The sequence below is a fragment of the Eubalaena glacialis genome, chromosome 10 (assembly GCF_028564815.1).
Source record: "Eubalaena glacialis isolate mEubGla1 chromosome 10, mEubGla1.1.hap2.+ XY, whole genome shotgun sequence".
Classification (NCBI taxonomy): Eukaryota; Metazoa; Chordata; class Mammalia; order Artiodactyla; family Balaenidae; genus Eubalaena; species Eubalaena glacialis.
This window is the reverse complement of record NC_083725.1, coordinates 91,151,321-91,223,409: the sequence shown is the minus strand read 5'-3', so window position 1 is coordinate 91,223,409 and position 72,089 is coordinate 91,151,321. Positions and strand designations below refer to the sequence as shown.

General features: G+C 42.1%; 1 protein-coding gene across 1 annotated transcript; it reads left to right on the top strand.

Moving 5' to 3' along the window:
- Positions 1-50,787: 50,787 nt before the first annotated feature.
- On the top strand, positions 50,788-63,203 carry BDNF (brain derived neurotrophic factor). Its single transcript, XM_061203179.1, is given in 3 exon segments — positions 50,788-50,887; positions 50,890-51,011; positions 62,436-63,203. Coding segments are annotated over 3 exon segments (990 nt in total).
- Positions 63,204-72,089: the final 8,886 nt, after the last annotated feature.

Genomic DNA, 72,089 nt, shown 5'->3' with positions numbered 1-72,089 from the left:
CAAGCCCTGGTCTGGGAAGACCCCACATGCCGCGGAGCAACTAAGCTCGTGAGCCACAACTACTGAGCTTGTGCTCTAGAGCCCACGAGCCACAACTACTGAGCCCTCATGCCACAACTATTGGAGCCCGTGCACCTAGAGCCTGTGCTCTGCAACAAGAGAAGTCACCACAATGAGAAGTCCGCACACCACAACGAAGAGTAGCCCCCGCTCGCTGCAACCAGAGAAAGCCCGCGCGCAGCAACAAAGACCCAACGCAGCCAAAAATAAATCAATCAATCAATAAATTTATTTTTAAAAAAGAGAGAGTGACCACCTAGAGGGGTGGGATAGAGAGGGTGGGAGGGAGACACAAGAAGGAGGAGGTATGGGGATATATATATATATATATATGTATAGCTGATTCACTTTGTTATAAAGCAGAAACTAACACACCATTGTAAAGCAATTATACTCCAATAACGATGTTAAAAAAAAAAGAGAGAGAGAGATAATAGCATCATATATTTCCAAGGAGAAGATAGGGAGAACTGCCTCCTTCTCCCACCTGATTACCTGAACTACTGACCATTCACAGCGGCTCGAGATCACTTAAAGCAGTGGACCTAGAGCAATTCCCCCCACGTGGGTTGTCTTATTGAAAAGACAGAGGACTAGAGTTCTGAGTTAACTCATTGCATGACTAATATTTTCCGAATAGTTCATTGGGGAATTTTCAAAGTTTCTGTTAAGTGTATATATTCCAGTACCAAATAGACAAAACTGCATGATTATCAACTCAATGAGTTCTATGTTCCCCTGCTACAAAATGATGGGGGGACTTCCCTGGTGGTGCAGTGGTTGAGAATCTGCCTGTCAATGCAGGGGACACGGGTTTGAGCCCTGGTCTGGGAAGATCCCACATGCCGCGGAGCAACTAAGCCCGTGCGCCAAAACTACAGAGCCTGGACTCTAGAGCCTGTGAGCCACAACTACTGAAGCCCACGCGCCTAGAGCCCTGCTCCGCAACAAGAGAAGCTACCGCAATGAGAAGCCCTCGCACCGCAACGAAGATCAGCCCCCACTTACCCTGCAACTAGAGAAAGCCCGTGTGCAGCAACGAAGGCCCAACACAGCCAAAAATAAATAAATGAATGAATGAATGAATTAATTAATTAATTGAAATGATGGGACTGACCAGAGTGGCTTGCAAGTACTTCCATCTCTGAACTTCAAGGATCAGATGAAGATGTTAGGATCTCATATGCAAAGTCCTGGACAATGCTTTTCTATCAACTGAAAAAGAGAATGTTTTCCAGGATTGATGCAAAAAAAAAAAAAAAAAAAAAAAGTAACTTAGAGGAAGAGCCCTGCATATTGTAATTGATTATTTACATTTTTTGCTGAACTTATGGAACCATTTGGGGATGAAGAGGAAGCAGAAATATGTTACAGAAGCAAAGTCCTTGAGCCTGGGGAGTGTTAGTAAAGTTCGTCATGTGCTATGAGTGCAGGGCTTCTATAGGATTAATCAATGCCCGTTTGAAAATGTTCTCAATGAAGAAAGAGATAAGATGCCTCCTTGCCGCCTCATTTTGTATCTCTCACTTATTTCCTGATCTAAATCCAGTGTTTACCACTCCTTTTGTGACTAGTGGAATTTTGCCAATAGGAACACTGCTAACTGAAGGCCTTTAGAAAAGCTAGAGCCATTCTTCTGGCCTTCATTCCGTGCCAGAATCTTTCTACTCTTGTTTCCATAAGGTACTCTTGTCGCATCCTATTACTTCCACTAGTTTCAGAATGATATCACCTCAGTGAGGTACCATCTTTCCTCTCCTTACAAAAGAAAACAGACCTAGTTTCTTTAACCTTTCAGCAGAAGCAAATTCCCCAAATCCCTCTGTCATTCTGGTTGCCTTCTGCTATGCCTTCTCTAGTTCCAAAATATCCTATTTATAGAAAGAAACCCAGAATGAGCTCAGGACTCATAATATGACCTAACCAATCCTCTTTACATGACTAGAATAATTTTCTCTGACTCCTTTTCAGTTTTGCAATGTGCCCAATATATTCCAAGCTCATTCTCTTTTCTTTTATTCCAATACATATGAAATGACAAACATTCAAACTATGGCAGTGTTACTGATGAGAGGTTGATGCCCATTGTATTCAGGAACTTTCTGGAATTAATGGGTTGAAAAGTAAGCTAGAGTTTGTGATTCGTGTAACATTAGGGTGAAAGGAACAGGTCTCTTCCTTGAATTATTTTTTGTTATTTGGCATTCACTTCAGTTAATAAAGAGATTAGCTAGTTTTCAATAAAGCCATAATGCAGACAATACCATAGGCTGAAGCAGCATTTGCGAAGAACAGTCCAACCTGGGAATTTGTTAAAAATGCCAAATCTTGGTCCCCACCCTAGACTCAGAATCCACTTTTAACAAACTGCCCAGGAGATTCATGTGCACGTTAATTATGAGAAGCATGGTTTTGCACCTGTGAAAGTTTCCCTCCAGATGTTCTAGGCAGATTTGATCTGAAACATACCTTGTTAGGCCCTATCACAATATAGACACTTTTACTAGTTTTCCCTTGCCTTTCCATGATCCCAAGTTATGTGACACCCTGGGGATTTGCTTTCTCTTTTTATTCACTTTGTAATATGATCTTACATTTAGCTCAGTATATTTTGCTCACAAGCCCTGACCTGACATGTTCTTGACCTGTCTTAATCCCCTATCAACTTTTCGTATTAACAACATCACTTCTCTACTTGCCGCCCAGACTTCCTTTTATTCATTTCTTGTCTGTAAGATGGGTTAGACAGAGTCATTCAGTTCTTCCTCAATATTCCACGTGGTCTTGCTTCAGCCTCATTATAGGGTTGTCTGGTTTCCCTGAAATTGAGTTAAGTCATATCCAGATCTTCTGTCTCATGCTATTTGTCAGAATCAGGAATGCACAGAGGTTATTGCAACTAAATCATAACTTTTCGAAGCCTTTCTCTTGCTTGCTTCTTTTTGATGCTCTGATTGTTTCCTTTCTAACTAAACTAGGTTTGTAGATGGAAGATTCCTTGAGTTCTTTTTAGATATGAGCTCAACACCAGGTTCTTGGCAATTGTTGCCTATTCTTGTTTTCAGAAAGCTTTCCAATTTGTGCATCGTGATTCTTTGCTTCTCCTTCTATTGCCTGTGGAGAACCATTATAGATCAGGAAGTGACTAAGAGAGCCAATCTTTCTTCCTACCTGGTCAGAATCACTTCTTATATCATAAGCAGAACTCTTTTGCTACCTGTTTTTTTTTTTTTTTTTTCCTAAGCCTCCAAGACAGCAATTTTGTCACCCTCTGAAGCCTTTCTGTGAACACTTTTCTTCATTGATTATAACAACTGATCCTTAGCTCGGAGAAGGTAACTGTTGACCTCTTGGCAATAATCAAGCATGTGCTCTTCAACTGTATCCTCTTCACCTGACTCAGTGACTCTTCATAGATTAGATCTTGGGTCTATTAGACTCTGAGATTCTTTAGGGTAGGGAATTCTTAATATATGTTTCATCGACCTCTATCAAAGTGTCTGGCATAGAGCAAGTACTGAAGGGGAAGGAGAGGAAATAAAAGTAAGGGGGAAGGAAGGAAATAATCTATCCAACACAAGGTGAGATGGAGAGCTTGGCAGTTAAGTACAAACAAATAGATTTGGGGAAAAAAGTTGGGAGGAAAGAATGAGGTACTATCTCATCCATTCTGCCTTGATATGGGGGAGGGAGTACCCAAACCATTCTTTTCAATGTGACTTGCTGAATTTCCTTTTAGAAATTAAGAGAGAGGAGACTGTCTCAAGAGATATTCCAAGCATCTGTTAGTTCCCTAAACAAAAGGAGTCCTTTTTCATTTCTGATTTTGTAGACTCCTGTTTTGTTTCCTCTCTCCCATTAATTCTGAGACTCTTGACACATCTACTTAATGATATTTTTGTGCCTCCTAGTCTTGATAAGCCCCTTCTTATTAATTTTTGTACCCTTGTTCATAAAGGTACAGGCAGAGGATAAACTTTATGACTATGGCTTTGGTAGAAAACTGCATGTGAACATCAAACAATTCACCAATAAAGAACAGTACTGGTGGTTTGAAAGCCAAAATCCTTCCTTCTAGGTTGTATTAATACACTTTGCTTTAAATTTGGCTACATTGTTACATGGTAATCTTTAAGGAACAAGCTTTGTTTACTGTTCAGTTTGAAATGTTCTTACCATTACTAAAAATGAATGGGGTCAGATGAACCTAGACAGGTGTGATATTCATATCATAGCTGACTAGGTTCTTGTGGAGAAAATGAGATGGCCTCCGGAATAAGTGCTCCTGAGATTAAAACTGTGGCAGGTCCAGTGCTTGGCATCTATCTTAACAAATTAAATGACTGCAACCTTCGCTTATATTAGAAACTGGATTTCTGCAGATGGAAAAAAAGAAAATATGTACGTGAGTGGATGGAGATTAAAAGCTGGAAAGCTGATAACAAACCAAGAGAAGAGAATTCTTCTTCAGATCACTGAGAAATCAAGAGAGGAAAATATATGTATGTCAGACACCATCTCTTCACTCCTCTCCTCAACTCTCTATAGCAACTCTCGTTATATGACAACTCTTGTCCCTCATCTTGGTCCGTGAGTTGTAGGTTTTAGTAATGATTCCAAGAAAGAAGAACAGTGGTCAAAAATATTCCTTGGGAAATATTTTCAGCACAATCACGTATTGTCTAAATCATTTCAAACTAATCAATTGTTCATGTTTTGAATCCCCAGGCACCCGAGCTAACAATTTAGGGTATCCCACTATAAAACATGACATTAATTTTCAGAATAAGGATCCATCAGAGAGGTAACTAATAGTCTCTATACAGACCACAACTACTGAGGAAAAAGTCATATAAATATATCACATAGATGACGGTGGGGGGTAATTACGTCCATAGAGTAATCATCTCCCTGTGTTATTTCAAGATTTCAGATCTGTACTGGAGACACTGAATACTTAATTACAGCATTATGAATTGCATTCTCAGGAAACCAGTTTTGTCCACAAAACCTGTACCCCAAGACCTCTGAGGATGGTATGTGCCAGCTGTTCCAGTCTTAGGGCAGCATCTGCTGGCTAATTCATGGATCGACAAAAAGTGGCAATTTGTGGACAATCTGAGCAGTCCTTTTAGTTGGAGGGAACTGTTGTGTTGGTGACTGTGGAGGTGTCTGTCATCCTTTTATGATGACCTATCTCAGGTCTCTAGGAGCCTGGCAAGTCTAGAAGTGTCCCTAATGAGGTCTGATAAGCATTTGAATACATGTATCTTGGCTGGAGCCTAGGATAAGCTAGGTTGTCTCTGGAAACATCTGTAGAGCGATATCAACTCAACACTGGACTTACAGTAATGATAACCCAGTACCAATGGAGATTCCAATGAACAGAAGTCCATATACAGAATTAGGAAGTAAAGCCTGTTTCCCATAAGGAAGGCATTTCTGGAATAGGAGGGGGAGGGGAGCAGGACCTTGAAGCAGCCACTAAATGCCAATATTCTCTTGCTTCTAATCATCCTATCGTGTAACTGAGGTTTATACACCTAAGGAAGCACGATTGTCATTCAGATACAGCACTTTTGATCGGCATAAAGAAACTGGAAATTGGAAAGGGCTGGATGGTCTGAAACTTAAGAGCTGTCCACCATCTTCTGCAGCATCTCTCTGCCTCATCCCTGCAGTCAGTAGCGCCGCGGCCAAGGCCTGTGACGCCGTTGGTGGGCTCCCCTTCGTGGGAACTCTGGGTGGAGAGTAAAATCTTGGTGTTGGTGCCAAAACGACGAAACCTGAAATGCGTCTGGGGACTTTCCAGGGCACTTGCGCTCCTCAGAGCGATCGGCATCTCCATAACAACTGGTTTACATTCGTCTTCCGTTCCTCTGCTCGGCTGTGGAGGCGCCGGGTGGGGGTAGGCAAAGGGCGGCTTCAGTGGAAAGCTACTTTGGGTTAGCGCCTCCCGAGGCTGGGGGGACGTTGCCAACGACCGGGTTGTACAGCTCGTTGCCTGCGATTTCTCGAGCTCTCCCCAGGTCTCCAGCAGGGAGCGGCGCCCCTCTCCCACCTCTCCCTCCTTTACCTTTATTTTACACACGGGGGACGAGGGAGGTGCGGGTGAGGGGGTGGGGAGGTGGTTTGTTGTCTTGCGCTTTTTTCTTCTCCTTGAAGTTCATTCTATCCCTTCCAAGTTACTTTCCGCCAACACGTGACCTCTCCACCTCCCAGCCTGCGCAGCCACTGGTGGGGAAGCGCGGGTGCTCACCGCGGGGCTTCCTGGGAGAGCCCCCTCCCGCGGCTCTCCATCCCAGCCCCCGCTCCTCCGGCGCACGGCTCTGCTTCCCCGTCGCGCTCACCCGGGCACCCTGGTGGCCCGGGAGCCCCCGGATGATGCGGAAGCGGCTCAGGGGAAGAAGCAACGAGCGGACGCGGAGCGCCGAGCCGCTGCAGAGGCACCCCTCCCTGCCTTTGCCCGCGGCTCCACACTCCGCGGCGCGCCATGCCGACCTAGCTGCGCACCGGGGCTGTTAACTCACATTTGAGAAGCCATAACCCATTAGAGCAAACGCAGTCATAACTTCATTCAACTCGGCCGCCCGAGAGCTCGGTTTACATAGGTTCCTGTGGGCAACTAGTGGCTCGCCCGAGTGCCTCTCGCCTAGTCATCAGTCCCTAAGAGGGAAAGGGAAAGTTGCCGGGCTGATGCGCGCTTCGACGCAAGTAGTTGTTCCCAAGGACAAGTCACTCATCCACACCCCCTCCCCGTCTACCCCCCATCGCCCCCCACACACATTTGATCATCACTCAAGACCTCATCAGCTGGTGACCCTTAGTCATGGGGGAAGGGGGAGGGGCACGAACTTTTCTAAGAAGTTTCCTTTTTACCAAGGGAGTCACAGGGTGTTGGTCACGTAAACAGCACGGATAGTCGTCGTCGTTGCCGCCCCCCCCCCTCACCCCCTCCCCCTGCGCTTTTCTGGTATTATTATTAAAGCGGTAGCCTGCTGGCTCTGACAAGCAACAAGTTCCCCAGCGGTCTTCCCGCCCTAGCCTGACTAAGCGAAGGTTTTTCTTACCTGGCGACAGGGAAATCTCCCGAGTCGAGCTCAGCTTTGCCAGAGCCCCAGGTGTGACCTGAGCAGTGGGCAAGTGTGCAGGCTGGGTTATTTTTATGAGGGTACCCTGAAACTCCCCGGGAACTTTCTGTGCCAGGACCCAGTGACCGGCGGTTGGAAGGCAGCCCCAGGAACCACCGCTATATAGCAGGGCACTTGGGCAGTCATTGGTAACCTCGCTCATTCATTAGAATCACGTTAAGAACTCAAAAGGAAACGTGTCTCTGGGAGTGAGGGCGTTTGCGTAAATCTATAGGTTTTTCAACATCGATGACAGTTGCTTTGTCTTCTGTAGTCGCCAAGGTGGTTGACAGTTTAAGCTTGCGGATATTGCAAAGGGTTATTAGATTCATAAGTCACACCAAGTGGTGGGCGATCCACTGAGCAAAGCCGAACTTCTCACATGATGACTTCAAACAAGACACATTACCTTCCAGCATCTGTTGGGGAGACGGGATTTTAAGACACTTGAGTCTCCAGGACAGCAAAGGCACGATGGTGAGTAGCAATAAACCCTGCATTATAATTGAAAAATCTTGACATGTTGCTTAACAACGGGCATATCACAGCTCTTCCTAGCACTTCACACGCCAAAGAATAGCAGCTACTCAGGGCAGGAGAATCGGGTTTTTACACAGTGCAACTTTAATTGGAATCATTTGAGATTTAACACGGCAATGTGGAACTGCGTGGAACAAACTTGGAGTTGGGTGTGTGTGTGTGTGTGTGTGTGTTATATTGGCTGTTCAAGGCTGATGCTTCTCTCCCAGCCTTCTTGCATTCCATTCTCTGCCTCTATGTGTGTGGTGTATGAGCATATTCTATGATTTATATGTGGGCATGTAATTGACATTCGCAAGGAGGTTAAGTTCCATCTAAAAACAATCATGCTATTAGAGCTTGGGGTTAGGGGGTGGAGTAGGGGTAAGGATGGGATAGAGACTGGGAGTTTGGGTGCAGATGGGGGTGGGGTTGGTGGGAGAGAAATAAGTCAGAAGGGCATATCACCGGTAATGAAATGGGTAAGCCTCTCATAGAAGAAAGGGGTCTCATCAACATGTGATCAACTATTAACAGGATGGCTTTGGCAAAGCCATCTGCACGTGACAAAACGTAAGGAAGTGGAAGAAACCGTCTAGAGCAATATCAAATATCACTTAATTAGAGATTTTTTATCCTTTTCCTCCCGCTGCGCCGGGTGTGTAATCCGGGAGATACGAGCCCATTCAGCACCTTGGACAGAGCCAACGGATTTGTCCTAGGTGGTGGTACCCCAGGTAGCCGTCTCGGCCCCGCAGTAAGCCGGCCCTGTGTCGCCCTTAAGAAGCGTCTTTTCGGAGGTTCGGCTCACACTGAATCGGGGCTGGCGAGAGAGTCAGATTTTGGAGCGGAGCGTTTGGAAAGCGAGCCCCAGTTTGGTCCCCTCGTTGAGCTCGCTGAAGTTGGCTTCCTAGCGGTGTAGGCTGGAATAGACTCTTGGCAAGCTCCGGGTTGGTATACTGGGTTAACTTTGGGAAATGCAAGTGTTTATCTCCAGGATCTAGCCACCGGGGTGGTGTAAGCCGCAAAGAAGGTAAGCACCGGGGCGGGGACCCCCTGCAACCCCAAATTTTGAGCTATTTTGATACTCGATCTTCCCGAGAGGACGCGCGGTGGAGGGGAGGAAGTAGAAGGAGAGTGTGAGAGGGGGGTTGTTTCCTGGTATTTGCCCAGTTTGAATTGCCCTAGGTGAGAGCCTTGGGGTAAAGCGAGAAGGGGGGTGGGGAAGCTCAGTTTTCCTGCGGATATATTGAGTTTAGTTAACTTGGACCTGCAAATGTCTGATTCAAATGTAAGATTTCTCTCTCTTTTTCTCCCCTTCATCTGCTTCTTTTCCGTTTTCTTTGCCAGGGTGTGTGTGTGTGTGTGTGTGTGTACAGTAGGTTCATTACTAATTATGAAGCTTTTACACAACATTCGATTTCCTAAATTTTGACTTTGTACCATTTAGAATTAGGCGGTGGAGGTGGTGTGCGGTGAGGAAAGAGGAGGTGGAGGTTGGGGAGAGGGTAGGAGGTAACGCCAAATCTCCAACACAAAATGAATCAAGGTAATTTCAGCTCTTCTAGGCAAAGGATTCATTCTCTCTGTATCCCTCCCTCCCTCTCTCTCCCCCTCCCTCCTTCCCGCCCCCACCTCCTTCCACCCCGCCCCCTCCTCCTGCCTCCGTCCCTTCCTTATTCTCTCTTCCCCACCGTCGCCCTCGCGCCTGGCTGGATGTTTCTTTCTGGTTGTTTTATTTTTTTTTTTTCTTTCTTTCTTTCTTTCTTTTTTTTTTCCCCTCTCCCCGTCTTTCCTCCCTCCCTATGAGTTTCGGGTGCTGGCTTAGAGGGCTCCCGCTTTCTCAGGGGAAGGGGAGCCGCCGAGACCGAGCTCCGCTCCCCCGCCAGGCTGGATGCCTCTCTGAGCCCAGGTCCGAGTCAGTCGGGGTAACTAGGGAAAAGGGGGCCTCTACTTGGGAGGAGAAGGTCCTTTACGGGCCGAAGAGCCAGGGAGCGGGCCGGGGGAGGGGGCCTGGGCGGCTGGAGGACGTGGAGGAGAACACTCGTAGCCCCGCGCGGCGGCTGGACCGAGCCACCAATCAGCTGGGCGCACAGACCGCCCAGCCACCGCGAGGTTGCTCCCGGAGGCGCGTGTGGAGGGCGGCCGGCTCGCCGCCGGGCCGCCGCCGCAGCCGCCCGGGTGGGCCGGGGGGCGGGGGTGATCGAAGCTGCTCAGAGCCTCCCAGCCTTCCGTTCCACCTCCCCGCCTCCGCCCCGGGGGGACAGCGAGCGGGCGGAGCGCGCGGCAGCGTTGTCCTGCCTCTCCACTGGGAGTCCAGGGACTTGCGCACCCCTGCGCGGGGGCCACGGTCCTCTCCACACTCCTACAACCCTCAACCCACCCCCTTCCCGGGCCCTTTGTTCCGGCCTCCCGGCCAAGCCCCGTGGTAGTCTTCGCCCCAGGGCTTGAGCGTTCTGGACTCCTCCTTCCTGGATCAGCCCTTCTTAATTAAGAGGCAAGGCTTGGATGGGGGTAGGGGGGAGCATAGGGGGAAAACCTATTTCCGAAACTCACTTGACTGTTCTAGCGAACGAAAAAAGAAAGAATTCCAACTCTGCTCAGGTGAAAAGGATGGATTCATAGGCAATGCGAGGATATTGTGGAGATTTAGAAGGAAAAAAATAAAAACCAGGCACTAGGATCAGATGACGGTGATAGGCTGCTCGGCACACAAAGGGAGCGCTGGGCAGGGTTTACGGAGCAAGGCTGCAGCGAATGGGGCACAGATTGTTCCGAGATCCAGTCATTTTCTCAGTCAGATCTACGCGCAGGGAGGGGAGGGGAGGGCCTGGGAGGGGAGCGAGGCGGGAGGGGCTGGGCTTGGGGGCGGGGGGATTTCTGATCAGTCTGATGCAATTCCAAGCGTGCTGCAAAGGAACTCCAAGGAGTCCGCATCACCATCGCCACCCACCCTTCCCAGATGGTGCTGTTTTAAATACGGATCTGCAGGGCTGAACGCAGAACTAGGAGATTTATTGCAAAATCCCGAGAAGGTGGGGGGAACGGGGAATGGAGGGGCAGAATTTAAAGGTGCAACGCCTCCTTTTCCCCAAATCAAGCGGCAGCCGGTCGGCATTTTTTTTTTTTTTTTTTTTTTTTCCCCTGTCTGCCTGTCTCTGGATTCACCAAGGAAGAGGTGTAAATATTGTGACATTTTGAGGCGGTTTGATGGATGAGAAAAAAATCATCTGTCACTCTAAATCGCAGAGTTCCCTCTCTCCTCGAGATGCCTTGCTAGCGAATACCCGCTGCTGCCTAATACAGCTGCTAGGGCTTTAAATGAATGCACCGTTAAGGGAATATTATCCTTTTAGTCGACATGCCAATTTATCTTGACAGTCGAATGGAGAAAATTGTAGATTTCGAGTCTTCGGGAGACAAGGAGGGAAAATGCTTAACTAACTCTTGTAACCTCGAGATCTTTAACAACTTAAACAAACCTCAAAAGTGTCACGTCATCCTCTGTCACACGCGCACCTATACACATCCTTGACTTGTAGATGAAATGGTTTCGCCTGAAGTGTCGTAAGAATGAGTATCACTTTAAGAATAGTGCACCTGATATTCACTGTTTATGTGTATTTACATAGAGCCCTTCAGCGCGAAGGCAAGAAATTTCAACTGTCCTGTTTGAAACCAGACAGAAGATTAGCAGGTGTTAAAGAGGAGAGGGGAAGAAAGAGGAGGGGGATATTTTTAACCTTAAAAAAATGAACAGTAACCTAGCCTACTTTTGTACCCCCTAGTCTTGCATATTAATATTTGTGTGTGTGAGATTTTAGCTTGGTCTAGCTCCCCCAATGGACTATATCAGTATTGATTCAGATGAAAATATATTCATTTTGCCTGTAGCTTTTTCAGTGTCACTGATAGTAAGACCTACAACACAGCAATTTTTGGAGGATAGAAGAGAATGTTTGAAAGAGCCTTGCAAACTGGGAAGAAGACACTCCATAAGAGGGAGGTATCACTATGTCATTCTCTGCATACAGCATTTTCATTTGATTGAACCAGAATGCTAGTTATTTTTAAATATCGTCTAATTTATATGGTAAGGCAGTAAATGGGATTTTAAAAGCAAGCTTCTTGTTGGTTTACAAAATCTTATTTGTAAAATTGCCAATGTAAATTGGAAAGAATACCTTTAAAAGATCTAAAACCAAAATACATATGCTTCTTCGTTCACTTACCAGACTCTTTCCCTATCGAATCTGTAATCTATATTCTTAATAAGAGGAGAAGCTAGTGATTTTAGTTTCTTTCCTTTTCCTGGCCTGTCCTCTAGGGGAAGCTTAGTAAGAAACAACATTCCATTATCAGGCAATGTGAGAGGCAAGGCCTGGATGACCACAAAATAGATAATCAGCCACAAAAACCAACAAAGAGAAATGAGGGGAAAAAAAAGAAAAATCAGCATTGAGGCATGATTTACAAAGGATTTTATTTCTGATTCTGTGATTTGGGGATGAGGCTCCAGTTGCTCAAATAACATTCATTTGATCAAACTGCTTACAAAATGTCAGTTAAAATGATGTCTAACTGAACATACTTTTTATTGCATATACTCCTATCAAAGGCCGGTAAAGCTAATCCTTGCCTTTAATTAAGAAAAACTAATCTAACCATTTAAATGACTCTAGTGAATATGAACTGATAGAATCTGATTTTAAGATTCTGTTTAAAACTAAATTTGTTCTGAAAAGCACTGACTTGCCAGAAAAATATCTATTTTTGTAGCTTTCTTTTCACTCTATGGATAATTTAATGAGTTGCCTATTTTAATTTTACAACTGCTACCTCAGAAGTATCTCAAATTATCTTTCTTTGGCTGGTGTCTTTCTCTGCTGATCTGCTCCTGCTCTGTGTGTGTGTGTGTGTGTGTGTATGTGTGTGTATGTGTGTATAGGCATGTTTATCTCTGTGTGTTTCTAGTGAATTTAACAAGCGGTGAGTCTCTTTAATTTACATGCCATAATCCATGTAAAGAACAGTGTGTGGCATTTAATAAATAAAATAAACATTAACATTTAGTGAGAGCTTACCATTATTGAATCCTACGGAAATGGGGAGGGAGGGTGTTGCCTTTAAGGGGAGAAAGATTAAATTCTTAAACAATAAAACGAAAAATTTCTCTCCTCTTTGGCCAGTGAGTGACCATAATCTCAAAAATATTAAAATCTTCTTTTACTTTGGAAGTTAAAGCTACTGCTTTAACCAGTGTATCTTGAGAAAGATACACATGGTCCCTAAAGACTAATATGCCGAAACACCAGCGTGCAGAGATCAAAATGTCAAATTTTTATCCCTGCCTCCATTGTCATTTGGCAATCTTTGGAGCATTCGTTCTGAGTTTTTTTAAAGTTCAGATGGGCTTTTCCCCTTTTTCCTAACATTCTAAAGGAGTCCTATGAAGAATTCTGTATAATGCAGACTTTATTTGTATTTCCTAGTAATAATACTTTATATACACATAGTGCTCTGAAAGTTCTTCACAGATTTCCTTATCTGATCTCCTCAGCCGGGAGGGTAGGGTAGGAATTATCAATCACCTTTCGCAGATGAGGAAACTCAGGTTCAGAGTTTCCCAAGACCACATTGCCAGTAAGAGGTGAAGACTGACTCAGAATCTTTCTTCAAATTTCAAGGAGAATATTTTCAGCTCTCCAGATCATGCTGCCTCAAACCCTACTCAGGCATCTGAGGGGACTGTAGGCATTATTTCTTCCCGTTTTGATTTCTTTAATTTAAAAGAAAAAAAAGTTATCTACAAATAGTTCCCACAAGTCTGTAGTCCTAATGAAAAGTTTTTACCAGTCTATGCCCTTCTCTTCCTAAGCCATTCTTTCACTCTCCCATAATCGGAGGCTCAAAGAAGGCAGGGATCTTCCTAGGGTTGACATACCATCTAAGGTATAGTCACTAATTCCCCAAAAAACCAACACAGAAAATAGGAAGAGCCAAAGGCAAAAAGAATTTTTACTTGTGAACTGTAGAATCTGGGGCCTGGGAAATTTCTCAGGGATCACTTAGCCCAGCCCCTATCTGATGCATGAATTCATGTTGGTTTGTTTTCTTCTAACCCTCTGGAATTTCATCCCAGTCTTTTTTTTTTTTTTTTCCAATATCTTTATTGGAGTGTAATTGCTTTACACTGCTGTGTCAGTTTCTGCTATACAACAAATTGCATCAGCTATATTCATCCCAGTCTTAGATGCCTGGGATCTTGTTTATCTTGGTAGATATTCTGATACTTATGGGGATCATGAGCTTGACAGGCCATTTTCCATTTGCCCAAGAGGTATACTTTCTATAGAGACTCTAATATTCATAATTTTATCCTGTAAGCATTAATTGACAATCTACTACGTGCCAGGAACTGTGCTGAAGTCTGGAGATTCAGCAATGTGTAAGACTAGAAGGTACTTATCTTGGTGGAACTTACAGCTTAGAGACCTGACTTGTCCTTTAATTTGCTCTGTTCCCTAGAAGAAGACAGACTTCTGGTTCTTACCTTTTTCAGGAGAACTCAGTGAAACAGATTAAATGTCTGAGTTCAAGCTTTGCTGCCAACTAATTGTCAGTAGCTGGAAAAATCAATTAGTCCCCTTTGATCCATATTTCCTCACACATAAAACAAGGAGGATAGTCTTAGGATCAACTCTAAATTCCATTTTAGCTCCAAGTTTGAGTGATATGATAGATAACTTATTTCTTGGGCTTAAGTCACCCTAACCTTTGATGATTTACAATTTGGGGTGCCACCAATTTTTAACTTGTTTGTTAAGAAGTACATTATGAAAAATCAAAGCAACTTATTTGAACCCAGCACAGAAAGGATCCAGATATTGAACCAATCATTTTCTGAGAAAAGATGACTTGGAAAGTTTTAATTTGAACAATGATCTCAAACTTCTACAGATTACTTTTTAAAGGGATTGGATGATGAGAGACTCACTATCAAATTAAATGCTTATTTTCTTTGGACAGGCAGAAGTTCTCATTTTTCAGGTCACTTCCTTTTAAAATCAAAGATATTGCACCCTGAAATTGTCTGGGCCTCATGACTAATGCATTATATACACATGATAATAGATAATTAGATGGACCAACCAGGAGAAACATGAAAGGGAGCTGGTAGCCCAAGGATTGCAGAAGGTGTGTGGGCATCTTGACATCCAGGAAATGCTATAGATTTGTCCTTAGCTAACTCAGCCTGGTGGAGATAATTAAGAAAAATGTGGATGTAGAAAGGCTACACTCCTTGGGATTGGCTAGACTGCTGCAGTAGTTCAAAAACAATTGGCACAGCTGCCCACACTGGACATGATTGCCCTTTGAGGAGGCAGCTATTGACTTTTATAAAGATGCCATATTTAAAATAACTTCGGATGCACTCGGGATGACATACATCATTCTTGAATTCCATTTTAGACAAATGGCAAAATATATTTCAAAGTATTAATTTAAAAATAAAAAACTTTAAAGTCGAGTTTCTAAAAATCAGCAGTTTAGCAGTGTGTGACCTCCGAATTTAACAGTTCAGTCTGAAGCTAGAAGAAACCTGTGGTCTGTGTGAGGCATTTTGACCATTTATGAACATTTTCTGGATCCCCCCAGGAGGTCGAAAGTACTTTGCCAATGTTTTCAACCTCTGAGTGAATGTTAAATGCACTCAAAAACCTTCTCACACTGGGAAAGGGAAACCCAATCAATTGCGCGAAACAGCAGAAGGAAATGCTCTGAGATCTTTGTGCCCAGAGTGCGTGCTATGATGTAATGGAATCCAGGATTCCTTCAGAATATGCTAAATCCCATACCCATCAGCACCAGAAGGAGTTGGAACTGATTTGTCTTACCTCCATCTTCAAGGAAAATAGCAACGACCTACTATCTCTAGGTAATAAGGTGACTGTGGGGAAAAAATAGCTAAGTTGGGTGATTGTAAAAAGGCTCCATAAATATCTAAAGCCTTTGGGATAGGACATTACAGGGCAAGTGAATAGAAAAAAGAGAGGGAACGTGAAAAAAATTGAGCAGAGAAATAAAAAGGGAAACCAAAATAGGGTTAGTATCATATGGGGGCTCTTGAATAGACGTGTCCACTCCGAGAGTATTCTTCAAGGCCATTTGTCTACTGAGCCTGATCTCTACCATCCATACTCATGATTGTTCTGGTTAAGTTGGTAGGAAACAATGATTTCTTCTGCTTTTACCTTCCTCCTCCAGTAAGGGCTTCTGTCTCCCCCAGCAACTTCCACAACCAATGTTTAAGAATGGCCTTGTTATTGTCTCTCCTTGGCATATGTTGGATTAACATGGGCTTGGTAACCACTTCTGTGCTGTGGACTCCACTCTTTTGGCAGTCTGGTCAAGCCTATAAACCCTTCTCAGAATAATGTTTCTAAATGAATAAGACTTAAAAGCATATTATTACAAAGGAAGCCAATTACCTTGAAATATAGTTTTAAAAATATTTAAAAAGTAGATTGTGTGATACAGTAATATATGTGCTTTCTTAAGGCACTAAATAAGCTCTAACAGCAAGGTGAATACTATAATTTTGCAGTAGTGATAAGCATCAATGTATTTCAAGATATCTGTAGCAACGGACATGTGATATGAATGTGACTGTGATTTCTATCGGTGACAAAGTCTGCAAATACTACTGTGTAGCATTTCCCAAACATATTTGACAATAGAACACTTGGAGAAGGGGGCACTGATTAACATGGCATAGATTCAGAAATGTTAGTTTAGTCTCTCTCTGCCTTTCAGTATGAGCCATTGAGTTTTCCATCCTGGCATTTGGAGAAAACTTTTAAAATTCACTTTTGCCATTTGACAAGTTGCCAAGTAGATAAAGAACCAACTGATGAGATGGCTAAGGTGTAGTAGACATGTTTCTATTGGCTGAGCTTGCTATTACTCCGAAGTTTATCCTCAGTACCACACGGGCTACCCCACTACCCTAGAATCCATCGCTCCACTGAAAAAGAGAAAAAGTCCAGACTCTGTTCATTAACTCAGTGAGCATTACCTCAGATACCTGGTGTGACTTCACTAACCTCAACAAGTTATAAAGACTTCATTTCTGTCATTACTATACTATGGGAAAGTATATGCAAATTATGATGGGATGGGATAACATTCATTTTGCATTTATCCAGGGCTAAGTTGTCTGCTTTGCATTTGACACTTATTATTTCACCCTCAAAGCAACTCTCTGAGATAGATTATATTCTAATTGTATAAATAAGGAAACTGGAGCTCAGAGAGTTTATTTACCCCAAATTATACAGCGAATCTTAAATGGAAAAGCTAAAATTCAAACCTAATTTTCTCTGGTTCCAAAGTCCATTATAAAACCACACTTCCCTATCTAATAGCTACCACCCAGATTTGATTTGGGTTCCCCATTATCAGGTTTGCACATACATTTTGTTAAGAGATCTTCAACACAACCCTTTGAGATGGCTGAGAATTTCAAAATCAGTGGCCACAAATGCTGATTTAGAATTATATTGAATCTTTTCTAACTAATGAAAAACTTTCAAACCACTAATTGTCACCTATCAATTTTGAAGGGCCATTTTCACAATCATAATGTGGAAAGAGTGATATTAAAGTGTTTGGGGAAGATCAGATAAATTAATAATCAAATCAAACTTTACTGAGTTCACTGTGGTGAGCATTCTACATTTCCATAGTTAACTGAATCCCTACAACGATCTTTCTAGGCAGAGATTATTAGTATTCCTATTTTAAAGATAAGGAAACTGAGGCATCAGTTAATTCATTAACTATCCTAAATTAGCAGAGCCAATAAGTGGCAAAGCTTGACTAAACCCAGGTCCAAGCCCTTTCTTTTAATCAGTAAACTAATCTGTAAGTCCCTATGCAATCTTAGCTGTTCTTATTATAATTATTGTCATGTTTAAAACACTAGCAAGAGAGAGAATTGTCCAGAAATAAGTATATAGTCACTGAAGAGAAAGATTACTATCTGGAACTCTTCACCTGCACGTTCTTCCTTCCACTGACTTTAGTTTATTAACCCCATGGATGATGTCTGACTCCTTTCTTAACTTGTTTAGGGCAGTTCCAAGTTGGTTGACTTCTGAGAGTTATTGAGTAAGAAATGTTATAAATTGTTTAGATTAGGAGTTAGTGTGTTTAGAAGCCTTTTCATAAATTTGCCTTTTCAAACTGTTACTGGCTATAGCACTGCAGATGCTGTGATGAGGAACGCCCTCTCCAAAAACACAGTGGATGACAAACCTCCAAAGCTAACATGTTGTTTACAGAGATGGAAAAGAAGAGGATGGGCAAGCACAATCCTAAACGTAATTACAAGGCTTACAGTCCCTGCTGGGGACTAAAATGTTTATTGGCTATCCTTGTGCAATTTAATGTTCTTCCTCCCAACGCCCTACTCCAAACTTGGAACTTCTCTGGAAATAGCATCTCATTTGGGAGAATGCCAAGTATTTGTGTCTGGGTCCTTTGCATCTTTGCACCGACTCAGAACTCAGAATAGCAGCTCTAGAAACTAAGGCGGGGGATAGTCTGGGTAAGGGAGTTATACATCTACTTGCGCATATTCCTAATAAATTTCTTCCATCTTCCTCCTGGAAAACAACTCTTAGAAAGATGTGGTTTTAAATGAGAGATTGGCTGCATACTGGTAGTCCAAGATAGTACAAGTCAGTGGTCTCTGCAGAGCTGCTAAAGTCATATAAGGAATCAAGGATGTGGAGGTCAGTGGGAAGATCTCATCCCGCCGCCATCCTGATCTATGCAAGGAAGGATGGCCTGAACTCACAATGCAGTTGATATGTCCCAGAGCTCAGAAACCAGCCCAGGGGGAAAGGATGATCTTAAAGGACATTTTGGTGTATGAAAAAGTCTACCTAAAACCTCATCAGAGATAACTATGTAATATATAGAAGAGTATGAATCCTTACCTTGGCTCAAGGCTCTTAACTTTAGGGGAAATAATTTCATGAGTTCCAAGTTTAGTTTACCAAATGATATACAGTTCCTGCAAGCAGTCCAAATTTAGATAGAAAAAAAGCTTTAAAGACGATCTAGTTCACAGGTTTCCCTAGGACACTGAAATCACCTGAATCATTCGTTCCTTTGAGCTAAGGTCTGAATGTGCTGCTAGGCTTGACAACCACAGCTTATAGCACACTGCCCTGGTTTCATTGATCAGGCAACTGAGGTGTACAGTAGTTAAGATTGCTCCACTTATTCAACAAATATTTCTGTGAAACTGATAGTATTGATGTGAACAATCTTGGGCTAGTGAAGTGATTTGCACAGGTCACACGGCCAGAGTGATAGTTTAAACTAGAACCCCAATTCTCTTGACTACTGAGGGCCTTACAATCATATCATGTGACAATGACATTTCTTCTATCTCCCAATAATCAAAACATAAGAAAACAATGGGGCTTCCCTGGTGGCGCAGTGGTTAAGAATCCACCTGCCAGTGCAGGGGACATGGGTTCGAGCCCTGGTCCGGGAAGATCCCACATACCGCGGAGCAACTAAGCCCGTGCGCCACAACTACTGAGCCTGTGCTCTAGAGCCCAGGAGTCACAACTACTGAGCCCACGTGCTGCATCTACTGAAGCCCGTGCACTCTAGAACCCATGCTCCGCAACAAGAGAAGCCACCACAATGAGAAGCCTGCGCACTGCAAGGAAGAGTAGCCCCTGCTCGCTGCAACTCGAGAAAGCCCGCACGCAGAAACAAAGACCCACCACAGCCAAAAAAATAATAAATAAAAATTTTAAAAAAAGAAAACAATGAATAGTCTGTGCAAGATTTTAATTATCTTGATTTTCAAAGTAAAGCTTTTTTGTATATAACTTAGATTAATTTCTTAAATATAAACATACTTAACAAAATGTTAATAGCATTCCAATATGACATTAATTTCAAATTGGTAGCACAAAACTAATTATAGTATTTTAAATTTCTTCAACACTCCACAGTTAATTTACAATTATTGAGATGCTAAGACAAGATGAATTGAAACCTCAAGTTTTCATTCATTCCTATATTATTCCCAGTGTTTTCAGTTGGTTCTAGATTTTTATCTGAGATTTCACAACAGCTTTATTTATTATTCTTGTAGCTTCCTCCCCTCTCACCCTAGGAAAACAAAAAATTGATTTATTTTTCTTAAAACAATCAAGAAATAAGGAAGAAATTCTAAAATTTCTTAAAATCCCTTGTCTTAAAACTGTTAGGAAATGTTTACTAATTTAAACTTTAGATTTTTTAACTCATGTCATTTTCCAAAGAAACTCTTTAAGACTGTTCCTTTGTTCTTCATATGACATCTATACATATAATTCTGCTTTTGAGATTAATTTCTATTATTAAATACTATTCTGAAGTTGTACTCTTGTCAATTCATTGAAGGGTAAATTAGACATTTTATAAGCTCTTCCTAGGAATGGAGGGCAAAATCATATCAATAAATAACAATCTGACTTATCAAAAACACAGTAACAAAAAGTAAAATTAGAAAAAATGTTAGTCAAGCAAATAGTCAAGAATATGTCAAACTTTGACATATTTTTTTGAGATAAATTGGCATCATTTAGGTTAGCATGATCCTTTTTTATGGAATTCAGCTTATTTTTACTCACTTTAATTAGTTTTTGTGTGCAGATAAAATGGAAGGAAATGGAAATTTGGCTTGCAAAGTAGTTCTAAGATGATCTACATCCACAATCTGGTTGTAATACCATAAAAATATGTTTATTATGTGAGAATGGTAATTCAAGTTAGCATTCAGTATAGACATAAAGCAATGAGCAATGCAAGTTAACTTCAGTTATTTATCCTGGGAATTTTTTTTTTTTTTGCTAAAAAGACCAGAATATATGATAGCATTGGCTCATTCTTCCCAAATCCTCCTGGAAAACATGTCTATGAAATATAAGCTCCTCAATGCTAAACATTTTACTGCATTTGGGAGAAGCATAAAATTTGGTAAGAAAGGAAGTGTTGGGTCTTCATTCTTCTAAATTAGTATGGAGCCTGTCTTAAGGAAAGCTGACCGTGGGCTGAATTTGCATCCCAGAAATATATTTAATTTGTATTACGGACTCAAAATCTGACTTCCAAAATTGGATATCTAGCCCTATTTTCCCCCACCTCACACACATCAGCCTCTCTCCCAGGTCATGACTACTGTCCAAGCAGAGAAAAATGAATTTCCCTGAGTACATATGTAACAATAACTAAAATGAAAATTAATTAATTAATCGGTCTTGGGATTTAAATGTGTGGCTCTGCTTTCCCCCATTCGTTTCCCATTCTACCACATCTCTCTGCCCTCACGTTTTACGAATTATTATATTTGTCTTATCCATCTGTATCAACATCACCCTTCCTTAGGTTCAACTAGATTTTGCACTTCTTGTTACCCTTCTTGGTAGACTAAGGTTTCAGAAGTTCCTACTTAACAACAAACACTCTTAGTAATCTTTGGTCACAGAGTCCCTTGACAGTTTCTCAAAATGATATTATGAAGGGGAAGTAAATGTTCCCTTTTTCTACTCAGTTTCTTTTTAGAGTGTTGATTTCATTCCATGTCTGGCTTAATTTCTTCTTGGGATTGCTGGATTGATTTTGCAGTTACCATTGAATTCCTTCAACATGCCCTAAACAGACAACTGTTGAGTAGTAGGAATGATATTTCTGCCGATCCAATGCTCTTCAGCCGGGCTATCAAGAATTAGAAGGCCCAAAATATTTGGTCACATTGGATTGTGAAATCATAATTGAGATATACCTGACAAGTGAAATCATCAGTTAAACTTGATTCTAGGAATCACGTAGGTTAACATGATTCTCTTTTATGGACTTCAACTTAGTTATACTGTATTCTATTTAGGTTTTGAATGCAGACAAAATGAAAAGAAATAGTTCAATTTAGGAGAAAGTTCAAACTTCAAAAGTCATGTAGTGTTGTGTAGACCTTACCTTCTGAGAGAAATTACTTGAGAAGATGAAAGCACTATCCTAATTTATCAGGTAAATGTGCACAACTTGGGACATTAAGTGGAGAACAGAAAAATTACTTGTTCTTAAACAATTTTGTTGAGAAGTAAAAACAAAATGTCTTATTAAAGATCTGTTTCTTTTGAAAAATGCTTCATCTGAAAACTAAGGATAGAATATATAGCTTTGACATAAGGGCTCATCTTTTATGAAACAATCACTTCTGTCTCCAAGTTGCAAGGGAAGGATTTGTCATTCTGATTGAATCTTCCCTTTAGTTTTTCCCAACAGCTGTGTTCAGATAATTCATGACTCCAGTGTTTCCTGAGCCCTGGATAATTTCACAGACATGTCTAATACGGGCCTCCATATTTTCAGAAGAATATGGAGATCTTGGAGGAGATCCAGGGTGGACCAAGGGACATGATTAATGGATTGGAAGTTGGAGTTTATGAAGAAAGTTTGTGAGATCTGATTTCTCGCTACGAGAAAAGGCTGAGGGGTCACTTAATAGCATAAGAAGGTTAGGAGGCAGCTGTTCTCCATCTTCACTAAGGTTGGATGAAATGAAATAAAATATAAATTGCAACAAGAACAAAAATGTGTTACAAGTGGGAACTTCCAAGCACTAGAATGGCTGGATTCTTAGGTCCTCAGAAGAAGGATGTGTCGTCTATTTCCCTGGTCTGTGGTGATAGGCCTATGAGTAGTGAGGAAGATGAGGTAATCTCATAAGATCCCTTCTGGATCTATCTTTTTATAAGTCTACCTAATCATATTTAGAAAAATTATTTTCCTGAACTATGTCTCATTTTCTCCCTACCACTACCTCCACCCCTGATCCCTTATCCTTTGTCTGCCTTCTGTAAAACACTGCTAACCAAAGATGGCTAGGGCACTGATCAACCATGGGGGGCCCTCCCCAGCTTCTAGCTGCCCCTCCAGCTTTTTTTTTTTAAATTAGTTAATTATTTATTTATTTTATTTTTGGCTGCGTTGGGTCTTAATTGAGGCACACGGGATCTACGTTGAGGCACACAGGATCTTTCATTGTGGCATGCCGGCTTCTCTCTAGTTGTGGCATGCAGGTTTTCTCTCTCTAGTTGTGACACGCGAGCTTCAGGGTGCATGGGCTCTGTAGTTGTGACGTGTGGGTTCCAGAGCTCATGGGCTCTGTAGTTTGCGGCACATGGGCTCTCTAGCTGAGGTGCGCAAGCTCAGTAGTTGTGGCACGGGGGCTTAGTTGCCCCACGGCATGTGGGATCTTAGTTCCCTGACCAGGGATCGAACCCATGTCCCCTGCATTGGAAGGCAGATTCTTTACCACTGGACCACCAGGGAAGTCCCTGTCCCTCCAGCTTTGGGAACAAGTTTCTTGTTCATCATTGCTACCCCTTGGCCACTAAGGTCATGCTGATGGTCATCCTTCTATACACTAAACCCATGACAAGGGAAAACAAAACCAAACAAAGCATAATTTCCTACTTTTAACTAACTCACAAGTGGCCCAATGGATTAAAAGACAAACATTATGTCTAGAATTTGAGCAGCTAAAGGGCTGAAATGTGTTTTACTCATCTGCCTGGATTCTAGTCCGTAGAGCATTGGCTGTCAGTAGGTGCTCAGCAAGTTTTTATCAACTGAATGAACGGAACTAAGAAGTGAAGGTAGTTAACTGAAGTTGAGAAAGGTGAAGAGTGTTAGAGGTTTCCAAATGATTCCACATGTGAGACAAATCTAAAGCCTAATCCTTGCTGCCACATGTGTGCCATTGAGGACTTTATTCCCACCAGGCCTGGGCTATCCAGAGGACTTGGACAAGGCATCACAAGCTGCTTGGGTCCTTTCTCCAAAGAAAATTCACCATAGGCACTGTGTAGATTCAGAATCATGGAAAAATAGGCCAAATTCTTAGTGTGATTTTTAAAACATGACTTTAGGAAGTTCAGTAATTATTTTTTTCTAAATTACCTTTTTGCATATGTTGCTAACTTTCTCCATGAAGAATACAAAATTTAGCAGTAGGAAATCTCTCACCCTAATCATCACACAGCCTAAATAGTTGGTTCTGAAAAATAGAATCTGCTCCTTACAATCTGATTCAATGTCCTGAAACCCTTTGGTTTAAACTTGCTAAATCTCCTGGCTCTTCTCCCAGCAAAACCAGCAAAGAGTCAGCTACCATTGTCAGTTCTTTTGTCCTAAGCCCTCAATCACATCCCTTCTGACTATGCTTACAGAAACATTATAACAAGTAAACCAATTTATTCCTCACCCTTATTTTTTAAATGTTCTCAGGGAAAATCTGGTAACTCGGAGGGCTACAAGTTGATGACTCTCATATGTCTGGGAGTTAGTTGTTTCATAATGGTTTTTATGCTGTTTTTTTTTTTTTTTTTTTGATCCAACTAAATATTATTCCCAGATGGGATCAGTTTTTGACCTTCTTGTGCTACTCTCCTAATCTTGGCCCTTCTAACATTTTCTTACTATGGTTCCTTTCTTTGGTTTGCCGCTAATGGCCATGCCTGGTTACATAATTCCTGTAACAGGTGTTAACCAATTCGGACACATTTGAGTATGGCACACAGCTATTCTTATGGTTTATGAAAAGCTTACAGACAAGAAGTACACCTCATATTAAGGTACCATCTAATGAATTGGGATTTTATTCCTCCCTTAAGATTTTTCTCAGGATGGGCCTTACTCAATAATTTGGAGGATTGTGAGTGACAGTTTGGCATTAGATTGGGGCTTTGAAATCATGAATTTGACGTCTTTGCCACTCTGCTCAGCAGGAGAGTTTTCTGTTTACCTATTATTTTCCCTATGCTAATTACTCCAATTTTCAGTCTTTGAGGTCCATTCATTTGATTCTGAACACCTTTTTTTTTTTTTTTGCAAGGAAGACTGAAGGCAGGAGTAACTAGGAAACTTAAGTAAACATAATTAAACATAAAATGCTTATAGTGATAGTAGAATTGACCTCAGCCAATTAAAATTATTAATAGAAAAAATATGTCAATGTCAAATCTGAGCTTACTGCCTCTGTTCCTACTTGGGTAATGAGGATTAGTTCACATTTCCTGACAAGAATAGATGGGAATTTCTCCCTGACCTTTGTCCTTCTAGAACATTGTGTTAGGATAGTATTAGACCATAACCAAAAATAAACAGGGATTTTGACTAATTCAAAATTAATTTTGTAAGTGAAATAGGGAGCATTTTCTTTTTTCTAATTTTATTTATTTATGGCTGTGTTGGGTCTTCGTTTCTGTGCGAGGGCTTTCTCTAGTTGTGGCAAGCGGGGGCCACTCTTCATCGCGGTGCGCGGGCCTCTCACTATCGCGGCCTCTCTTGTTGCGGAGCACAGGCTCCAGACTCGCAGGCTCAGTAATTGTGGCTCACGGGCCCAGTTGCTCCGTGGCATGTGGGATCTTCCCAGACCAGGGCTCGAACTCGTGTCCCCTGCATTGGCAGGCAGATTCTCAACCACTGCGCCACCAGGGAAGCCCCAGGGAGCATTTTCTTTTCAAGCAGTGAAGTTTTTCCTCCTTTTGGTAATTGAGGAAATATTCAGATCACAAACTTGGAATCTTTGCTCCTAACACAGCAATCATGTCAGAGACCAATCTTTAAGAAGAGTCAGAAATACGTGCTCTATATTTTCAGCATCACCTGTGATCACAATAGGAAAATGATTTTGTAAAAAGTTTGATCTTAGACCTCTAACGCTATCTCTACATGCTACCTGAATTAAACAAATAAGAAAATTATCCAGAATTCCATTCAAGACACTGGTACAACTTTAGTTTACCTTGGTGTCGTTTTTAAATGTAAGATGTATTTTTAAGGCAAATAGGCAAGGGTTTAAGTATGGGCTTTTATTGTTTTGGTAACACCATAATCACAAATCAGAAAGTTTGGAAATGCTCAGAAGTGTCCAGAGGTCTGATTCATTAGAGGGTTTATCTGAATTGGCATTTGATCTTCTTTTATTTCTAAATATTCCTGACATTTCTGATTCGTCTGTCTTTTCCTCAGTAAAACTGCACCACACACTGGAAAGTAAAGATATATCCATCTGTATAACATCAAGGGAGAGTAGGAGTAAGAAGACTGGCCATAGATACAGTCAGAGTCTCAGAAATAAGGACACTCCTTCCTTCAGCAGAAATGCTGACGTGGCGACGTGAATTTAGCATATAGATTTGCCATAACTTCTCACTCAGCAGCACTGAGAATCCTAAGATTCTTGATATCTAAGATTCTTGGTATTTTTCAGGAAGGAACTAAATACCTAAGATTCTTGGTATTTTTCAGGAAGGAACTAAATTACAAATGAGCTTTAAAACCTGGGGAAATAATTCATTTTCAAGCAAATTTAAAGTTGGAAAGTAAGCACTGGTTTGACGTTAGCATAAAATTATTAAAAAAAAAATCTTAGGGTAGGGCTCCTCCAGTACTTTATGAATCAGTGCAAGTTTTGTTTTTTTAAATTTATAATCTAGCCTCTCAAATTGTTTTGCCATATTAAAAGAAATTGTGTCTGCATTCAGCCTACACCCCTGGGAATCAATTCAGAGGTTCTTTGAGGTGGCCAGGCTGGGCTTCTTGGCCTCTGTCCTTCATTGCTTCCAACTAGCCAGTCTATTTCACTTACATTAAATATTCCACAATATACTTCACCATCTGTGCTGTAGGGTAGTTTGTATTGGTCATGTATACCCTCAAGTTGATAGAGGTGCAAAGCTAAATGTGTGACACTCTAAGAATATGCATGTATTTGAATAATTTGACTATTCAGTCCAACAGTTTGCAAAGAGGCTCTGAAAGATCACACATCCTGATAACACTTCTAAGAAACAGACAGCTTCCCTTTATTGGGGGTGGAGAGAGGCAGGGATATTTCTAGCTAGAGTTCCTGATTTATTAAAGTCTTATCTCTGGCATTTAACTGTGTGAACTTGGGCAAATTATTTTGTGGCACTGAGCCTCAGGTTTTCATTTATAAAATAGGAATAATAATTTCTGTGACTGGTCTTTAGGAGCTCTAAAACAGCTAATATAAGTGCACTCATTTTTTTAACTGTAAACCCTTAGGTAAACTGAACTGAGTGTATAATGATATTATACACTCAGTTCAACAGCACATTCTTGATAACCACAGGAGGGTCCAGGAAAGGAAACTGTTTATAAATCTTTCCCTTTCCCCAAATTAATGTTGGACTGTTTAGAGAAATTTTTAAAGCAGTGAGTCTTAGCAATTATTAGGTCAAACCCCTTTGAGATTACAGAAAAAATGCACATACACATAAAACTGCCTACCAAATTTGGGGGGAATGGGAGATTGCTATGACACTCATTTATGCATCTCTTAAGAAAGAGTGTTTCTCAAAGTGTAACCTCAGATTTTCTGCTTTCCAATCGCTAGAGTTGCTTGTTAAAATGCTAATTTCTGGACGCTGCCCCAAGCTTACTAAATCACAATTTCAGGAGGAGAAATCTGCATTTTAATAGGCAACCCAGGTGGTTTTTTAATGCTCGGAGGAGGTCCAAGGACTCCAAGTTAAATGCTGGGGTCTTGTTCCGTTCCTTATTCTAAATTTCAAGGTCTGTCCTAGTGCTTACGAATCGGTCGAACTAATGGGAAGAAAATTCAGCTTTAAAGCAGGAACCTAGGTAGACGGTTGAAAACGTTCGTCCAACGGCAAAATGAAAATGGTCCTCTGGACCCTAGCCACTTAAATTCTCTCCAAGGGTCTCGGCTACCTGCAACTAAGAATCCTAAAGACTGCTCTTCTGCTGCGGGGGGAGGGGCGCGAGGTGAGGATTAATTGAGCCAACTGCCCACCCCCTAGACACACACACACACACACACACACACACACACACGCACACACACGTTAAAACAGAGGCTTTTTATTTATCTTTGCTGCCCAGGTTCTTTATTAAAAGGGTTGTTTTATGTGTGTAAGTTTGCTAGGGAGGGACGTGAAAACATCTGCAGAACCATGCAACGCCCTTTAACGGAACCCTTCTAATAAAAGATGTATCATTTTAAATGCGCTGAATTTTGATTCTGGTAATTCGTGCACTAGAGTGTCTATTTCGAGGCAGCGGAGGTATCATATGACAGCGCACGTCAAGGCACCGTGGAGCCCTCTCGTGGACTCCCACCCACTTTCCCATTCACCCGGAGAGTGCTGCTCGCGCAGCCGCTCCCCCAGGCGAGCTAGCATGAAATCTCCCTGCGTCTGCCGAGATCAAATGGAGCTCTTCGCTCAGGGGGTGCGAGTATTACCTCCGCCATGCAATTTCCACTATCAATAATTTAACTTATTTGCTGCAGAACAGAAGGAGTACATATCGGGCACCAAAGACTCCCCCCCTACCACTTCTTTTTAACCAAAGGGAACGTGAAAAAAGAATAGAGTCTGGGAGTTTCGGGGCCGAAGTCTTCCCCAGAGCAGCTGCCTTGATGTTTACTTTGACAAGTAGTGACTAATAAGGTGGGTTTCTTTTCTTTCTCTTGCCGTTTTTCTCTGGTCGGCTAGAAAGCGTGTGGCTTGAGTGAGGTCTGTCATTGCCTCGGCTTCCTGGCTGGAGCAAGTAACTTGGTGTAACGTTATCTGGGGGCGTTCATTAATAAAAAATGCCGTTATTATCTTGATTGAATTCCTATTAGGCAAACTCCGGAGAGGTCAGTGCACGAACTCTGTTTAAGCCGCGGCGTGTTTAAGGTAGCGGAGTAAACCAGTAGCCCCCATGCTCCATGCGATTTCATTGTGTGCTAGCGTTTTCAAGCTCCGTCGTGCGGGAAGGTGCGGGAAGGTGTGTCCATGGCCCGGGAAACGCACGCCCTCTCCCACAGAACTTGGGTGCCGGGATGGGGCGGAGGGAGTTGCGGAGGAGAGAAGCAAGACCCTGGGGGCTCCGGATTCGCGCTCGCTAGCTCCCGCCCCGGCGCGCACAGCCTGGGTTTACGCGGAGGGCGCGGGACGCGGGGTTCCCCGGGGCAGGGGCTAGGTCGCCTCTCAGAGCCGCGGGCGTGGCGCGCGCGTCCTGTTGAGTCGCCCCAGGGACGGGCGCGGGGCTTGCGGGGCCACGTCGCGGGCCCCCAGCGACTGGAGGAACGGGGCGCGCGGGCTCGGGGAGCTCCGGAAGCTCGGGGAGTCCCGGGGGCCGAGCGGGGGCGAGGGAAAGGCGCGGCGTCTCCTTTAAGCGGCCGCCCCGCACGGGTCTCGGTGGCGCGGGCGAGCTCGGAGGGGGGAGGGCGGGGGGCGGCGCCGTTTGACCAATCGAAGCTCAACCGAAGAGCTAAATAATGTCTGACCCGAGCTCGAGGCGCAGGCTGGAGCTCTGGGTCCCCGTCGCCGCCGCGCCGGGGCGCACCCGCCCGCTCGCCGTCCCGCGCACCTCGTCGCGCCGCGGGCTCCGGGGCGGGGCCGAGGAACCGGCCCGGCGCGCCCCCCACCTCCTCGTTGCGAAGCTTTGATGAGACGCTTGAACTGCAGCTGCCACCCGCTGCTGTGGGGTCGGCGGCGAGCGGCACCGCGACGGGGACCGGGGCTGGGCGCAGGGGCCAGGAGCGGGCCAACGATGTGACTCTGCCGCCGGGGACCCGTGAGCTTTGTGTGAACCCCGAGGTAGGCGAGCATCGGGCGTGGGTCTTGGCGCGGGAGCCGCCGGTCCGCCGGCGAAAGTTGGCTTGGGGGCGGGGGGGGGCCGAAGTTATGGGAAGAGGCCAGAACTCCTCCTTTCCTCCCTTGCACGAGTCCCGAGAAGGGGGGACTTTGAGTTGCTCCTGCGGAGCTTTCTCCTCCCACCCCACGATCCAGAGGGGCAGCCCGGACCCCCGAGGGAGAGGGACGCCGGGAAGCCCTGAAGTGGGGAAGAGAAAGCCAAGAGGAGACGCAGAGCTGCGCCATGGGAGAAGACGGCGTCCCGGGGTCCCCCGAAACCCTTCCCCAGCAGAGGAGAGGTCGTGAGAGCGATTTAGGGCGCCAGCTGTCGGGGGCCCCGACTGAGGTGACGGGCTTGGGGCTGAGATAGGAATCTTTCCCATGGGCTGGGCGGTCCCCGCGCAGATTTCGGGGGGCCCCTTGCTCCCTTAGCCCGCATCCCCGTCCGGGGCTCCAGCCGGGCTGCACACTCACCTGCTCCCCAAGAGTTGAGATCAAAGCGGACTTATCCAGGTCCAGTACCAGTTTATCTCGGGAAACTTGATACACTGCTGCAGCTCGGACGTGAAAGGGGCTGCGGGACTCCGGGGCTAGTTGTGCCCACACCTCTCTCCATCCCGTGCCCCTCCCTTGAGGCACCTTCCAGGAAGTAAAAAGTTTTGACTTTCGGGGGCTGGGAGGGATGTGTGTGTGTATTGGGGGGGACAGGTTGTGACTCAGGTAGGTCTCTGGGGATGCAAAGCCGGGAAGAGGAAATGGGTGAGTGAGCCGTGCCTAGAAAGAAATAGCTGAGGGTTGGAGGCTTTTTGCTCGACGGGCAGAGAAGGGGAATTGCAGACCGGTGGCACCCCTAGGGAAGAGAAGCCTTGGGGCTGCTGGGGTGAGCTAGAGTCACTGTCGGAGGATGCTGTGTTTGTGTGTTGCGGGTGGAGCGGGGCGGAGGGACTCGGTTGGAGGGGCCCGAAGGAGGTGGGGGGGGTGGGGAGAAAGGCGCTAGGGAAGGTAGAGGGTGCCCTCTGCCGGCCAAGCTGCCCCGAGCAGCTGCTGGGGGTGGGGAAGTGGTAAGAGACGGCTTTGCGGAATCCCTCCAGTAGCTGGTAGGAGGGACTTGTTGAATGACGCTTCTGACTCCCGACTCGGATGAATTTCGACTCGTCGCGTCTCTTTGGCTCCAATGCAAAAAGTATTCCTTGAGCTGGGGGAGCTTTGACAGGCTACGGTTAGCGGTGTGTTAGGGATTCCTGGATCTCATTTTAGTGTCCTTCAGGGATCTTAACGCTTACTTCTCTGCGTCAGCAGTAAACAGCGAACGTTTTCTGACAAGAATGCAGGAATGTTCGTGGCCAGAAACAAAGAAAAGCATATTTCTGAGTGTTTATTAATTCTAGTACAGTTATCTTTTAAAACAAAGCCATATGTAATTGGGAACGTTGATTTTTCACTGCATATAAGACTGCATATTGATTTTTAATAGGATATAATGTTATTAAATGAGACCTTCAAATTGGCTTGACTTTTGGGAAAATACCCCTTCTCCTTTAATTTTATCCAAAAAAAAAATCTATATTATATATGTTCGTTATAAAGTCAGAGGCTTAAAGGTATATTTAAAAGTATATTTGTATATACTTATATTTTTTGCATTTTAATTTATTGAGGTATAATTACAGATTTAATTCATCTAAACATGGGACCCCTCGATGTTTACATTATTTTTAGGTTGAAGGTTTCTGAGATTATGGCATGTAGCACTTAAAATTATATTATGAGTAATAGATCACAAAGTTTAGACCCTGGGAACCACACCCCTTTAAAACAGTCTCTAACTCCTGTTCCTTGATTTTGCAAATACCTTGCTTAAGATTCTTCTTTTCTAAGTTTACTGCTGGACTTACAGCGGAGGTAAGAGAAAGGAAAGAGACACTTGTTGAAATGTAACCATACCTTTACTGGAATTTAAAACACATTGGTCACCCTTACTGGAATTCCAGGGCCATAAAGTCGTTGTCTTTTTTTTTTTTCTTCCACTTTATTTTGCAAAATGTGATAAATGTTGGTAAATATAGACCGGTACTAAGTATTATGACAGGAGAAGCACTATGTAGAGCTATTTTAAGTCATTACAGAACGTTTTCTATTTATGAATGATATAAGCAGAAAGAAATGATTTCCAGATAAACAAGACTTACGTACATGTTTTGAAGCATTAGAACATTGCAGACACACTTAGACATCACATTTTTTAAAAAGGAAAATAACAGAGTAATTTTTCACATACCTTTGGAGCCTTTCATTGCCTATTCAGAGCTGAATTAGTAACTGGAAATCTTGTTTATTTTAAGATGATATTTAAGGTCTTTTGAGATTTATAGCAGGTCAACATTTGAATATCCAGAAAATAAAGCATTTAGGAAGTCTGTTTTAGGATGTCTTTTCAATAAGTGTAACTTTTACTTGCAAACAGAAGGAACTAAGAAAGTGATCATTTGCCTAAATTGCAATGATCTCCTCAAATGATTCATTTATACTATGTAAGTTAAGTGCCTAGATCTCAAAATGGCCACAGAGGGGTGGGAAGGTGCTGGTATATTGCTGGTTCATTTTGATTCACCAGGAGAGAGGGAAGTCCTGTAAATAATGCAAATTTCTAAAATCCTGGCTCAAAGTCCTTGAGTTTCCTGTTTAATAGGGGCACCATTAGAATGTAAGTTATTCTCTTCTTCCTGGAATGGTTAGGAGTCCCAGCTTTTCAGTAGTCAAAAGGCAGATGATTGATAATCTCATTTCTTTTCAACATAAATAGCTCTGGTTTGTAACTTAAACACACACAGTAAGCTGAGCACACCCACTTGATAGTACAGCAAAGAGCTTGTTTATGTTTTTGTACATTTGTCTTTAGAACCTTCTGTAAATATCCAACACCTCTGCCACCCCCCAACCCGGGTCACACACATCCATCCACAGCCCCTACATGCGGGTAGTGAATTTGGGGAATGTAACAGCCAGTAGCTTTGGGTCTCAACCATAGACTTAATCTTCTACTGAGCTTCAAGAATATTGAAGATGTACACAGTGGAAAGGTCATATACTAGTAGTTGATTAACATTTTAGGTTTTGGAGGTTAGTCCCAGAGTAGACAAAAGAACGATTTTAGACTGCTTGAATGAAAACAGCATGGAGAAGTATTGAATATATGAAAGCTCAACTCTGAATACCTTTTAAAATGAGAAGCACTGCTATTTCAGATGTCCCTAATACTGAATTTAATGGTTGAAACATAATTTTCAACTTTCATCTCCCTGTGTAGAAGATTTGTTTGTGTGAGGCGGCTAGCCTAGCCTAGCCCAGAGCATGTGACTATATCCCTTTAATAGCGTAATTGCTAACTTGTCTCAACTTGTTGTCAAACAATTGTTAGGGAGCACTCAGTTTCCACTAATTGCAAAATTGCTGCTTAACTGAAGGACTCTCAACCGTCTAGTGCAGCCTTTCAGCCACCGGCAGCCTCTGTCATCTCAAGCTGTGAATTGCATTTTAATAGAGGAACAGAGGAGAGAATTCCGGGGAATTCTAGGTTTAAAACAGCTGGCTGTTGTTCAATGGAGGAGGAAGTCATTTGAACGTTAAGTTGCATTGTGATAGATTTTCTTTGTTAGGGTGAATAACATGCCCAGATGGGCATTCAAAAAGTGAATGAGTGAACTTCGTGGTTACACTCTGCATCCATTTACTCTGTTTAGGATGGAGTAATGTCAAACAATAATTGATGTTGGCAAATGAAATCCGTATGTCATTTGTATGTGGGGTTTAACCCTAGGAAACAGAGGAAGGCATTGGTATTTTTTTTTAAATTAATTAATTTATTTATTGGCTGTGTTGGGTCTTTGTTTCTGTGCGAGGGCTTTCTGTAGTTGTGGCAAGCGGGGGCCACTCTTAATCGCGGTGCGTGGGCCTCTCACTATCGCGGCCTCTCTTGCGGAGCACAGGCTCCAGACGTGCAGGCTCAGTAGTTGTGGCTCACGGGCCTAGTTGCTCCGGGGCATGTGGGATCTTCCCAGACCAGGGCTTGAACCCGTGTCCCCTGCATTGGCAGGCAGATTCTCAACCACTGCGCCACCAGGTAAACCCGGCATTGGTATTTTTAAGCTTAGACAAGTGTCCTCAAAGTCTCCTTAAACTTCCACTTAAGGCATAGAATTACTTAATCCTAAATCATTTTATACCTTAAATGCATCTCTGACTTTCCAGAATACTTATACTAAAGCCTTAGAAAAGTCATGGACCCATTTTTAAATATATGGAATCATTATTGATGATAGACACGAAATAATGGAGCTCACTAATATATGGACTTTGGAAAACTTTTTGGGGTGAGGGAGTGGTAAATGGGCATGTTTTCGAAGTGAACTGGAAGGTATTCTTATTTCTGTAAGAAAAACATGAATAAGAAGTATTTAAATAAAAGTACTCAAATTCATGTACAAACTCTGGGACACTTATACTCTTTTTTTTTTTTTTAATTTATTTATTTATTTTTGGCTGTGTTGGGTCTTCGTTTCTGTGCGAGGGCTTTCTCTAATTGCGGCAAGCGGGGGGCCACTCTTCATCGCGGTGCGCGGGCCTCTCACTATCGCGGCCTCTCTTGTTGCGGGGCACAGGCTCCAGACGCGCAGGCTCAGTAGTTGTGGCACACGGGCCCAGTTGCTCCGCGGCATGTGGGATCTTCCCAGACCAGGGCTCGAACCCGTGTTCCCTGCATTGGCAGGCAGATTCTCAACCACTGCGCCACCAAGGAAGCCCGACACTTATACTCTTGGTGAAACAAATCTGACCCAATAATACTGGATGCTAAGAAGTGACTCATTGCCTTGATATCTCATCTATACGTTGCCTAAAGTTTGAGCATGGTTCCATTAGATGAATTGGGGGCTGGGTGTAGGTCAGGAGAGTGACAGGGGGAAGCAAAGTCAATTCACAAGGTTCAGTGACAGCCATAATAAAATAAAAGTTTATTTCCACAGAGCCCAGAGAATAACGAATGTTATGCAGTTTTCCCCAGAGGTTCACTTGAAAGAACTTTTCATTGGTTGTCACGGTAGTAATGTCTTGATTTTGAAAGCTCACAGAACCTAGTAGCTCTTAAATGTGCTTTCATCTTGGTTCCTTTGGTCTGACTGAAGCCTTATGACGACCCTCTGTGTTTTTGACATGCCCCTGCATTTTAAAGGGATGAGGCAGGCAAAGGAAGATTCTTTAAATCTAACACAGCATAACTAGGAAATGTGTAAAATCATATGGTAGAAAAATCACTTAACTTCAAGTGGCTTATTAAAATCAAACTAGAAGGCAATCTTTCATTTAATTACAACTAGTATGTATAAAATTAAGATTTGTGTGATGGAAATGGCAAAAATAAACGGACAGTTTCAAGGAATTTAAGCAACTCATCAAAAGTTGAAGTAATAGCGCCACCTAGAGAACAAAATCACCAGCTTTACCAGCCAAACAGCTTATTTGCCATATGAGCCATTTTCTAAGGCTACAGTTACTAGGATTGCCTTGCCACCCTATTCGGATTTGGTGAGTGTATGTGCGGGGGGGCAGGGAGGGGATGGCTTAGGATGCACTTGGGATTGTAGATGAGATTTTAAAACAGGCAGATCCATACCCATACCTCAATACCTACACTAAGTCCTTTTAACATTTTAATATTAGCCAAATGTAGAATAACCTGCCGGGAATAAGGGCTGGCCTCCTTTTTAACATTTATTATTTTCAAGGATATATGCTGAAGCATTGAGTACAAAGGTTCTGATTTTATTTACTTGCTAAAGGCAATACATTGCCCTTTCTGAGATATAATAACACCAAATAAATAGAGTAGAGAGACCTTAACAATGTCTTTGATCTGTGCTCTCATTTTAACTTTAATGATTTGAGAAGAATTAAGAGTAAAATAAAGGATCATGTATGTGGCAAGACTTTAAACACCAAAAAAGTAAGGGGCGGGGAAAGGACAAGGAGAAGGCAATTTTAAGAGTTGCCTCAACCTTAGAATAAATAAAGATGTACATCTGAGCCAGCACCAAAACCGGTAATGGAGCCAGGAGCCAATAATTACAAATTAGCTTAAAATTCTTTGATGACAAAATCTGCATTTCATTCATTTTTGCATGCTTCCACAATAGTATCCAAAATGATGCTGGTAGCAGAAGAGACACTTAGGCAAATATTGTTGAATGAACAAATAGATTGATTAATAGTTGCCTCAGATTCTGACTAGCAATGTGGGCAGTGAAGAAACTTTATAATTATAGAAAAATGTCTATTTGTTTTGCTGGCAGAGAGGCAGAAATTAGAAGAAATAAATGTAATAATATTTTTGTTTTTCTAGTATGTATTATAACTGTCCTTTAGTTGGCTTAATTCTAAAATTTCTTATGTACAATTTGGCTCACTCGCAAAGTTGTCACGTTTGGAACATATGAAATGTTAAAGCTGATTTAGACAGTAGCAACTATAAAGCTACTCGTGGATTTTCATTTAAATGTTTTCAGTTTTGGGGTACTGGTGGCCATGCCAGTCATTGTGCTTCAGGGAATGGAAAACGGTGTATGTTAAGTTTGTTCCAATTTCTGGTAAGCAGTTAACCAAAGAAAGTCATTATATTGTCTGTGTCATGCATAGAAGCAATCAGGTGCAGAAAACTTTACTTTTCAGGAAAAAAATTACTAAAAAAACAAGCTATATATCTATAGCTTATGCATATATAGAGAGAGATGGGGGTGGGGTGGGAGAGGGAGAGAGAGAGAGAGAAGGAAACTCCTTGAATAAAATTTTTGCCACATGGGATTTAGTCTAATCGCTCTTGGTTTGGAGCTGTTACCATCAGCATTTGCTGCCTTTTCTGATACTTGCTTTCTGCTTTTGAAAACAACCTGTGCTCAAATCGAAACAAGTTTTTCTATCTTTTCACGTGTTCATCTGTTTCTTGAATCATGGGGAGTGTTTTTAAACACAGATAAATTTCTTTTACATCATGCAGAATCTGAAGGCCGAGAAATTTGCTTCATGCTGCGGGCAGAGATGTTTGGTGGAGTCCCAGGCCACATTCCTAGACCAGACTGGTGAAGGTGTTCTCTCTTACGCAACATGGGGAAAGCACATCCAGCATTCACACACTGGCTGATAATGTATCTGAAGTCACAGATGATGGGCTTGTCACTTTGAAACATAAAGCCAGCAGACATTCTGTTGGATGATAGAACCTGGATCATTTACATTTACTTAAATGTAAAATACTGTGGTTAGGTTAAAAGTCAACTGTATAAATAGAGAGAATACGGAGTTGGGACAAGGTTTTGGGAGCTGACTTAGACTGTACAAAGGAAACTCAGATGTTTTAAATAACTGCAGGTTCAATGGGAGCCAGTGGTGTGTGTGTGTTGGTGTGCAGTGGGGGGCTTTGGACGAAGCTATTGCAGTTTTGGTCTGTACTAGTAGAAGCCTAACACGGAAATGGAGAAACTAATAATTTCCCCCCATTTCTAAAGTAGACTATGTATGGAATGTCTTCAGTTTAAGGAACTGAAATAGGTTGCTTTAGGTACAGCATTGACAAATTGGTGTATATTGAGATCATTGTGATCATCATGCATAGGAAGTTGGAAACCATTGGCAAGTGAGGAATGGCTGAGGGAACTTGGAATGGGTGGCTGGGGAACAAGAAAACTTAGGCTGGAATGGTGAATGTATTCTTTCTCCCTTAGGTAGTCTACATCACATGATGGTAGGTACCTGGAAGGCTGGGTTAAGAAGAATTCTGGAGCTGTCCAGGCTCAATGAGAAAGAATGTTCTGACTGTTTCTGCCCGCCATGGCTGGGGGATTAGAGTGGCAGCACGTGTGACATGTTTTTGACGTCCTAATTTAGAGGACAGTCTTCACGAGTGTAAAGAACTGGCACATGGAGGAGGGAGAGGGTTTTTTTTATGTTGCCCCAGAGAGCAGATCTAGGACCAGTGATATAATTTGGGCACTGTACGTAGTATCTAGAAGAACTTTCAGTTCCATTTAATTAAGCAAATATTGCAGGCTCACTGCATACAAAGCACTGTGTTGAGGGAATTATGATCTAACAAAGAAAAAAAGAAGCTTCTTTGGAATATGATCAGTTTCCTGTTACAGATGTTTAAGCAGAGGCTGAAACCCATTCAGAAAGGACAGCTATTAACATGGGAGGTCAGAGTTAGGTATATTCTGAAGTACCTTTGTACTCCTAAGTTTTTCAAATATATTGATCATATCATAAGTATGCTACTTATTTTGAGTTCATATACAATCCTAATGACGATCATATATTTCTGTCTTTGGATCCTCTACCTGAGATAGGGGCCGTATCATGAATTGAGCATCAGAAATCCTTCCCATTTCTTTGCAAAGTGCTGGGCTTTTACTTTTTTCATGCTTACAAAAGTAATTATTTTTCCTTTGGATCAGACAGAATGGAATGTTTAAAAAAAGAGTCCTGATCAGATTCACATGCCCAAATTGCTTAAGAAATTAGCTTTTGACATTAGATTTTTTAGAGAGTTCAGCAACTGAACTGAAAAAAACCCCTCAACATTCACCTTCCCCTTCTGGGAACTGCGGAATCCTCAGCTTTCCAAAGAGTTTCTTTTTTTAAATGTAAACTGTCAAAGCAGTGGACCCCTCCCCTTCAGGCTTCAACGTGGATGGAGTTAACTTTTTTTTATATAACTTAGTTTGCTCTTCTGTAGATCAGTTGGAGATTAACCAACATGGAGATGTCATTAAAATGCAAGTTTAGACCCTAGGTTGCGTGGCCCACTCCTAGTACTCATGAATATTTATTCTTCATGGTCTCTCATACTGCTTTCAAATATTCATATTGTCAGTCATCAAAGCAAGCACTTTACTGTTTACATCCCCTTTAGAGCATCACGTATTTTATATATAGCTCATGTTGCAGCATGTATGTTTTCTCCTGTTTCAAAGCTTTTCTTTAAAAAAAAGTAAAAGTATTACACGCAGGGAATGATTCTTTTATTTATTAATTCATCAAGTGTTAATTGAGTGCCCAGTGGGTGCCAGGCACTGGGCTAGATGGATCCATCCATCTTCAGGTGCCCCTTGATAAGGAACTCCATTGATTCTGCCAGGTAAGTCTTCCATTACCTCTTCATATACTCACTTCAAAAGAGTATTTTAAAAATCTATTGAACAAATTCTCTGAGTCATTTCAGAACTTCCTGCCCATCCTGTATTTTCAGTTATGGATTGTAATATTTTGGAAGAATTTATGTCACTTTTAAGAGATCTTTTTTTATATATATAACAATCAGGTATCATTTTATGTTCAAATTAAGGCAACAAAAATGCTTGTTAGTGTCGTAAACATTTTGCTATTATTGAGGATATTTCAAGAGGAACTCTTTTTTTAAAATTAATTAATTTTATTTATTTATTTATTTATTTTTGGCTGCGTTGGGTCTTCGTTGCTGCGCGCGGGCTTTCTCTAGTTGTGGCGAGCGGGGGCTACTCTTTGTTGTGGTGCGCGGGCTTCTCATTGCGGTGGCTTCTCTTGTTGCAGAGCACGGGCTCTAGGCGCGTGGGCTTCAGTAGTTGTGGCTTGCGGGCTCTAGAGTGCAGGCTCAGTAGTTGCGGCACACGGGCTTAGTTGCTCCGCGGCATGTGGGATCTTCCCGGACCAGGGCTTGAACCCATGTCCCCTGCATTGGCAGGTGGATTCTTAACCACTGCGCCACCAGGGAAGCCCTCGAGGAACTCTTGTAATGATGCTGGTAGAAGCCACAGTAGAAGGAGAACTTCTGGACTAAAGATGCTGTTCATTTCCACTGATGCTATGATGGATTTTTTCCGTACTTACAAGGACATGTTTGGGCCTTTTAGTATTCAGGAATGTGTCTTTTATTTGGCAGTATTTATAAACCCTGTGTGTTTCCCCCCTAAAGAAACTAAAAATGTGAAAATGCTTCCATTTACTAGAAGCTGGTTTCATGATTATGCTGAGTAAGAAAAAGAAGGAAAAATCAATGTAGTAAATACTATATTGCCTTTAAACGTTAGTCAATAACATGCTTAAATGGTAATTTTTTTTAAGAGTTTCTTAAAACCACTTTTCAATCCATTGGGTGGTCTCCTTTCACTGTGAAGTCAGGAGGTGTTTTTGCTCAAATACATGGAATAAATAAGAATCCGTATGTAGTGTTTGTGGATCATGTAAATATGTGGAACTAGAGCACAGTTTGGCACCATCAACTCAGAAATGTTTAGCTTCTTGATATACTGAACAAGGAAGCAAATTTTCACATATTCTCTTGTGAATCTCAAAAAAAAAAAAAAATCACAGGATCAGGAAGTGGTCATAGATCCCATTTTCCTTCTAATACCGAACCTATAGCCACGTTTCTAACCTTCTCCTTCACTCCTGAGCAGGGCAATCAGAATAAACCATAAATCCATAAATAAAAAAAGAATAAGCCATAAATAAATAGTGCCAGGACTATTCCATTCATTCTTTGTTCTTTGAGACAAAATCAGAGGGTTAGACACAGGTCCTCTAACCTCCAAATTAGTGGTATAAATGTAAATAAGTACATTGCAGGATTTTTTTTTTTTTTTCCTGTAATACAATCTTACTTAAAACCCCAATGTGTAAAACAAAAATAAGCAGGGCTGAGTTAGCTGAACTGCAGGTGGGAACATCAGCGTCCTGTCTCCTTGACCTCGATTTAGCCCCTTGCAAGAAGCCTCTTGACACTCTTGTCTGCAAAACCCAGTTGGAAAAACTGTTGTTCTAGAGAAAAATCAATAAGTAGAAATCCCAAAGTCTTAAATCTTCCTTCCTTCTTCATGAAAATGACTGTCCTCCTGCCCATTCCTGTGGCCATTCTCTTGCATCTAGAGTTGTGTTCATCCCCTTGTTTAAATTATTCACAGATGGTAACTTGGTAACATAGATACAGGTATGTGAAATTTTCCCCACTGCATAATTTTTAGAAATAACCATAGACGTGTAATGGCTGAGAAGCAACGCAAGGTGACCTTACCTTCAAGATTTTATTAATCATTGAAATTTATCACCATTAATAAAATTTACTTTAAAATGTTCTTCCTAAAATACCAGTGTATTTTTCTGGTTTTCACATCCCTGGCAATGATTTTCTTAAAACTTTGAAGTGTCTATTATTCCAGAGCATCTGATTGTTCTTCAGAGTTAGTCTCATCTAAGAATTTAGGGGAACCCTCGCCATCACTGTTCCAAGCAGTATCGGAGATTTTATATATATATATATATATATAAATTTATTTATTTGTTTGTTTTTATTTTTGGCTGTGTTGGGTCGTCATTGCTGTGCATGGGCTTTCTCTAGTTGCGGTGATCGGGAGCTACTCTTCATTGCGGTGCGTGGGCTTCTCATTGCGGTGGCTTCTCTTGTTGCGGAGCACGGGCTCTAGGCACGCAGGCTTCAGTAGTTGTGGCTTGCAGGCTCTTGAGTGCAGGCTCAGTAGTTGTGGCGCATGGGCTTATTTGCTCTGCGGCATGTGGGATCTTCCCGGGCCAGGGCTTGAACCCGTGTCCCCTGCATTGGCAGGCAGATTCTTAACCACTGCGCCACCAGGGAAGCCCCAATATCAGAGGTTTTGACGACTTGCCCTAGTTCAGTGCCCCAGTAGACAATTGGTACTGGGACCAAAAATCAGTTGGTTTGTCATCACTAACATTACTACATGATTTTATTGTCATATGTATGTAAGATTGCATACCTCGGTAATAACCTTGTCCAAAGGTATAGTGCTCCGTACATTAAGAAAATGCATACACGTCTCATTCCACTTGATCCTATAAATAACCCTTTGAAAAAATTGGGCAGACATTATTCCTATATAACAGTTGAGGAAACTGAAGCTTAGAGTAGTTAAATAACTTGATCCAAGATGTACAGCTATAGAACCAGAGCAAGGATTACAGCTCCATGACTTCTCCTAATCCAGCCCTCTGACCATCATGCTGGCTGTCTACAACCATGAACTGCAGAATTCAGGTTAGAAACCGTATTTCACCCTTGATGCGTTAATGTGGGTGCCCGGCACAGATGGAGACCAGTGTCGTCACCCTGGCCTAGTGTCCACTCTCTAGAGAAGAGATTGCCAACCTTCTGTGTGCCAAGGAAGAAGATGATGATGGGAAGATAAAAAATGTTTACTCTAAGGAGTTTTTAAATTTTGTTTCCTTTTTTTAAAGAAAAAAAAAATCTTGAAAAAAGAGAAAAAGGATATGTCTTGTTCCTTGAGCTTCTTAGTTATAATTTTGCTTAAAGCCGAGGGTCCTGTAAGTGAACCGTTGGAAAGCATACCATGGAGCAGTGGTTCTTAAAGATGGTGATCATCAGCGTTACCTTCGAAACTTAAAAAAAAAATACAGCTATCAGGTCCTAATCCCTGAGATTTGTGGGTTTGGGCCAGAGCCTGGCCATATGTTATGTTTAGAAACTTCCACAGGTGGTTCAGATGTGCAGGAAGGAGGTTTAAGAGTTGCTGAACTAGAAACCAAATAAATTTAAAAAGACATCATTTACTTCATCGTCCAAATACTTGGATTTGAGCATGGTTAGAAGGGGTTTGCAGCCTTGTAAATAATCAGAAATTCAGAAGCTTTGAGGTGGGAGGCCTGTTGAAGATATTCTTCTGACTTGAAAGATATTTCCTAACTGCAGGCTTCCACGTGAGACCAGAAGGCCTGGGACAACATTCCCGGGCCCAAGCATCGAATTGGATTCCAAGGCCACCACTTACTTACAAGGTCTAGGCCATTGTACAAACTACTTCCAATCTCTGTGCCTCAACCTCCTAACAGGGTCGTGGTAGGGATTAAGTGTGTTAATACATGTAAAGTCCTCAGAACAGTGCTTGGCATAGTAAATGCTTAATGAATTTCAGCCACTGTTGTTATTACTGGCACTTCCGAGCCCTGAAAGAGTACCTTTTATGACTTATTGTCAAGACAATTAAAAACTGTATCAGCATGCTCCGTGCCTAAATCTGCTTCACTTTGTACCAATGGTGACAAGACCAGAACTCTTTTGTTGTAATCTTTGGAGGCTAATTTGTTTACTCATTGACTTTCTCTTCCTTTCATCCATCTAAGTCCTACTCATTCTTTAAGACCCAGCTCGAATTCGACTCCCTCTAGAAAGACTCCTGCCCAAGAGAAACCTGCCCTATCTGGATTCCTGGGTCATCCATGGTCTCTATCTAACAATTTAATAGTTAATTATATAAGCAATAATTGCACAACTATTAAAACATTATTGGGTGTCTTCTCTGTATCAGGTTCTCTGCTAGGAGCTGTGGATGTGATGTCTTAGTCTAGAAAAACACTCCAGAGCATCCTGCTTAGGATGCTTACAGCATGTTCTACATTGAACTGTAATTGTTTGCTCACGTGTCTAAACTGTTCTGCATCCCCCGCCCCCTTTAACAGTGAAGTCCCAAAGGCAGGGATTCTGTCTCGTTCATTTTGGTGTCCCCAGTATCTGTGCTCAGAGTATGTCTATTAAGTGAACAAAAAGTTAAAAAGTCAATTTTAGGAGAACACTAAGTCATAGTCATTCTAAGCAATAAGTTTGACAAGTTGATATCCAAACAGAAGGCCTTCACAGATAACCCAACCACGGAAAGATGGGCAACTTTTGTAGCTCTGGTGGAAGAAGAGGCCAAAATGTAGCTTTAAAAACATTTGTGGGGTTTTTTTTTCCTTGTGGAATAAACATGGGCTACAACATACTTTTTTTCACATGAGGAAATGACAGAAACATAGCCAGTTATGACCTTCAACTTCAATCCAGTGACCAGAGCTCTGCTGATGAAACATGAGCTTGTATCCTTGACACTGACATACACCTTGGAGGTGTTAACTCATTGTCCCTGTGTTCCTGTAAACATTTTTTTAAGAATTGTTTTTGATCTGTGAATCTCCAACTAAATGATTAACCATGTGATATTGACCATTTGGAGCCACATTGAAACACCTCCCTTGAAAGCTATTGACAGTTAGCTGGGAGGGTGCCCACCTCCATAATTGATTTTCTTGTTGTATTTGAAAATCAGTGAGGATTTAAACTCAGGATTCAGCCACTTGAAGAATCTGTTAAGAGTTACCAGGTTAATTATTCCTGCTTTACATGAAGCTTCCTTGAAAATGATTTTCTTAAAGCAAAGCACATCTAAACTTGGTAAGTTCTTAATAACCTGTGCTGAATGAATAAATGAATCCTTAACTAAAATAGAGCACATTCTGATTCTTAATCAGAGTTAGTTTAAGCCTCTTGTGCAAGAGGAGACTCTGACTAGAAATAATATAGGATAGTAAGCCTCCTAGGGAAATTTCTGTAAGGAAGCATGGTCAACTGAAACATGAAGCTGAAAGTGAGAGGACATTGCATTTGACCCAAAGTGGCCTGGGAAATTCTTAGCAAGGTCCATCAAAGTCATTAAGTGGTGGTCTCAGAATGCATTGTACGGTTTAGACCACTTAGACCCAATTGGAACCAGGCACCTTTCACAAGGACCTTCCTTAACCAAAGTAGAAAGGAGTTCTTCGCTTTCTTCTGAGTTCCAAAGAGACTTCTGGTTTCCAGACCAGGTGTCTAGATAGCAGTACCAAGTTAGGGCACCAACAGTGAACTTCCTCCTGTGGTTATTTCCTACCTCTTGGAATGTTTCACTTCAAGAAGGTGAGAGAAGCAACCTTTGGGTTTTCATGATGAGTTTAACATTGTGGTCTGGCTTTGACCATCCGTTTAAAGGGAGATCTGCTTTCCAGATGACCATAAATATGGAGAAGAGAAGGTTTTCTTCTTTCTTTTTTTTTTTTTTTGTTTTTTGAGAAGGTTTTTTTCTTTTTTTGCCTTTTTAGAGAGTGTTTTTCATACCATTTCTAAATTTGGAGTAAAAGGTGGTCCCCTAGGGAGCATTTTCAAAAGTGTTTGAAGGTTGCATTTTATTTTGGAGGAAGGTTGGAGGCCTACCTATATATGACAGGCACATGGCTCCAATAACTACACTGATCGCAAGGATAAGGGCCATCCTTTTGGATCGTTCATTTGACATTGATCTTGCATCTGTATTCAGGTCTGTACCCTTTAAGTTTGCTCCATATATGTTTCCCTAATTTCCCTGTTAAGGCTTCTAGAATTTGCAGTATATTCAATTGCAGATGACCACATATGGAGTCATTTAACCACATGTCTTAATCTTCAGAGTCTTTCTTTGTCAGCCTGCTCTTGTGTTCTGTTTACATTTAGATGCCATCTTTTGGAAGTTTTCTTTCCTCCCCACCATCTAAGTGTCTCAGAGACTTTTGGGGATGGGTCTCGTTCTCCTTCTGTGTTTGGCCATGGTCACCCCTCAGCTTGGTGTTGTGCTTTACAAAGGTTGTTTATAGGGTTGCCCTTTAGAGTTTATAGAGCCCTTTTCTATGTGTTGGTGACCCTTGGCATGATGCTGTGACAGGCAGGGTGAGAACTCTAATCCTCCTTCTGTCACAGAGCTGAGGCAGTGGAGTCCTTGAATTGCCTCACCCATGAAGGTTCACCCATGAATTTGCCCAATTTGTTGATAAAAAATGGCCAGTTATCAGCCATTTTATAGGGTCAACTTAATAGCAGGTGGGAAAGGCGGACCAGAACTCAGGTCTTCAGTCCCCAGCCCCAGAGACAGTCCTTTATATCCAACTGTCCCACATTAGATTGGTTTCCAGAGAAATGTCCCAGAAATTTAGATGGTTCCCTCCAAGACTTTTGGTTTTGGTCACCACCAGGACCTAGAACTGGTTAAATCTCTTGAGTGTCTGTTGCATCAGAGCAGTGTGGGAGATTCTTTGGTGCCAAAAGCAAAGCCACTAGGTTAAACATTTTTTTGATTGGTTATTTTTAATTTAAGTTTTTGATAATTTATTTACATGATTCAAAAATCAAAATAGTATTAGAAAGTCTCCGTTGAGCTCAACACCACTAATCATTAGAGAAATGCAAATCAAAACTACAATGAGATATCATCTCGCACCAGTCAGAATGGCCATCATCAAAAAATCTACAAACAATAAATGCTGGAGAGGGTGTGGAGTAAAGGGAACCCTCTTGCGCTGTGGGTGGGAATGTAAATTGATACAGCCACTATGGAGAACAGTATGGAGGTTCCTTAAAAAACTAAAAATAGAACTGCCATATGACCCAGAAATCCCACTACAGGGCATATACCCTGAGAAAACCATAATTCAAAAAGAGACATGTACCACAATGTTCATTGCAGCACTATTTACAATAGCCAGGACATGGAAGCAACCTAAATGTCCATCGACAGATGAATAGATAAAGAAGATGTGGCACATATATACAATGGAATATTACTCAGCCATATAAAGGAACAAAATTGAGTTATTTGTAATGAGGTGGATGGACCTAGGGTCTGTCATACAGAGTGAAGTAAGTCAGAAAGAGAAAAACTAATACCATATGCTAATGCACATATATGAAATCTAAAAAAAAACGGTACTGATGAACCTAGTGGCAGGGCAGGAATAAAGATGCAGACATAGCGAACAGACTTGAGGACACAGAGGGGGAAGGGAAAGCTGGGATGAAGTGAGAGAGTAGCATTGACATATATACACTAGCAAATGTAAAATAGATAGCTAGTGGGAAGCAGCGGCATAGCACAAGGAGATCAGCTCTGTGCTTTGTGACCACCTAGAGGGGTGGGATAGGGAGGGTGGGAGGGAGGCTTAAGAGGGAGGAGATATGGGGATACATGTATACATATAGCCAATTCACTTTGTTGTACAGCAGAAACTAACACACCATTGTAAAGCAATTATACTCCAATAAAGATACATATTAAAAAAAAGTCTACATTGAGGATTCCTGCCCCACTTGTGCCATGCCCACCTGTATCCCCACCGGACACATACCATCTGTGGGTGGTCGTTTGTATTCGTCTTACGTGAATACAGTGTGTTTTATGGAAATACAGGTAAATATGAATATTATTATATTCCTCCAGTTTTGAAACAAAAGATAGTATGTATATGTATACATCTGCTGATTTGTATCTTGCTTTTATCGCTTACCAATATATTTCAGGGAGCTTTCCATTTCAGTATATGGGAGCTAACTTGTTTACAGTTGCACGAATTCATTGTAAATATGCACCATAGTTTATATACTTTCCTTTAGCTAGAAATGGGACTCCTTCTAGTATTTTTGCTATTCTATGCCTTGTTGCAATTAATAACCGTGTGTATGCATCATTTTGTACGTATGCACCTACCTATTACTGTACACTTACTCTCAGAAGCGGAATTGCTGGATTAGCAGGAAAATTCATTTAAAATTTTGATAGGTATTGCCTTATTGTCCTGCAAAAAGGTCTTGAACTGTTTGTACACCCACCATCAGTAAATGAGAATGCCTGTTTCACTACAGCCTCACCAACAGAGCGCATGTCAGTCTGAAAGATGAGAAACAGGAGGCGACCTTCTAAGTGAGGTCTCAGTCTCTTCCGTGTCCCCTGGTTTGCAGTGGGAATACTGCCCAGTTCCGAGAGCTGGTGCAGGCATCAGTTCCAATGGAAATAATGCCTCACCATGGCCGTGGGCTTACACCAGCTCTAGTGACACACATGGAATGGACCCACATTGCCCCTTGCAGAATTTCCTGCAGTGGAAAGTCGAGCATGCATTCATTATTCACCCAACTAGCAGTACTGGGTCTAAAGTGCACAACAGTGTTTACTGGAATAGAAAAGGAAATTGTTCCACTGCAGCACCCTGCGTACCAGGCTTTCAATGCTTGTTTCCCAGCTGCTAACCCTATTTCTAGGGACTGAATTCAAGAGAGAGATCCCAAATCACAGAGGAAGTCTTGCTACATTTGGAGCTCTCATACCCAAGGGGATGCTCTTTTGAGAAATAATTTTGCACTTCCCCCAAGATTTGTAATTAAATAATTAGTGCTTTATAAGGTAAAGTAAAACTATGGGATACAATGTTGCAATATTGCTAGACTTCTCCATTAAAGTTGTCAGGTAGTTTCCTGCATGTTACCAATAGGGCATCCTGTGAAAACATAAGATTTATAGCCTAGATAACATCTCCACATGTTGAAGGCCATATATTCCACATCATCCTCGCAAGACGCTGCCATTCCCACTGGTAAGATGGATTCTCCATAGTATTTTCCTCTGAGGACAGTGTGCCCCGTTCAGAAAGAACTCACTTGAATCCCATTGCACAGAGAAGTGTGCCGAATGAGCCTGGCAGAATGGTCCTTCAATCCAAACGAACATGCTTCTCTTTCATAGAATTTTTGACGGGGCCGCTTTAAAGGGGAAAGCCACTCCTCTCTCCTATGTGGAGTAGTTGCACTTGGGGAGTTAACTGATGACTGTATCTGCCCTACACAAGAAACACAAAATAATTCCTGGGCATAAGGGTGGACTGCCAGAAGCTAGCTGACACACCACTGACAAATGCAGATACACATTTTCTTTTGTTAATACCTGTCAAGGCTTCACAACAGGCATTTCCAGTTTTGTTCTCAGGCTCCTTGCAGCTGCTTCTTGAAGGCTGCTCTCTGCTGAGGGCTGACTATGGCCAGAAGCATGGTGTTCTTTTATGCTATCATCTAACCCACCACACACATTCAGGATGTCATCCCAAGGATATGTTCTGCCTCAACTCCGTGGAGCTGTGGGGTCCATTTTGCCTTAGTCGTTCATGCGGAGGGCCTCTGGGTATCAGTTTGGCAGCAGAGAACATGCGTGAGATCTGCGCTCCATCACCCTTGTTCCTTTGGCTTTTTTGACTCGATGGCTTCTATTCGCACAGTCTGAGTCCGCTGCTCTGTCCGTGCTGGGCCATCTGTTCTCCTGTCTTTGTGGTCCTAACTAGGTGTCTGAACTGCTCCCCAAGAATATATTTGACACTGTCTTGCCATACTTTTTGCACTCCCATCTCAGCCCCTCAGCTCTATTCTTGAGTAACAGGACAAACCTCATGGGTCAGAAGTGGGGTAACCTAGGCTACCAGGCTCCAGACTTGGAGGGGATTAGGTTTGAGATACTGAAAAGAAAGGTTTTTATGTCAGAAGTTTTTTTTTTTTTTTTTTTTAAGACACATGGGCACTTGGGTCTTGATTGAAATTACAGAAAGTCCCCTACGTACTCAAGAGTTCTGTTCTGAGAGCATGTTCATAAGTCCAATTTGTTTGTAAGTCTAACAAAGTTAGCCTAGGTACCCAACTAACACAATTGCCTATATAGTACTGTACTGTAATAGGTTTTAATACTTTTTACACAAATAATACATAGAGAACAAACACAAAAAATAAAGAAAACATTTTTAATCTTACAGTACAGTACCTTGAAAAGTACAGTAGTACAGTACAACAGCTGGCATACAGGGGCTGGCATCGAGTGAACAGGCAAGAAGAGTTACTGACTGGAGGAGGGAGAAGAGGTGGGAGATGGTAGAGCTGAGGGATCGTCAGCAATAGGAGACGGAGGGCAAGCTGCAATTTCACTCACGCCTGATGTTGATGACACAGGTTGTGGTTCCTTGCTGGATTCAATTCTATCTACCCTCTTGAAAAAAACGATCCAGTGATGTCTGGGTAGTAGCTCTTTTTTTCTCATGATAGATGACACGGTAGCACTGGATTGCATTCTGAACGGCTGCTGCAACCTTCGTGTACTGTTCTACGTTTGGGTCCTGTGCCTCAAAAGCTAACAGTGCCTCCTCAGATAAAGAAAATCCCCTTGCCATTTCCTGCATCGTGAATCTCTTCGGTTCTTCAGTTACTTCTTCCTCTTGTCTCTTCGTCCTTTCTCTGGGCCTCCAATTCCATCAGCTCTTCATTAGTAAGCTCCTTGTGTTGCACAGCAACAGTACTGTAAAGTACACAAAAGCACAACCACTTGTAGAGGATGCATGCACGTGACAATGTACGCCAGACACATCAACTAACGTGATTGGACGTGCGAATGCACGTTTGCATCTTTGAAAGTTTGCAACTTGAAGGTTCATATGTAGGGAACTTACTGTATTCTTACTCAAGTGGAGTTGACACGTATATTTGGCAGTTGTAGTTCCGGGTCTGAAAAGCACGTGGTTCTGTTCCAGTGCCCGAAGAAATCTTCTCAGGGGAAAATGTCCTGCCATTTCAAACGAATTACCTTCCTGCAAAGTTTTGACACTCTGCCCTATTAAGTAAGTATGCATGTATGGTTGGTACCTTGAGGGAATAATTCAATATTGGGAAGAGGGTAGTGAAGAAGAAACATTAAGATTATGTTCAACCTCTGTGGAATTAGCGTGTAAACAAACTACTTATCAGGAATGATCACATGGGGCTTTGCTTAAATAAGAAGTGGGTGCAATAGACCTCCCTCAAAATATGACACCACATTCACATCTGACCCCATATGGAAAGAAGCATGCAAGCTAGCCCAGGTTCAAATTCCATTTCCACCACATGCCAGGCATATGGTCTTAGGCAATTTACAAAATCTCTCTGAGCCTCAGTTTTCCCAGCTGTAAACTGTCAATAATTAGATTATTTACCTCATAGCTAATAAATGTTAGCTGTTATTTTAAATCACTTTTTAATATGAAGAGAAGTTTGATATTACTTATTTAACCAGCTCCCTAGAGCATCTTCCAAAACTCTCCCCCCCATATACACCACTACCAATACTGTATTTATGGTACTATGTAGAAACACAGCCCGCATCCCCTTGCTTAGATTAAATGTATTGATGTTCGAGTTTGCATGTCTTCTGTAGGAATCAATGTTGAGTGAAAAGGGTTGGAGACAAACAGACGTTCTCACAGTCCTGATACTCACGCAACCACAGAATTGAATGTTTCCATACAGGTACATTCTATGATGCAGATATTTTCTGACCAGCCATGTGGATCTTTTGTCATCTGAGATGTTACTATTTTCCTTGTATTTTATAGTAGCTCTGGAGCACAGCCAGTTTCTGGAATTGGGTCCACCTGGCTCATTATGTACAGGGCCCAGAAACCGGCTTCCTTGTGCTGTTCAGATGAACGGTGACACCCAGAAGAGTTGGGGACTGGGGTAGGGCAGTGGGCGGGGGAACGCAATTATTTTTGCTCCTGCATTAAGCTACAAGTAATGAACACTTTCCTGTGTTTTACAATAAGCAATTAAAAGAAATTATAGAGTTGGATGCAAAAATAACCTGAAGGACAACTCGATGTGTGGAACCACCAGTTTTCTCCATGTGTGGAGAAGGTTAATCCTAGAGAACGCGCAGAGCACCGTGTTGCTACAGAAAGGGTTGCGTGTCCACACATGTTTGGCCTCTACCCACACGCTTCTGTTTGGTATGACTGTGCATCCCAGAAGAAGGGCTGTGGTGTGTGTGTTTGTGCTTCAGTGGAATTTAACAAACCGATTCCTGAAAATGGTCTCATAAAGGTGAGCAACAGAGCTGCTAGCCTTCTCTTGCTAATTTTATCTTTCCCCTAGGATTTCTTGGTAGTAGCTTTTAAAGGAATGTTATTCTTTTGATTCTAGAGGCAACTTATCCTCCGTTCAGGTTCTTCCCCCACTGTTTTCACCTCTCTTGCTTTTTTAAAGATTAAAGTTCTGTGTTACTTCCGAGGATAGGGTCTAATCTAGAGAGAGGTCTCTTCCATCAGGTGAGAATTATCCATCCCATTCTCTTTTTCCCCCTTCTGACTTAATGACATTGAAGCCTTCCAGTTGGGACCTAAGATGGGTGTAATTATGTACAGATATTCTTTCTTTATGGAAATTGCTCAGATAACTAATTAACCACAGGCATACATTGGCTATGGAAATTTTCAGGAGGACCATCTGTGGAAACACTGAGAAAGGCATGCCTCTACCGCAGCTCTGGGGTCCATTAAGAGTGTGTTTGTATGGGAACGGTGTCTGGTGGGTGTTGGCTCAACAGCTGTCAGAATCCCCACGGCACCTCCTGGCAGGAACTCAAGAGTGTCCAGCAGCACTCTGAAAGCAACCTGTCGATTTGACATTGCCGGTTCTGAAAAAAGAGACTGAAATAGGACAGACGGGTCTTAACTTTCTTCCTTTGCCCTTTTTTTTTTCCGATTGTAATTGTTCTGGCATATTCCCAGTCTCCACATTGTGGCAGACTTCTTAAAGGTGGATTTTCTTTATCTTCTGGTTTGAATTAGTGCATGTTCTCCCCTTAGGGACAAAGAATGCAGTTGTGTCACCCTTGCATTTTTTTTAGACAGAGCATGCTCCTTCCTGGATCCAGGAACTTGGAAGACCGTGTTCTACTGTGCTTTCACAACAGCCCCTGTTAGTAGGTGCACCTTGTTTGTGATGTGGAGAGGCAGTCCCTTAGCTTTGTTGACATCTGTACTGTGTGGGGCTCAAGGTGGATACTGCCTGGGAAAATAGGGTTTTGTGGCATCTCAGCCCCATCTTACCCACCCATTTGCCAATGATGTAACAGCCACGATATCAGGGTTCCCAGTGTGAGTCACTTGCGTTTGTACTGGTGAACTTGGTGACTTCTTGGGGTTTGGAAACTAGCCATCTTTTTTAGTCCTTTGTAAAAAGCCTAAAGAGTGGACCAGTCTCTAGCAGTTCTGTTTATGAAATTACCCTACCCCATCGACTCCCTGATGATGTTGTTCAACTCAAAGTTTTTACTTTTCTTTGGAAATCTAACATTTTTTTAAAACCATTTTGGGTGCTTCAGTCTTGAAGCAAATGATCCCAGGTGTTGGAACTCAACTGAGAAATCGGGTTGCTGCTGGGTACCTTATTGAAATAGAGACAGATTTGTGTTGGAGAGGGAATTTTGATGCTTGATACGTACACTAATATACTTTAGGGTTTGGTTGTTTGCTGCTGTTGTTGTTTTTTGTTTGTTTTGTTTTTGTTTTTGTTTTTTTTGGCCGTGCCGTGGAGCTTGCAGGATCTTAGTTCCCCGACCAGGGATTGAACCCGGGTCCTCAGCAGTGAAAGCGTGGAGTCCTAACCGCTGGACCACCAGGGAATTCCCCGTTGTTGTTTTATTTTGTGAGTTTTTTGTTTTCTGTTTTAATTGCATAGTACTTGGTAGGAGGTAGCTGGATCTGTTAGTTTTAGGACAAGCATAGAAATAAGAAATCTCCATTGAGTGGGTGAGTCAGTTCTTTCTGCTTCTGTCTGTTTCACCATTTCACAACAGAAAGAACTCAGGAGGATCAGAGACATCCGGCTGAAAGTAATATTAATGTGCCTGGAAATCTACTAGCTGCTCTAACTGCTCACATCATTTCCAGTATCATTCTGATCAAGTGAGTGATCTTAGGGTTCTAATGATCAGGGAGGCCAGTTATGCTTGCACTTGCCTTGTAGCATTGAGATAAAACTGAGTGATTGAGTGGAAGTCCAGATTTAGATCAGTAGTACTCTATAAATTCTCATTCAGCCTGTCACGTTTATAGGTATCCTGCACTTTATGGTATGAACACAACAGTGGAAAAGCCAGTTGACATAAAGGGAACCCAGATTTCACTTAACATTACAAAAGCAGAACTATTTTGCCACATAATAAATGTCCCAATAAAACAAGTTGAACCAAGGAGGTTACTTAAGTTAATGTTAACCCTGCCGTTTCCGTGTCTTACGTAGACACCGCTTTTTAATTGAATGTTAACTGCCATTTGGTTTTATCACTTAGTACGGTGCTTCTCAACTTTAATAAGTATATGAATCACCTTGAAGTTTATGAGTCTTGTTGAAATGCAAATTCTGATTGAGTGGATGCTGTGATGGTTTGGAGGAGGGGAAGCTGAGATTCTGCTTTTCTTATTAGCTCCCAGGTTTTGCCAATGCTACTCGTCCATGAATCCCACCTTGAGAAGCAAGGCTTCATTTAATTTCCGCCCATGGACATTTATCCCATACCTACATTTCCTAAAACTTATTTCAGGCCCCACAAGTTTCTCCTTCTGTTGTAGTATTCTTAGTAACAAATTGGAATTGCATTAGTACACTTAATTTATAGATGTAACACTCAAAAAATTATCTGAAGTTGGAGGTTTAGGTTGCATGAAATGAATTTTGTACTTAAATTTTTTCTGTAAATTCAAAGTCCATATGTTTAAATGTAACTTAAATGCCTGTGTTACAATGATGTTTATATCTCCTTATTTACTCTTTCCAGAGTCATTTTCCCTTTACAGGAAAATTTTCCCCGTGATTTCACAGGAGATCAACACCTAGCATTAAATGTGATGGATACTTGATAATTTTTTCAGACCCTTCCTTACACAGTGGGTCACTGAAACTTCACAGAACCAGGTAGACAGTGACTTCTTAATTAATGTTACTGTCTACCCTGTGTGGAAATTTAATAAATAATACCTTGCTTTTTGGCAATTTAATAGTCAGAACATTGTTAAATATGAACTTTAGCTCATTATGACAAATTCCACCTGAAATTCTAAAGAAAACAGAATCCTAATTAAAGAGGTTAGGCTTTTCAATTGCATGTTAACTGCCATTTCGTCCTTGTAATCTAACAACTGGCAGTTGAAAACAATAATTTAAAAAGCATTTTTAGACAGTCTCCTTATTTGATGGGCAAGGGACCTGTGTATGCTTGAGACTTCTTTAGGAGGAACTAGAGATGTACATTGTTGGGGCAGTATTTCTCTGTGTAGAGGAGGCGGAGGAAGGGGGCAGAGCATGGATAAGACTGCCAGCTCTGGGTGCCTCTGGCTTTCTGGGATGCTGCCTTGGTTCCGGTAGAACAGCAGGTTTCCCAGAGCAGTAATGATGGAAGCACTTGTAGACCTTTGCAGGGTGGCAGCTGTGCCTGGGGTTGGAATGCCAGGTGAAGTGTGTTCTTTGCCCAGGCCTGGTCCTTGTGCCAGGCATTTCCTATCTCTTATTCCGAAATTCATTCCATCATTATAGCTCACTTTAAGACTTACTGCTCTTACTTTAATTGCACCTCCCTAAATACTAGGCAAATATTACCAGTACAGAGGGGAACTGAGTCATTTAATGTGTGTGGGAACCTAGTTTGTGCAAGGTACTGTACAAATTGTGGTAATTCAGAGAATGCCCAATCCCTCTCCTAATGGAGATTACGGTCTGGTTTTACTCCTGGATAAGGTAGGTCTCCAACCAATAGAAAAAATCCTTTTTCAGAAATGCGGTGGGGAATAGAAGGAGTGAATAGAGGGCCAGAGCTATAGGGCTTTCTATCAAAGATGTGTGTAAATTTGTCTATCAAATTTATGATTCAGGGAAATACACCTTTTTTTCGTGGTACTTACATGTATGTGTCCCTCCAGGTTTGAACTAAGAACCAGCAATTTCTCTGGCGTTCTTAGTGAGGCTAAGTAATGTCTCCAAGTGTCACTCAACACCATGAGCGTACTCAGGGATCAGAGAGTAGTATGAAGGGCTGTGTTTTATAAGAAGTGTAATCAGATACTCTTGGACATAAACTGTGTTATGTTTAAAAACTACATTTTTAAAGGAACTTCCTTCAAAGCTTTGGAACATATGCATTATCAGATATCATTTACTAAAATATTTATTAGTTGATTGGTCATTCAGGTAAGTAGGTGAGCATCTGTAATGATCATGAGCTTTTTTTTTTTTTTAATTAATTAATTTATTTATTTATTTTTATTTTTGGCAGTGTTGGGTCTTCGTTTCTGTGCGAGGGCTTTCTCTAGTTGCGGCAAGCGGGGGCCACTCTTCATCGCGGTGTGCGGGCCTCTCACTATCGCGGCCTCCCTTGTTGCGGAGCACGGGCTCCAGACGCGCAGGCTCAGTAGTTGTGGCTCACGGGCCTAGTTGCTCCGCGGCATGTGGGATCTTCCCAGACCAGGGCTCGAACCCGTGTCCCCTGCATTAGCAGGCAGATTCTCAATCACTGTGCCACCAGGGAAGCCCTGATCATGAGCTTTTTTCCCTCCGTTGTATTTGTGGATTCCAACTACCCATTATTTTCTTTGAGGGATGTGAGGTGTTTCTCTTTTAAGTCTTCTTGGCTAAACAATATATACCTAATGGGAAAACAATACAGAAATAATGCAGAGGGATGGAAGAAACTAGTCCCTGTAGGTGAAGGCCTAGTTTTCCTTTGGAATCTGAGGTTCTGACCTTGTTCTATCAGGGGAACCAGGGGAAGTGGATGAGTTGATTAAAAACTTTGGTCCTCTTTCCTCCTGTATGAAATGGGGATAATTATAGTTACCTGCACCTCTAGGGTCCTATGAGTCTTAATTATTTAATATTTGCAAAGCGTTTGGAGATCTTTGAATTAAAAGTGCTGAGCAGTAGAATCCAAGTTCAGTGTAATCATAATTGGAATGAGAGTTTATATGCCCGCCTTCCCTCCACCTCCCTCCATTCTGTTCCTTTGGCCCAGACAGACATGGCTCATGGTTACCACCCAGCTCTGCACACTTCTCTCTAAACCCTTTGCTTTTGGCAACTTAATTAAGGCTAAAAATACATACATACGCACATACATATATACATAGAATAAGTTAAAAATTATGTCCAGACCCCTTAACCCCAACTCCACACTTACGTAACTCCTTAATATTTACTTTCAAAGCTCAACAGCTGCTAAGAATAAAATCAGTTAATTGACTTGTCTCTTCCAATGTATCATTCTTTCAGGTTCTCCTACACATTGTGATAAACTGGGCTTCTTGAAGCAATTCCTCCCACTCAGAAACTCTCGTTGATTCTTCCGTGCCTGTACAGCAGGGTCCAGACTCTTTAGCATCACCCTCAGAGCCTTTCAAAACCTAACAATCATTCACTCTTATTCCTCACTACTCTAGAACTCTTCTCTCCAGAAATGTACTCCGTGCCTTTAACCAAGCTGCCCTCCATCCACTGGGGTCTTTTCTGGATACATTAAAATCCTTTCTATCCTTTGCTATCTTCTTCACAAAGCATTCTTCTTTCTCTAAGTGGAAGTAGCCTCTTTCTCTTTATAGAATTGTACCTATACTTTTCTGGGTCATTTCTACCTTTATATGTTAGTTACTTTACATATATGTCCTACCTCCCTCCTAGACTGTAAGGCTTGAAAACAGATCCATGTCTGATGAATGAACGAACAAAAATAAGCCTAGACTTGCAAGATTTCATTAAATTGGGCTCTTAATAGAGTTGCATCATGTATGTTAGGAATTAAATATTAACTGATAATTTTGCCAACGTTACCATTATCCTTGTTGCTTATAGGACTGTCTAACATGAGCAACTATATCTTTAAACTGTGTTTCCTTTGACTACGTGCTCATAGACAAAACCCAGAGGGACTGGGAACAAACAAAGCTTTGTATTTTTCCCCCTGTATGCCCAAATTATCCATATTATTGTTTGGTTCCCCTTCTGAGCTCTGGCCATGGAAACTTGGCTCTAACATGCCTAAATTTTTGCAAAGCTTTCTTTTAGAGGAGGACTGAATTGTCTGAAATTCCATCTGCTGAAGCAATCAAGCCATAAAGTTGAAGGCTCTTGAAGGTCAGAATATCATCTTAATGGTGCTGCCTTTAGAAAGTTGGGCTCTAAGATACACACAACTGCAGAAAACTGTGTCCGTACTTTATAAGCTGCTTCTTTCTATGACCACCGTTCATAGCATCACTTCTCTCCTCCCTGTGGTTAAATATTTTAAATTAAAAAAAATATATATTTAGAACATGTCCTGATGGTAAAAATGTGGACAGTGAGACAGGGAACCTTTCAGCTTTATGATATCTGAACAGTAATTGTCTCATCTATATAATGTGGGTAATAATACCTGTCCTATCTCCTTGTGGCAATCAAATTAGACGATGCTTGTGAATGTTCTGTAGTCTTTTAGACAAATATAAGTTATTACTACAGCCTGCTGTCATGGATATTCATTTGGTTGAATGTTTAAGACTTGTGAGTCATGCTTAAAAGTAAACCTTTTTTCTATTTCGTTGATCTTCTTTTTAGCTCTGTGCACTATATTTAATTTTTTGAGAATGGGGCTAAAAACAACCTTCCTAGCATTTTATACATGTGGTTGAGTTGATTGTTGCAAGGCTTGGAACAGAATTAACAGCAGTGAATTTTGTAATGTATAAATAGATATATAGACTAACAAGCTACTTAGCAATTTTGCATAGCCTCTTTATCTCTTGTGTAATACTCACCTGAAGAAATTGTCATATAAGAAAATTGTCATGGAAGTTCTTAACCTTTTATGATTTCCTAATACAGTATATAAAATTACTCATTGAAGAGGTAAATAGGACAAAGAACATTAAAAGACTGAAAGTTCCAAATTTTGCTATAATTATTATTACTGCCCCCTTTCCAAGTCTTCTATTAGAAACAGAGCAACAAAGGAGGTAGTAGGGCAGTGAGTGTGTTGTAGTGTTACTTGCTTTTAAAAAATTATTACTCAAGGTAAGTTTTACCCTATTAGAGAAACTCAAGAGATTCCTCATGGCTGATAATTACCATCTATCAAATACTTTAGAGCTTATAATTTGGGTTTAGTACAGCCTGTACTTGACCTAATAATTTCAGTGAGTTCACTGGTGCTTGCCCTATGGAAAGGCTTCCTGTGAAAACGATATCAGCACTGTTTTCTCATGGTTTAATAAACCCATCAGTAAGTTTTTGTTTTTTTTTTTTTAAATTATTTATTTATTTATTTATTTATTTTTGGCTGTGTTGGGTCTTCGTTTCTGTGCGAGGGCTTTCTCTAGTTGTGGCAAGCGGGGGCCACTCTTCATCGCGGTGCGTGGGCCTCTCACTATTGCGGCCTCTCTTGTTGCGGAGCACAGGCTCCAGACACGCAGGCTCAGTAGTTGTGGCTCACGGGCCCAGTTGCTCCGCGGCATGTGGGATCTTCCCAGACCAGGGCTCGAACCTGTGTCCCCTGCATTAGCAGGCAGACTCTCAACCACTGCGCCACCAGGGAAGCCCCTATCAGTAAGTTTTGACTGAATCTACTACTTCATTATTCTGTGTTAAGCATTATGGGGGAATCACCTATGATCCAGAGAGCTTATCATCCAATTGAAGACTGACCATAATTAGCAAACGCTGTTACCAATTAACCAGTGAGTAGGGAATGAAGTACTAAATGAGATGTCATGTGGAATTTTAGAGGTGAAGGAGGGCAGTGTGCGCTGGAGTAGTTTAGAGAAGGTGGCGTGTGTGATTTGATGGTTGAACTGGGTCATGAAGGATAAGCAAGATTTAGTCAGATAGAGAAAAAAGATTTTTCCAGAAGAAAGGAACAAGTCATTTCCAGGCACTAATATATATGGGGCTCCAAGGACTCTGGCCTGATCAGAGGAGAGGTGATGAAGCACTGAGTTAACATGAGAAAGTTAGCTAAGTAAGGTGACGCCAGATTTTGGAGGGTGTTGAATACCGGGTAAAAGAGGTTAGATTTGATCTGGTGGAATAAAAAAGTCATTGCAAGTCTTCGTATAGGAGCATAAGATGAGAGGTTAGTCAGGTCATCAGAGTTAAATGGAGCAGAAAGGATGTCATGTACATTGCGGGGGGGGGGGGGCGGGGAGGTGGGCGGCGCTGGGGGCATTATAGTCAAAATGAGATGGCAAGGGCTGAGCTGAGACAGTGGCAGTAGAAGGGAGAAACAGGATGGACAGGAGAAATATTTTAAAGGAAAAATGAGCAGGACTTCTTCACTGACTGGATTTAAAAGCTCTACAAGAAATATATTGGCAGAATTGATTCCAAGATTTCTATCCTGCAGCCTGGGCCGTTCAAAGTATCAAGAAACCATTGTCAGAAACAGAAAAGTTAGGAAGTAACATTGTTCCAACAAAAAGTATTGGCCTTAATAAGCCAGTAGGCAGTTAGCACTGTTAAGTCACTCAGCTGGGTGGGGCCGCGGCTTGGGGTTGGGCTTTATCACCAGGTAGTTTAATTACTGAATGTCTGCAGATGTTCTGCTTTGAGGGCTGCCCATGTTTGTCCTTCAGGATGAAAGCCAAGTAATATTTACTCAGATGCCATTTGTTCCTTTGAAAAATTGCTTTTGGAACTAATGAGAAAATGATACTTAAAGTGCTAACTACTTTTATAACCAAAAAGTTATTAATAAAAAGATAAATGCGACAAGTGAAAAGCAGTAACTTTACAGGGTCAACTTCTTTAAGCCAAGTATAGAAAAAAGGATCATTAAAAGACTCATTACTATGATAGTGATAATAAAATAATTTTCCAACTCTGTAGTTTAAGATGCCTCAGTACCTTGGCGCATTTTAAGCAGTGAGTGTGGGCACTTAGTAAATACTTACTAAACTTTTTCATTAATTCTAAGATGCACATTTTCTTATTCATTTTTTTAACATCTCTGAAATTGGGTTGTGTCTTACAGTTGATGTCATTTTATTGTCGTTGGCTGTGTAGCAGTTGCAACATAGTTGTCATTGCCTTAACCAATTTATTTTGCTTAATTTTCTTTTTTACATATGCACAGAAGTTATCGATGATAAAATACATCCAAATAAGTCTAAAAGAACTCTTTTCCGTTCTAAGTGATAAAGAAAGCAATAGTTTAACTGGCTGCGTTTTTTATATCCTAGTGGTACCTAAAATAGTGTACTTTAGAAGGATAGTATCTTAGATTTCATGAAATATGGTATTAAAAGATAGCTAATCACAGCAAATGTCTACCAGTGTGATAGAGGGGAGGAGTAAAATATGCTAAATTTGCCTTTTTTTCATCGGCCTGCATTTGAGGTGCCCCTTGGGTTGTTTTAATTTGGTCTGGGAACACTAGGAGAAAGGATTTTCATTCAGTGGTGTAAATACAGCTGCCAGGAATAGAAATCTCCTTGGAGGATCCATTTCTTTGATGGTGTGGAATCCAGAACCTTCACAAAAGTTCAGGTATTAGCAGACTGGATATCTGTGTTTTATTCAAACCAGTGTGTCCTAATCTGAGACTGTGTACTGCAAGCAGTTCTGAGCATGCTTGCTACTCATGCAGAAGCAAGATTGAATCTGCAAGGAAGTTGGTTGGTGATTGGGGACGGTAATGAAGTCTTGTAGTAGTAGAAAATGTGATCTCTGATGAAAGTGGAGGACGGCAACATTGGGTTCTCGCTCCCAGAGTTTCAGCTCTTTCTGCAGTATGACCTACTGACTGGAGGTAGGTTACCCTCCTGGCAAGTGACACCTCATGGACAGAAAAGCAGTCCCCTTACCTACCGATTGGCACAGCGTAACAGCTGTGGCACGTGCGTGTCTTTTTGTAAGTCCTTGCTCCAGAACTCAGAAGTAGGAATAAAGTTAGAGTGTTGGGCTCGGGCGGGGGAATGCTTCTCATTGCTACTCAGGGACGCGATGCCTCAGGTAAGTGATTCTGAAGTCCTTCACCATCCGACGGGAACCTTGTGTCTGTAGGTATGTTTTCACCTCGCTCTTCACTCATTCTAATTGGCTTCCCACAGCATGCTTGTAGACGGAGAGCCAAATTTAGAGTATAGCTACTCTCTGGCAAACAGGAAAAGATTAATTTTGTAGTGTGCTGTTAAGGGACTTCCCAGAAAACTTCAAAAGCCCAGAAAGAAGCGCCAGCTCAGCTGCCTGTACCAAAATGTGCACAATGCCACCTGGCTTTTTAAAGGTACGATCGACTCAGAGCTCGCGCACACACGTACACATAGGTCACATTCCAATGAAAAGAGAGGCTGAGCTCTCTTAGATGGGCCTCCACAAGAGCCAGAAAAGCCGAGGGGTGAGGGGCTTAGGGAGTTAGTGGAGATACACGTGGATGCGCGTGTGGCAGGCACTTGAAATTGCCTTCGAGCTTTTTGATGTCACCTTCTTCAGTTCTCTCTTAAGCAGACACGTTGCTTTCATGATATCAGCCCCAGGCAGAGACACGTCATTAAAATCAACGTGTAGAAAATTATTTCTGTTTGGGAACGAGCAAAACTTATTTTTGTTACGACCACCCAAGGTGTAGTAGAAAAACATTGAAGCTGGACTTGGGAGCCCCGAGTTCTAATAGAAACTTTCTTTGTGACGGGAGGCAAGTCCTCCACGGCGTTTGGTTTTCTTATCGGTAGAACTGGATGATCTGATGAAATGATCTTTCTCCTTTGTTTTTCTTTGTGTGTTTGTTTGTTTTTGGCCGCACTGCATGGCTTGCCGGATCTCAGTTCCCCAACCAGGGATCAAACCCGGGCCAGAGCGGTGAAAGCGCTGAATCCTAACCGCTAGACCACCAAGGAACTCCCTCCTTTCTTCTAATGGATTATCTCCATGGGAGGAAAGAGAATCAATGGGGAGGCTCCTTGTAGCTCCCTGACTTGTTTTGTTGTTCATGCCTGGATAGCCCCTAGCTAGAAAGGCCCCCCTCAGACCCCAGAAGCCACTACTGGTCCTGTCACACGTTCCTGCCATAGGGCCACGTTGCTGACTTGAGGGAAAAAAAGATTACTATTACCCTTGCAGTTGTTGCTTGGTAACATTTCTGCTGTTGTGTTTCCTGTGACAGCCTGAGCAGAGATCATTAAAAATTAAACTTACAAAGCTGCTCAAGTGGGAGGAAAGAGGCAAACTCGAAGCCACAGTTTTTTTTCACTTGCTCAGGAGCCATCTAATCTCGGGTGTACATGCTAAACCTTGGGGCCAAGGCTGCACAGCTCTGGTTTATATTAAAGCCCATCGAGCACACTACTGACATTAACCTGTGTCTGGTACAGCTGGAGTTTATCACCAATACAGCAGAAACCTTGACCCTGCAGAATGGCCTGGAATTACAATCAGACGGCTGCTTTGTATCCCAGCAAAAGAAAGCCCTAAACAGTCTTGTGTCCTGTTTCTGCTTTCTCCCTACAGTTCCACCAGGTGAGAAGAGTGATGACCATCCTTTTCCTTACTATGGTTATTTCATACTTCAGTTGCATGAAGGCTGCCCCCATGAAAGAAGCCAACGTCCGAGGACAAGGCAGCTTGGCCTACCCAGGTATGCGGACCCATGGGACTCTGGAGAGCGTGAATGGGCCCAAGGCGGGTTCAAGAGGCCTGACGTCGTCGTTGGCTGACACTGTTGAACACGTGATCGAAGAGCTTTTGGACGAGGACCAGAAAGTTCGACCCAGTGAGGAAAACAATAAGGACGCGGACGTGTACACGTCCCGGGTGATGCTCAGCAGTCAAGTGCCTTTGGAGCCTCCTCTCCTCTTCCTGCTCGAGGAATACAAAAATTACCTGGATGCTGCGAACATGTCCATGAGGGTCCGGCGCCACTCGGACCCTGCCCGCCGCGGGGAGCTGAGCGTGTGCGACAGCATCAGCGAGTGGGTGACGGCGGCGGATAAAAAGACTGCCGTGGACATGTCAGGCGGGACAGTCACGGTCCTCGAAAAAGTCCCCGTCTCGAAAGGCCAACTGAAGCAGTACTTCTACGAGACCAAGTGCAATCCCATGGGTTACACAAAGGAGGGCTGCAGGGGCATAGACAAGAGGCATTGGAACTCCCAGTGCCGAACTACCCAGTCGTACGTTCGGGCCCTCACCATGGATAGCAAAAAGCGCATTGGCTGGCGGTTCATACGGATAGACACTTCCTGTGTATGTACATTGACCATTAAGAGGGGAAGATAGTGGCTTTATGTTGTATAGATTATATGGAGACAAAAATGATCTATTTGTATATATACATAACAGGGTAAATTATTCAGTTAAGAAAAAAATAATTTTATGAACTGCATGTATAAATGAAGTTTATACAGTACAGTGGTTCTACGATCTATTTATTGGACATTTCCATGACCAGAAGGGAAACAGTCATTTTTTGCGCACAACTTTAAAAAGTCTGCATTACATTCCTCGATAATGTTGTGGTTTGTTGCCGTTGCCAAGAATTGAAAAACGTTAAAAAAAAAAAAGTTTAAAAAATACTACTAATAAATTGCATGCTGCTTTAATTGTGAATTGATAACAAACTGTCCTCTTTCAGAAAACAAACAAAAAAAAGAAAGAAAGAAAAAAAAAACCTAACAAAAATTTGAACCAAAACATTCCGTTTACATTTTAGACAGTAAGTATCTTCGTTCTTGTTAGTACTCTATCTGTTTTACTGCTTTTAACTTCTGATAGCGTTGGAATTAAAGCAATGTCAAGGTGCTGTTGTCATCGCTTTACTGGCTTAGGGGATGGGGGATGGGAGGGGTATATTTTTGTTTGTTTTGTGTTTTTTTTTGTTTTGTTTTGTTTTGTTTTGTTTTTTTAGTTCCCACAGGGTGTAGGAATGGGGAAAGAATTCCTTCCATCTAGAGTCTGGTTGATAAAAGATTCGTTTGTATGTTGCAGAGATGTAGGCAGTATCAATCAGATGACTGGAAAGTGAATAAAAATAAAGGCAAACGAATGATGTGCTCACTCCACTTCCCATGACGCACCTCTTAGGCGCCTGCTCACCCTCTGGGCCTTGGTCGGGGGAAGATTCTTTGGTCGGAAAGATCTCCATTTACTCTGAGCACATTCTTTCCCCCCCACCCCCTCTGGTCCCCTCCTTGTTTTGTTTTCTCTAAGGGAGAAAAATCAGTTGCGTGCTCTGAAATATTTTACAACTGCTGCAAATGAGTAGACATGTTTTGTCACATCGTGGCACTCATATAAGCATAGAGAACAGTGATTTCTTTCTTTCTTTCTTTCTTTTTTTTTTTTGATGAGAGAAAAACAAAAATAATTCAAAAATAAAAATTCTTTTAGATGAGGGGTAAACATTTGGGTCAATCATTGTAAGGCTTAAAAAAAAAAATCATGGTAAGGCATATAACTGTCTTGCAAGCAAAAGGTAGAGTTCTGTACAGACCCAGAAACACCTAGATCAGAGCAGGAGTCCACACTGTCAGTGAAATGAGACTGAACAGCCATCTGGAGGCCGTGTGGAGCTGACCTATCATTTCCAGGTGGTGCAGGAGGAATTTCTGAGTGGCCATGCTGAGGTCTAGGTGGGGTGGGAAGGGTACTTGAGACATTCCAGAAGGAAGGCGTCTGAAGGACCCTTCAGGGGTGGCTCTGGAATGACACGTGTCAAGTTGCTTGGACCTCGCGCTTTAAGTGCCTACATTATCTAACCGTGCTAAGAGGTTCTCGCTGGAGGACCACGCTCAAGCCGATTTACACCCTCCACCTCTGAGTAATTTTGCATAAAGCTGGATTAGCGTGGAACATTTTTGGAACTACACGGTGGCATTGTGGTCATGAAATGGATTCGATGAGATGGGAGATGTTTGCTACATGAGCGCTTACTGCTTTGAAATTAGACTTGAGGACACCAGGGTTTTGTCTTTTGAGAACTTTTGGTAAAGGGGAAGGGAACAGGAAAAGGCCCCAAAACTCAGGTTGGATGACCATGGCTACCAATAGAAAATCTTATCCAGAGACAAGACTTTGGGATGGTGTCTGCCCATCCAGGACACCAAAGGCTTGAAGGCGCCTTGCTCGGTGGAAGAGGCCAGGACAGAGCTGACAAAGTTTTGCTCCCCGGTAAAGGCTGCAGCCACCTCCTGACCATCCTGTCTGTTCATGGAGAGGGTCCCTGCCTTACCTCTGCCATCTTGGGTTAGGAGAAGTCGAGTTGGGAGCCTGAAATAGTGGTCCTGGGTAAAATGGATCCCAGTGGAAATTAGTGCTAAGACCCATTTAGCCCATCGTGTAAACCTGAAAATGTCCTGGACCGGGTCCTTGAGTATCAGAAAGCCTCAAGAAATGTGCTGCATCTTAGTAGGGTGAGGGATAAGCAAAAGAGGCTGTCCGCCATGACCCAGGGAATGAAGACACCATCAGCAAATAATGTCTACTTGTTCAGTCTTTCATTTAGAACGAGGCTATCTTTTACGGTACCATCCTGAATACCTGTCTTTAAAAGAAGGAATAACTTATGTAGTATAGGTTTGTTTTGTGCTGTTTGAAACTACTATCTTTGTAATTATCTTTAACATGTCATGAATACTCGGAATATCTGCTGTCTGATAAATTTTCACAGCCTCCTTTCGAGGGACAAAATTCTAAAACAAAACAAAAACGTCCCCATCCCAGTCTCAGAGTGTACTGCAAAGGCCGGATCTCTTAAGTGGCCGAGTAGGAGGCATTCAGCCATCATGCGGTCAGTGGCGGTCTCTTATTCAATGAGCTCAATCACAGTCACATGCTTGGTGGTTTACGTTGACTTCAGGTTGATTTTGTTAAAATCTTTCTCTGTTGCTGTTCATGTTTGTTCCGTTTTGTTTGGTTTTGTTTTTTTAAAGTCTTGCTGTGGTCTCTTCGTGGCAGAAGTGTTTCATGCATGGCAGCAGGTCTGTTGCTTTTTTATGGTGATTCCCATTGACAATGTAAATGTCTGTGGCCTTGTTCTCTCTATGGTAAAGATATTATTCACCATGTAAAACGAACAAACAAAAAATATTTATTGTATTTTAGTATATTTATATAATTATGTTCTTGAAAAAATTGGCATTAAAACTTAATCGCATCAGAAGCCTATTGTAAATACAAGTTCTATTTAAGTGTACTAATTAACATATAATATATGTTTTAAATATAGAATTTTTAATGTTTTTAAATATATTTTCAAAGTACATAAAATCTGGGGGTTCTGGGTTTTTTTCTCTTCACTGTAAAACAAACATGACAACGTGTTTTGTTATAAATACGTGTGTTCCTTGCTTTAAGACCAACCTGACTAGATTTAGCAATTGCACAGCCCTCCAGAGAGGATGCTTATTTCAGAGCATGGGAGACCAATCCTGCAGTCTGTGAGCTTTCAAGAAGCTCTAGGATTGGGCCTGTCTTCCACAGTGGAAAACGGGAGTGTCATTTTCTAGGACACTTGCAAGTTTTCCCCTTTGAAGTGATATACTTTCATCAAATACCAAGCCATGTATCCTAGCAACATCAGGATCCATGAATTAGGGCTGGCTGGCTCTATTTGATTATAAAATAACTGTTAAAAGAAAATCAAAGTAGGTTTACTTAGGGATAATGAGGATAAATTGGCCCAAATTTAGAAAGTCAATGACTGAAAAAAACATAGAAATTCAATATTTAGAGGCAGGTCATGTACCCTCCGTTTGGAAATGGTGCCATTTGCATTATGTGCTCGTATCCGTTGCACTGATTTAATTTTTGTACGTGGAACACGCAGATTTTATAGCACAGTACCCACGATCTAACAGATTGCTAGGATTTCTAAAAAGATTTGCCTCTTTCATGGCTGCCAAGCTGCTGGGTAATTTAGTTAAAGTGTTTGAAGTTATCGCTAAATCTTAGGGAAATAAATGGAAGGATTTTAAATGAGAGAAAGGGCCATTAAGGAAAAAAAGCATCTGTTCCTACTCATTAGACTCCCCATTTGAACACTGACAACCCATCCCAGAACGTGGTGAACTATATCTGTGCAATGTATCATTTCTATTTCAAACATACACACACATGGTTTCCTCTTGTATTGTCTTATAAATAAGGATCAAGAAAGTCATAACAAACATAGATTTGTGGGTATGGAAGGGAGGGCAGATCGAATGAGAGGAATTCCTCCATCCTAATCTGTCCAGTGAGTTTGCAAAGTACTCTAAACCCTAGGAGAAGTCCCGACGGCCAGCGAAGACAATGGGCCCAGCAGTGAATTAGAACTTTAGGAAACTTCAGGCTTAACCAATCTTCACAGTCGAGGAAGACGAAAAGGTTTTTGAATCTTGAGTAAAAAGAAGTGAGAATTCAATGTGACATTCAAACTCCTTAAAGTTAAAGGAGTTTGGTAAACATGACAGGAAGTTTTCATCAGAAGATGAGGTCAGAGAAACAAGCAAACAAAAGATGGAGACATCTAAATTAACCAACTTGAACTTAACAGGAGTAGTCAATTTGTACTCTAGTCATTGGGTAAGCAGTTAAACCTCTTTCATTATGAAGATGCCTGGAAATAACCCAGATCATTGCTATTGTTTTTCACCTTATTGATAAGCCTCTGTGGTCATTAGCAGTGGCTATGAAGTCTTTTTATTAGCTATACTAATTCTGTGAATACTGTCACAGTTCTGAGTGAGAATCTGAACTAATTCGTAGAATGGATCAGTGTTAAATTTTCCCTGATTCATTTAAGAGGTTACTAGACTCTGGATAAAATGTCAGACACCTAATGAACTGCAACAGAAGCCTTCATGCCTGGCCTCCGCTCAGCCAGCACCCCAGCAGCGTTAGGGCTCTGGCCTAATTAAAACATACATGTCTCCTCCATGTTCTCACATTAAGCCTGTTCTATAAGACAGTTAAAGTGGAAGTGGCTGCATGTTTTGGTAAGCCATTGTTAAGTAAAGGATGTTGATAATTGGGATAAGAAATAATTTATCTACATAATGTAGGTAGATAAATTATTTAGCTTGGAAAGAGTGACCCACAGATTTGATCCAACCTTAAAATGTTGAACAGCAAAATTAGTGATGGAATCTGGGCTTTTTTTTTCTTTTTTTAGCTGTGGGTTGTTTTAACTTGTTTTAAAGGTTGGGTGGTTGGTTTGGAGGGGAGAAATTAATTGGGAATCTGCCTGTTGGTTACAATAAGCTGACTGGTGGTTGGTGCTGTGAACTCCCCACCTAAGAGCCAAACTCAGTGGCTAGAGTAGGTGCAGCCACTCCAAACCAGCCAGGCTTTATGTACATTCCAGCTAATAAATACCCGGCCCACACCTCTATCCCCTATTCCTTTAATTCTAGCCACCCTTTAATTCTTTGTAGGAAAAAAAAAGGCAACCTCCTTGCGTTTTGATATGTGAGTAGATGCAGTAAATTGCCTGAAGAATATATTTAAATAGTAGAAAAATATTGTGGCCCTACCCATGATATTCCTCATTAAGAAAAAGAGTCATTTATGTCGCACTCTCTACAGGATTTCTATAGGCCTTTACCTCCATCCCTTGAATTAGTTGCTAGGCACAAAATACTAGACCAGGAGCTCCCCAACCTGACATTTGCTTTTCTGAAAAACAACAACCCTGTATGCTTGGTGATGTCAGTAGCCTGGACTCGTAAAAGCTAGTTTTCCAATTCATTAAATCTTATCCCACCCCTAACACACATGCAAAATAAACAAATAGGACCTGTGCATTCATTGTATATTTAAGTGCGAGCTGCTGATTTTTTATATGTGGCAAAACAAAAGTACTTTTCCTTTGCAAAAATAAGCCCTTCTGCCCTAAAATACCCCACACAGAACACTGTAGTTAATGACAGGGTATTAACAATCACAAGCCTGTAAGTGACAAGAAAAAGTGTTGGTTGAAAGACTGAGCTTGGGGTGTATGTTCTGCATTTAGAAATCATCACAAGGATGCTTCTTCTGCAGCACTGCACTTTGGTACTGTATGCTGTTCAAATGGTTCCTTAGAAACCAGGAGCTGGTCTGCGTAGAATGGCTGAACCCAGGGGAAATATTTTCGTCTAGCTTAAGTGCTCACATTTTGGAAAAATCCATATCAAGTACTGAGGTACACATTCAAATTAATTTAGTCTACATTCTCCATTGAGCCTTAACATTAAAAAATAATCATAATAGTTTCCAAACTCGAATTTGGTGCATATCAAGGGGGGAAGAGGAAAAAGACACAAAACAAAATAGAAACGCTCCAAACATCAGAGACCTTCTCCAAAAGGTACCAATAGCGTTTACTTGGAGATTGTACTACCCATACACGCCTCTGATTGGACTAAGCAGCGGTCCTCAAGGTGTGCTCTCCAGTCAGCAGCAACAGCGTCTCCAGGAACTTGTTAGAAATGTACATTCTCAGGCCCCACCCTAGACCTACCGAATCAGATGCTCTGGGGGAGGGGCCCGCAATCAGTGTTTTTAACAAGCCCTCCAGGTGATGCTCATGAATCCCTGGACTAAGGGGAGTAGACAGCCTGCCACATATTCTTCTAGACAATAGGAAGACAGCACAGCCCAAGAAATTGGATCTGTGAGTTCCAATCCCAGCCGTGCCACCACCTCTTTCCAGGACGCTGAAAACATCATTCAAACCATCCAGATTTTCATTTCCTAAAAAACACAAGAGCAATGGGTGCTCCCAGGTGGAGCAATGCTCAGTGATGGGAGACTGCAATGATTTAAAAAGCAAGCACGAAAATGTGTGCTGGGAAAGCTCGCTGCAGTTGATAGTCAATATGTTGTTTCTTTTTTTTTTTCAAAGCTATAGCAGTAGTGGATTCAGGACCCAGAGCATGTAGTTGTTTGTAACACATTTGGAATGACTGCGAGAAATGAGAAGCAACATGCAGCAAATTAATAAGAAAAAGATTATTCCATCTGGGGAGCTGGTCTCTGCATCTGCCAACATGGCCCCCTCTTTGCGAAACAGAGCTATATTAGTCACAGATTAAATAAGCTTCCTGAATTAATCAGCTATTAACGTCCAGCTGAGGAGTCCTGGGTTCACCCCTCCAGAAAGACCAGATTGCAAATGCAAAGGGCTTCTCCAGCCTCGGTGGCAAACCTTTTCCTGATCGTAGGAACTATTTCTGGAAAGGAGGATGGGAGAATAATCTATTTGCACCTCCACCCCATCTGTGTGAGTGTGTGTGTATCTGTGTGTGCATATTCCTGCACATTTTAGACACTGCAAACTGCATTTGAAGATTCTCTGTTTAGGAGCTGGGGTGGAGGATGTCCAAATATGTTACCCATCTATTGGACAACATGGAAACCTGAATTCTGACAAGCCTACCTTAGGAACCAGGAGTCCTGGTAGTTCAGTCTTTAACTAGGATGGCCAAAGCCATTTCTGGTCTCTGGACCTCCAAGCCCTCATCTATTGTAGGAAAAGACTGAACTGGATGGTCTTGGAGGTAAATTCCAGCCCTAAGAGTCTAACATTCCATTCTTCCTACTTCATCATTTGTGGTAAAAGAGGTTAAAGAGGTTTCTGAAGCTCTTAAAGGTTGGGGAACATTGTGAGAGTTCACTGTCCCTCTCCTGGGTCCCTCCACGCTTACTGCTTGGCACTTATCACAAGATTTAAATCAGGAGGTACTTGTGTCAAAATGGGCGTTGAGGAAGGGGGGAAATGCCCCAAGGAAGCTTTTCACTTCATATATAAAATGAAAATGTTACCAACTGTTTGACAATCAGGCAGAAAATGCCTTGGAAGAGGAGCCCAAATATTCTTCAAAGTGCAAACGTTTTCTGCCTGGCTCTATACTTGCTTTCAAAGCCAGACAATGATATTTGCCTATGTTTTATGTCACTCCATGACAGAAATGGTGCCCGACAAAGAGAGATCTGGTATGTTTTGCTGAGGTGAGGTCAGGAAACCCTGGATCAAACTGCAGGATTTGCATCCTGTAAAGTCACTGTTTATAGAACCCTCCAAAACAGAAGGGACTTGCCTCTCAGTTCCTTCGGGTTTATAGCTTCACCAGGGTCATGCAGCTCTCAACCTGCTTCTCTGCTACCCCCAGCACTCTAGGTATAGCCTCTTTTTGGAGACAATGGCCTTGAAGACTATGGTATCACATGATGAATCATGGCAACACCACACCCAATAGACTTCTTCACAGCAAACCTTCAGGGAAGGTCATTCTGAGTAGAACTTTGGCTAGCTTAGGAGACAAACCTCGCTGGTTAGGCAGAGTCTGGAATTCCTCGTTCCAGCTACCCAACTTTGGCTTATTCCTGGACCAGAATCCTTTGGGCCTGAATCTCTGAAAACCTATATTTTCTTTCTAGTGCCATCTATGTCTGCTCCCCGTTCATGCTGATCTTCCCTTCCTGGTGACCTCAGGACTCTATTTATTCTGGGATCCAACTTCTCACCCCTCAGAGCACAGGACCATAGATTTTGGAGCCTGAGGGTTGGGGGTCTGAATTTCAGCTCTGACACTAGAGCTGTGTGTCTGTGGGCAAGGTACTTAACTTCTCTGTGCTCCAATTTCCTCACTTGTAAAGGACAGGTAAAAATACTACCACTTACCTCCTAGGATTTTGTGAAAAGCAAATGGGTCAATACACATAGAGCACTTAGAAAAATGATGGTCCCATGGAAAAGTGTCAAACTCTTACTCTGTTGACTGCGGATGAGCTGGGCTCACCTAGAGCAGATATCAGAGACTGTTCTCTAACATTCTCTGACTCCTAGAGAGGATCCTATTTCATCTGTGTTTCATTAAGCATCCAAGGCCACTTGTCTTTTCTGGAAGACTCAGGGAGTCAACTCTTGTGTATCCCCTAGCAATATACTCCTTGGCAGTTAAACTCTGGCCAATACACACACTTAGGCAAATGGAGAAGGAGATACACTACAATCGAAGGCATCTTTCTAGATTGTACAATCCAAATGAAGCCCATTATCCTTTAAGTGTCCATCCCAGCTGAATGGAAAAGACTGAAGCCAGGGTGAAATGGATGGACTCACAGAGTCAGAGAGAAAAACAAGGCGCCACAGCCATACTTCTAAAAATAGCTGTGGCCCGTCAGGAAGATCCCACCTCACCT